This window comes from Lepisosteus platostomus, chromosome 5, assembly GCF_059453375.1.
Source record: "Lepisosteus platostomus isolate fLepPlt1 chromosome 5, fLepPlt1.hap1, whole genome shotgun sequence".
Classification (NCBI taxonomy): Eukaryota; Metazoa; Chordata; class Actinopteri; order Semionotiformes; family Lepisosteidae; genus Lepisosteus; species Lepisosteus platostomus.
This window is the reverse complement of record NC_142615.1, coordinates 35,133,516-35,205,189: the sequence shown is the minus strand read 5'-3', so window position 1 is coordinate 35,205,189 and position 71,674 is coordinate 35,133,516. Positions and strand designations below refer to the sequence as shown.

At 43.3% G+C, this 71,674-nt stretch overlaps 1 protein-coding gene and 7 non-coding genes across 9 annotated transcripts; 5 read left to right on the top strand and 3 right to left on the bottom strand.

Annotated features, from left to right (window-relative positions):
• The first annotated feature begins 2,547 nt into the window (after positions 1-2,547).
• Positions 2,548-2,619, top strand: trnat-cgu (transfer RNA threonine (anticodon CGU)). The gene has a single exon. It is a non-coding gene; the product is annotated as a tRNA-Thr (tRNA).
• A 28,079-nt stretch (positions 2,620-30,698) lies between these two features.
• trnah-gug (transfer RNA histidin (anticodon GUG)) lies at positions 30,699-30,770 on the bottom strand. The gene has a single exon. It is a non-coding gene; the product is annotated as a tRNA-His (tRNA).
• A 694-nt stretch (positions 30,771-31,464) lies between these two features.
• On the top strand, positions 31,465-31,537 carry trnav-cac (transfer RNA valine (anticodon CAC)). The gene has a single exon. It is a non-coding gene; the product is annotated as a tRNA-Val (tRNA).
• A 621-nt stretch (positions 31,538-32,158) lies between these two features.
• Positions 32,159-32,230, bottom strand: trnad-guc (transfer RNA aspartic acid (anticodon GUC)). The gene has a single exon. It is a non-coding gene; the product is annotated as a tRNA-Asp (tRNA).
• Positions 32,231-40,529: 8,299 nt separating this feature from the next.
• On the bottom strand, positions 40,530-40,587 carry LOC148665841 (U7 small nuclear RNA). The gene has a single exon (XR_015938884.1). It is a non-coding gene; the product is annotated as a U7 small nuclear RNA (small nuclear RNA).
• An 11,506-nt stretch (positions 40,588-52,093) lies between these two features.
• On the top strand, positions 52,094-52,176 carry trnal-uaa (transfer RNA leucine (anticodon UAA)). Its single transcript has one exon. It is a non-coding gene; the product is annotated as a tRNA-Leu (tRNA).
• A 2,419-nt stretch (positions 52,177-54,595) lies between these two features.
• On the top strand, positions 54,596-54,667 carry trnaw-cca (transfer RNA tryptophan (anticodon CCA)). The gene has a single exon. It is a non-coding gene; the product is annotated as a tRNA-Trp (tRNA).
• A 5,265-nt stretch (positions 54,668-59,932) lies between these two features.
• LOC148665838 (zona pellucida sperm-binding protein 3-like) lies at positions 59,933-62,894 on the top strand. 2 transcript variants are annotated; one of them, XM_088631665.1, is made up of 9 exons: positions 59,933-60,547; positions 60,649-60,764; positions 60,840-60,946; positions 61,028-61,202; positions 61,280-61,397; positions 61,596-61,696; positions 61,773-61,846; positions 62,005-62,271; positions 62,699-62,894. In XM_088631665.1, exons 1-9 carry the CDS (start codon positions 59,990-59,992, stop codon positions 62,722-62,724), a joined length of 1,542 nt encoding a protein of 513 aa, XP_088487791.1. In that variant the 5' UTR covers positions 59,933-59,989; the 3' UTR covers positions 62,725-62,894. The 2 variants fall into 2 exon arrangements, with proteins under 2 accessions (XP_088487791.1, XP_088487792.1); XM_088631666.1 differs by having other exon boundaries at positions 59,934-60,547; positions 62,005-62,262.
• Positions 62,895-71,674: the final 8,780 nt, after the last annotated feature.

Sequence of the window (71,674 nt, the reverse complement as noted above, 5' to 3'; positions counted from 1 at the left end):
AGACACGTGACTTGCGAGGATCCCGACAGTGTTGACCTTCTTTCAGAGCCCGGATAGCTCAGTCGGTATAGCATCAGACTTTTAATCTGAGGGCCCAGGGTTCAAGATCCTTTTCGGGCGGTTGTGCTGTTCTTAAGTCTATTGTGAATGTCATTCTAAATAGTCTTTTATCTTTCACTCTTCTAGCTGTACTGTGGTTATTTTAAATGTCCATTACTTGTATTTACAGTAGTGTATTTAGTGTTTCATTTCACAAACCGAAAATGTTCAAGTAGATCTTGTCACTCTACTCCACGTAATCATCTAAATTAAATCACAGTAGAGTACAGAACACGCAGTGAGGAGCTCACACAGTGAGTACTCTTGAATACGACAAGAGGAAAGGCACACTGCAACTCTGCAGAACATCACGTTCGAGTTTACAGTGACAGCAGAGGTTGGAAGCGACGTAGTTTTTTAATACTCGCTCGCTGAAGATCTCTCAAGAAACCTCGGTGGAGATTTAACGGGTGTCTAATAATCACGTTCAAAAAGATGACGATAAGTTTTTTTTTAACTAGGTAGCCTTAATGGCAACACGGTGTGAGTAGATTTTAAAGCAGCTGCAGAGTACCCGTAATGGCAACACAGTGCTTTGAGTTCGGCTTTTCTTATTTCTTCTGCTGAACCAGTGGAATCGGAATATACTGATCCGCATAAGAAGCGCTTTCGGTTTCTGATCATTTTTATTGAGCGCTGCTCTAAGTACCACAGGCAAGATGGCTGGTGGTCTAAGGCGTTGCGTTCAGGTCGCAGTTAACCCTGGAGACGTTTGTTAAAATCTCACTTCTAATAAAGAGGTCTTTCTCGTTAGAGAATAAACAATAGAAGCCTTAAGCGGGGAAAAAATCACAACATCTCGCATTTCACGTGTTTAATGTTAACTGTCTCAGTGGTTGCCTCGGTGATTGATGGCTCTTCTCCCTCGCAGGGTGACGGCAAACGTCTTCAGAGAGGGAGTCTGCCACGCACGGCTTTCCTTTATCAAGAGCTGAGACAACAGAAACAGACTTCCAACTGACATGAATTACTTCTTGAGCGTTTTTGACTGTCTTTAAAAGCTGAAAGCAGGTGAAAAAGTCTTTCGAAATGAGGCAATGACTGCTGACAGTAAACAGAACTGACGCTCAGCTGCAGACAAGCGCTCCTCGTTAGCATAGTGCTGAGTACCCCCGCTTGTTTCGCGGGATAATGGTGTACGTTTCAGTGACAGGGCGCTGGTTTAATTTTTTAACAACCTGACTTCACTTAAAAAAGTATGTACTGTGTACTACGTTTCGGACTAGATAGTGTGGTAGAATATGGAGATCATCTCCAGCTTTGAGCTCAACTGCAACAAGAAGTCATGCTAAATGTAGTATAGTGAGTAGACATCGCCAGACAACAGAACGAGAGAGTAGAAGGCAGGTATATATGGTGTAAGGGCGTGATCTGTGTAGTTAATAAAATAGTTAAAATGATATAAAAACGTCTCTTAATTAACATACACAACATTGAAGGCGACGAGAGATGAGTGCTTGACGGACTCAAAGCGAGTGCAGTGCAGATTTTAGTTCTCTTGCTGGTAGAAACGAACTTCTGAATTTTCGGACTTTTCGTTTAGCTTGGCCATGGAAGATATGGCAGCCGCGCCGAGAAGCTTTGCTTATGCCCAGCTTTTTCCACCGCTTCTACTGAACCTCGGAGCCCGGGATTTGTATACGGAATACAAGATATGGATGGAGTCGTACAGATTTGTTTTAAATAGCCAGTGGATCTACAGAAGCTCAGGATGCCGTGGGACGTGCTACATTACTGCACTGTATCGGGGCTCCCGTGCAGCGGATTTTCGCCAACCTCCCTGGAGAAAAAGACTGTAGCTGCCTTAGACGCTTCCTTTACACCGCGGAGAAATGTGGTTTTGGAACGGCATAAATTTAGGCAGAGAACTTAGTCTCAGGACGAATCTGTTGATGCTTTTGTGACTGCACTAAGAGAACTGGCTAAATCTTGTGACTTTGGAGTATTGGAAACTGACATGTTAAGAGATCAACTTGTGGAAAAATGTGCACATAAGAGACTATAAATTGCTGCAGGAGGAAGGGCTGACTTTAGAAAGAGCTCTTACAGTCGCTAGAATTCATGAAGCAGCTCAAGCAGAATCATGAATGCTTTCTGACCACAGTGACAAAGTGACACTGAACGGGGCGCTCGCTCAAACTTTACAAACAAAAGCCGAGCAGCAGGACGCAGTCATGCTAGAGAAATAGAAGAACAGGGGACGGCTGACATTAAATGTTACAGGTGCGGACTAAGAATGCACAAAGCAGATGAATGCGGAGCGTGAACAGCAAAATGTCTACACTGCAAGAAAACAGGACATTGTGCACATGTCTGCAGAACATCACGTCCGAGTTTAAGGACAAGTATCCCTTTTATTGTTGTTGCTGCCTCCGGTTTACATTTGGCGATGTAAACCAGATTCAGAAAAAAATAATTTGAACAACCTTATTCCCATGCTTACGCGAAGGCGCGGTGGCCAAGTGGTAAGGCGTCGGTCTCGTAAACCGAAGAGCGTGGGTTCAAGCCCCACCCGTGCCAGTTCCACTTGTCACCGCTTTCCTTTAGTTTCAAAGTCTTAAAAAAACTCGCAATGTAGGGATCTCAATAGTAAGAGAACATAACTGTCGCCAGTGATTAGTATTCTTGCATATCCTGCCTTGTTTTTTAGTCAACAAAGCTTGTTTCTCTTCACACCCATCTTCCGAATGATCGCCTCAGCATTGGGAAGGAACGTGCGCTTGGTACAGCCCCCGACTCCATGGTCTGATCACAAACAGATCGGGTGAGCTGTCAGTCCACGTTGGAAGTAACGTTCGAAAGCACAAAAAATCTGACTTAGGAACGAGAAGACCGTGTTTTTTTAAAAGAGTAAACGATAAAATAATATACTGCCTGCAAGACTATGTCAAGTTCAAGTTCAAGTTCAAGTTTATTGTCATTATACTCATACACAGGTATATGGTATAACGGAATGCTATTTAGCTAGCTCTCGGACATAAGTAGTACAAAGAAAAAAACACAACAACAATACAATTGTATAACAAAAGAAAGAGAGAGACAACAGCCGATGTCCAAAAAACAACAGGCAGCGTGCAAAACAACAAAAAGGTAACAGGTTATGTGCAAAAACACGCATCAAAAGAATGAAATAAAGGGATAGAAATGATGGGGAGTGAGCTTTTGACATGTATGGTAGAGATAGATTTGTGTTTGGGTTTTTGGTAAGAAAGAAGGCACTGTGAGGTTCAGATCATAGGTGAGAGGTCAGGTGAGAGTGAGAGAGGCTGGGAGTTTAATAGTTTGATAGTGCGGGGGTAAAAACTGTTTCTGAGTCTGGTAGTCCGGACCCGAATGCTCCGGTACCGTTTTCCATGTCATGCTAAACGCCACAAATTGTGTTAGTCCAGTCGTATCAATCGTCCTAAAAATACGGAAAATCGGATGCGACTGGTGCAGTCAGCACCTATTTCTTCAGGATAGTCGAGCAGTTTAAAACAGCAAATTCACAGCTTTGTGTCTATTAAGCTTTGTGTTTCACTCTCCAAATAGAGGCACGGGTTTAAATCCCACTCCCGACAATCAGGCGTTTTACCCTGCCTTTACACTGTTTCAGTCTTGTTGTGCTCGCTGACAATCACAATACGAGGAAAACGGAGAAACTGCTATGCAAAAACATAACGGACAGAAAAAAGCTTCGTAAACACGTGAATGTGATTAGCAGTAGTAAGGTATGCATTCAAATGTTTAAGGCTGATTTATAACAGCAGCAGAAGAAAGGTGCAGCCTTTGTGAGAATTCGCGGGTTTTTATGCTGCTTGGACTTCTTTCAAGCCTATGAAGTGACCCCCGTTTTATTTTCATTTTCAAACTTCAGAACCGAATAACGAAAAGGTTTCATGTGTGACAGCATTCCGTTGCAAATACCGTTTCCACGATGTATTCAGCGACGGGAATGAAATATTTTAGTGCTGGCTCAAATGCGAGGAATTTCAGAAAAACCTGGAAAAGAAACGCTTGCAGTAAATGACAAATGTAAAGCGTGTAGTCAGCATGAACAGAACAACGCAATGCTCTGTAAAACGATCTGGAGCCGCAATTACTCTTTTATCTCGGACAGTTCATTCCGATAAGATGTTTCCGCAGAATAAATGAAATGCCGAAATCCAAACATGTTGTTGCCATTATTGTTACTCCTGCTGCTGTAGTTTTAAGCTTTAATCAGTGGGTATGTAATGTTGTAAAAGGGCTGGACTACTTTGTTCAGTCCAAATTCCACTATGTGAATTTATGCTTTTTTAATATAAGCATTAACAATACAATGCGTGCTCAAAAACCGTTACTTATTAGCTTAAGAAGCGGCAGTGTTTTGACAAAGTGTGGTATTCGAACAGAAAATGCTGAAGTGTTTAATACTTGCTTGTGAGCAGATCTCCCTCGATTTAGACAAACTCTTGTTCGGCTGATGATTTCAGATCAAAATCTGAATCAAGTGGAAAGAAAGCTGAATTACGCTGGGTACTGGGTATCACTGTTACGCCATCAGGTCATGCTAGGAGGATTGGGGGGATCAAATTGACACAGAGGGACCCAATGTGGGGGCTGAACCCACAGTTCTGAGATTAAGAGATTCTTGCTCTATGGACTGCGCCTATATAACTCTTGTGCTACAGCAGTAATGTTTCTGGGTGTGGATGAACATGACATATAGACTGACAGCAGGAACACGTGGCCCACAGGCAGTGACAGTATCGCTATATTTGGCTGCAGTATATTGTGTTGAGAGCAGCATTAACTTTCCTGCAGAGATGGGAGTGCCTTTAATACAGCTCTTTCAATCGGACAGAGTAACAGGAACTGACCTAAAGTTTCGGCTGTGGATCCATCTCCACATGGGGGACAGTAAAATAGCGATGAAGTAATGTTTCTGGGTGTGGATGAACATGACATAATAGACTGCCAGCAGGAACACGTGGCCCACAGGCAGTGACAGTATCGCTATATTTGGCTGCAGTATATTGTGTTGAGAGCAGCAATAACTTTCCTGCAGAGATGGGAGTGCCTTTAATACAGCTCTTTCAATCGGACAGAGTAACAGGAACTGACCTAAAGTTTCAGCTGTGGATCCATCTCCACATGGGGGAAAGAGACAGTAAAATTGCGATGAAGAAACAGAAAGATTTGTGCTCGCTGCAAAGTAGGAAAGAGGTGGTCAGACACATGAAACAGCTTGGTGATAATTTGCAGCGACAATTTTATGTTATTTAGTACACGGATTTCTCTTCATGTTCCTTAAGATGTGTAATTTGTATGTTGGTTGTATGAGAACAGTTTCTCCTAAAGTCCTGTCAATTGATAGTGGAGAGCTAGCTGGTGCACATCTTCAAGAAGACTCTCTTTAAGGCGATTACAAGTTTCTCTAACAAATCTGTGTCATATTTTTAAAATAGTTTAGCTAATGAGCAACGAGAGTACAAATAAATTCTCCCACCCTCCATTTGAAGATAAAACTCCATGTGCGAGTCAAAGTTTCCTTGAAGCTACTGATGTTCGTCATTATTGGACATTCCCGATGATATTGACTAAGAAGCTCAATTTTTACGTGTTGTAGTTCAACATGTGCAAAACATTCGTATCCCCTGCAAATATCGGCAAGGTCAGTGATATTCTCAACAATTTGTGCCATTGCAATTCGTGCGATTGGTGCCATACTTTTTCGAAATGTATACTGACATGCCAGGATCAGAGGGTCATATTTAAAAAACTGGTGCATTAAAATTTCTTGTACTTCAGGATTTTGATAGTCTGTTACATTGTCTTTCACACGTCAGAACTGTGAGACATTTTCATAATCGGGGGGAAGGCCGTAGCAATAAGCAGAAAGTGCAATCACCTTTTCCCAGTGTAAGTCCCTGTTGTGGTGAGTTTTTAAAATTGGTTTGCGATTTTCTGAAATATATTCCATACAAAAATATAAATTGGACAGTCGCTATTTATTTGGATATTCCCGTTCAGTGAAGATGTCTACAGTATTCCAGCCGGATTAGTACTGATCGAAGAGAGCCATCTACAGGCGAAAGGCGACATAACATCACAGCAGCACCATTTAAGGTGGAACGAAAAACACGCATAAGAAGCTGGCGAATAAGAAGCCAATTTAAGCCTCGTAGCAGACCCTTGGAGGCACGCTCAAAATAATCATCTTTCCAAGTACTTAAGAGTCATATTTAGATCGCTTTACTGCAATTTTATTTGATTGATGGGAGATGTGAAGCCATCGAGCCTGTACTGCACTTTCACATTGAAATTGAAGCCATTTCTCATGCTTTCTCTCAGTTTCGGGGCTGCAATTGAGTGTAAAGGAGGCGACTTGAAATTGAAACGTGTAATCACCTTACAGAGGGTCTTCACGACGGGGTGCGTCAGCTAGTTCTCCATTATTGTCAGTTTACTGGACTTCTGAAGAAACCTATCTACAGCGAAGATACAAACTGCACAGTTTAAGGCACATGAAGAGAAATCTGTTTGCTGATTGACTCAAAAAATGTCAATACAAATAATCTGCCAGGCTGATTTACTTGTCTGACCACCTCCCTCAGTTCCCCTTTGCTGTTAGCACAATTCTTTCAGTTTCTTTTCTTGTATTTTCCTTGCTATTTTAGTGTTCCCCATGTATAGATGGATCCACAACCGAAACCGTTTTCACCCTATGTTTCTTCACACCTTGCACAGCTCCAGTGGTGCAATTGGTCAGCACGCGGTACTTATACAACAGTGCACAGCGGAGTTATACCGAGGCTGTGAGTTTGTGCTTCACCTGGAGCAGTGTCTTTAGCTACTGAGAGCAACTGTCGAGTTTAGATACTGTTAGGTATTTGATGGAGATAAATTAACATCAAACGAACAAGTAAAGATTTATTTCGAGTCACAATCAAAGAAGGCTCCACAGCTGAAACGTTGTGTTTACTTCCATTTTCAGCATGAAATAAACCTATACTTTTCCATTTGCAGCCCACGCATGCTGTGATGCAGCTCCCTACTTAAATTACTATCAGCTATGTACCTCCAGTTGACCTGTACACAAATATATGAGAGAGGTCTACTGAGACGAGAGGAGCACTGAAGATTTGATAAAGCTCTCGCATTAGATTCTGTGTTTATGTTGTTCCCCAGATTTGTTTTTAATGTTCTTTCTCTTTTGAAGTTGTTGCGTTTGTTTTTTTTTTCTGATTGGTAGCTACAACGGGTCAGTTGCAACAAACTGGCTGCTGAAATCTGTCAGCAGCTCTGTAGCAAACCTGTTCTCAATTGCAACAAACCTAAAATAACAGCTGCTCCCCATTAGATGTTACTAAAGTAGGAGACTAAGCAGACGAAGTGGAACAAAAGATTACATTGGGACTGTCCTGAATGTAGTGGAAATAATATCGTCATTAAGTAATGAACAATTGCTTTCCAGACACTACAATTATTCACAAGGAATTTTATCAATACATATTTTATTAATAAAAGTGTAATATCTTAATAATCAACTTTAATGTTATCTTTATTAGTAGCTGTATTACAGGTAATGCATGCACAGACTTTATTATACTATAATGAATTTTCAGGTATCCCGGGGAGAGAACTGAAGTGAAGGAAATACATATTTAAAAGGGGTGTAAGTCTTAAATGTGTTCTGTCACATAGGGGTGTTAATTGAATAGATTTGTTGTAATATTATTTGACTCTACACTTGTGTTTCTCAGGAGACAGCATTAATATTGGGGATTTGCGGATACAGATAATAAGTTGTACTATACAGGCAAATGTATGGTTACCTTAATGAAAAAAACTCTTATCATTACCCTTTTCAACATTATTATTTAAGACAGTCTTTCAGAACAGTATTCTCGTATTAGTGGCTATAGTCTAATGATAATGGTGGTGAAACAGGCGAAATGTGCGGAAAGAATTGGAGATGGAACAGGAGACTCATCCAGTCGATAGAAAGCTTGGGTAGGACTGCACAAACACCGTGCCAGTGCTTAGTAGCGTCATTTAAAAATAATACGTGGTTTAACAAATTCAACTGCTCTTCTGTGAGCTCAGCTCCACTACTAGTAATACATTGCCCAAATTTTCAAATTAGATACATGTGTTTTCTACGTGTATGTAATTGGTACTTTTTTGTTTTAACTGATTTAAAATATAATCTGTATAAAACAGACAAAGGGTTTATGTGTCGCGCTGAAATTCACACACAAGTAAGGAAAGATATTGCGCCCAGGAAGAAATCCAGAGTGGAGACGCCGGCGATTGAAAACAACCACATACAGCCTGTACTGTATGTGCTCTACCACTGAACGAAACTTCCGACAACTACTGTATCTTTATCTGCAGCACTTTCTTTTAGGAAGAGTGAGGAGTCTACAAGCCTAGAAAATAAGACAACTAAGTGAACGACAAATTTTCACTTTTTGATTAAAGAACATAAAAAACACCTTTCTTCCAGCCAAATTCAAACCAGAGAACAAAGAGTTCCCAGCTGTTTCCACTATATTCCTCCGCTCTTATAACTGAGTTATCGAAAACACAGGAAGCCCACCTTTTGTCTTACATAAAGCACAATGTAGTGCAGCGGTCCTATTTATTTAAAACCCAGTTCGAAATCAAATCTCATTCCCATAGTCCTGTTTAGTTTGAATTTAAGCAGTTATAGCAGCAATGCTTGGTAATAAGACAGAATTAAGCGTTGCTGTGCTTTCCCTAATGAGGCCCCATCTCACTCTCCATCCCTGTGGTGCAGCCACAGAGAAAGTATTCATGCAGGCTGATTTAAGATGTTTTCTTTTGATAAGGGACAGCTCCCAAACGGGGATGCACTTAGATAAGCCTGGCTTTCATGATCAATGGTCATCCATTGGCGCCTATCTGTCTAGGGAGTGCCAAATGGACATCTGGACTGCATTCCTAAGTGTCAGGAGTAAGTGACTAGTATCTCACCTTGATCAACCAATCAGAGACTGGCAGGGTGTGGTAACACCATGTGGGTCTCCAATGCCCGCCAAACTCTCAACCTATCAGAACACATCTGTGTCTTGGTCAAAAAGGGAGCACAAGCTCAGATCAGGGCTCTCCTTGGCCATTTTCGCGCATTCTCAGAGACAATCACGTGACAAAGGCTGTTGTCTGCAAAGGGACTTGGACTTTGTTCTAAGCGCGGGGCCGAGGATCCCGTACGTACTCAGAATTCTACCAACGTGAACGCTCCGCTTGATCAACGGCAGCCCACAGTTGGACCCTCGTCGACAACCTGAATAGCTTATTCAGAAGCAGCGCTGGACCGGGAACGAACCAGCTTCTTCCTGGGCAAAAGAGTGACTTGTGAGGACTAGCCGTCACACTGCATAGAGTGGATAGTGCATAGAGACTTTCTACTAGCCAGCCGGACTGCTGGTAGATCCCCTCGGAGCAACGACTGCCCTGCGGGCCGCAGTCAGATTCCTCCGCCCGTCCTACTCCGAGCTGCACCTCGACTGGTTGGCCGGTAGCCAGAGGACGCCGGGACAACGCCCATTGGACAACTGCTGCAACAGAGGCTGCAACAGAGCCTGTCAGCTGGTTTGGTGTTCGTGCCGGGAAATTCCAAATCCATACACAGTGGATAAGTAAACCCCATGTTCTACATTGCGTCTCGAGAATTCAATTGTACCTCAACACAAGTTGTTATCAATTTAATTCATGAGTAATGTATTTACTTCCGAGTTTAGAGTAACAGTGGGTAATAACACTGATTAGCGATTTGGTAACCGAACGATATATACAGTGCCTTGCGAAAGTATTCGGCCCCCTTGAACTTTTCAACCTTTTGCCACATTTCAGGCTTCAAACATAAAGATATAAATTTTTTATTTTATGTGAAGAATCACCAACAAGTGGGACACAATTGTGAAGTGGAACGAAATCTATTGGATTTTTGAAACTTTTTTAACTAATAAAAAAATGAAAAGTGGGGCGTGCAAAATTATTCGGCCCCTTTACTTTCAGTGCAGCAAACTCACTCCAGAAGTTCAGCGAGGATCTCTGAATGATCCAATGTTGTCCTAAATGACTGATGGTGATAAATAGAATCCACCTGTGTGTAATCAAGTCTCTGTATAAATGCACCTGCTCTGTGATAGTCTCAAGGTTCTGTTGAAAGCGCAGAGAGCATCATGAAGACCAAGGAACACACCAGGCAGGTCCGTAATACTGTTGTGGAGAAGTTTAAAGCTGGATTTGGATACAAAAAGATTTCCCAAGCTTCAAACATCCCAAGGAGAACTGTGCAAGCGATCATCTTGAAATGGAAGGAGTATCAGACCACTGCAAATCTACCAAGACCTGGCCGTCCCTCTAAACTTTCAGCTCAGACAAGGAGAAGACTGATCAGAGATGCAGCCAAGAGGCCCATGATCACTCTGGATGAACTGCAGAGAACTACAGCTGAGGTGGGAGAGTCTGTCCATAGGACAACAATCAGTCTTACACTGCACAAATCTGGCCTTTATGGAAGAGTGGCAAGAAGAAAGCCATTTCTCAAAGATATCCATAAAAAGTCTCGTCTAAAGTTTGCCACAAGCCACCTGGGAGACACCCCAAACATGTGGAAGAAGGTGCTCTGGTCAGATGAAACCAAAATCGAACTTTTTGGCCACAATGCAAAACGATATGTTTGGCGTAAAAGCAACACAGCTCATCACCCTCAACACACCATCCCCACTGTCAAACATGGTGGTGGCAGCATCATGGTTTGGGCCTGCTTTTCTTCAGCAGGGACAGGGAAGATGGTTAAAATTGAGGGGAAGATGGATGCAGCCAAATACAGGACCATTCTGGATGAAAACCTGTTGGAGTCTGCAAAAGACCTGAAACTGGGATGGAGATTTATCTTCCAACAAGACAATGATCCCAAACATACAGCAAAATCTACAAAGGAATGGTTCACAAATAAACGTATCCAGGTGTTTGAATGGCCAAGTCAAAGTCCAGACCTGAATCCAATCGAGAATCTGTGGAAAGAGCTGAAAACTGCTGTTCACAAACGCTCTCCATCCAACCTCACTGAGCTCGAGCTGTTTTGCAAGGAAGAATGGGCAAGAATTTCAGTCTCTCGATGTGCAAAACTGATAGAGACATACAGAGACATTACAAGCGACTTGCAGCTGTAATCGCAGCAAAAGGTGGCTCTACAAAGTATTAACGCAAGGGGGCCGAATAATTTTGCACGCCCCACTTTTCATTTTTTTATTAGTTAAAAAAGTTTCAAAAATCCAATAGATTTCGTTCCACTTCACAATTGTGTCCCACTTGTTGGTGATTCTTCACATAAAATAAAAAATTTATATCTTTATGTTTGAAGCCTGAAATGTGGCAAAAGGTTGAAAAGTTCAAGGGGGCCGAATACTTTCGCAAGGCACTGTATTGACATATATTCTCTGATGTGTATCTCTTTGTGTTTGCATCTCTTCGAGATTATATACTTTGTATATTGATTACCCTCACAGTAAGGTCTGCTGCTCGTATCCAGGCAGACTAGTATATGTTTGGTGCACAATTTATATGAATAAATGTATCTCGTGTATTGAACCCGTGTGTGTGCGTTGTTAGTTGTTCTGACGATTGATTTTCTAAAACCACAACGAACAACCTCGTGATTACTGCTACAATTAATAATTGTCTCAGTAAACCCATCAAACCTCTACACTTGTATAGTATAATTTATTATCTGTACCCGCAAATCCCCAATATTACTGCTGTCTCCTGAGAAACACAAGTGTAGAGTCAAATCATATGAAATAATACAACAAATCTATTCAATTAACACCCAGAACACTTTTAAGACTTTAAGACCCCTTTAAATAAGTATTTCCTTAATTTCAGTTCTCTTCCCTCCATGGGATACCTGAAAATTCACTATAGCATAATAAAGGCTGTGCATGCATTACCTGTAATACAGCTACTAATAAAGATAACATTAAAGTTGATTATTAAGAAATCACGCTTTTATTAATAAAATACGTTTTGATAAAAGAAGTCTTAATAGAACCTAGGTAAATCCCTGTAGTAGTCTAACACCTACAAAAAAGAAAAAAAAAACAGAACAACTTCAAAACAAAGAGAAAAAGAACATTAAAAACAAATCTGGGTAACAACAAAAAAACAGAAAAGTGAGTGCTTTTTCAAGTCTTCGGTACTCCATCGTGCTCCTCTCAATTCAGTAGACCTCTCTCTTATATTTGTGTATAGGTCTGCTGGAGGTCCATTGCTGATGGTAATTTAAGTAAGGAGCTGTGTCAACATGTGTGGACTGCATAGGAACAAGTAAAATTTTATTCCATGCTGAAAAGAGAAGCAAACAACGTTTGAGCTTTGGAGCCTTCTTCAGGTCTGACAAGGAACAAACCTTTACTTGTTCCTTTCATGTTAATTTAGACCTGATCTCCAGCAAATACTTAACAGGACCTAAACTGGTCAGTTAGTTTAAATATTTGAAGATATAGGCCACACTGCTCCAGGTGAGGCTTGAACTCAATCTCAGCATGAGTTCGATCGCACCACTGGAGCTGCAGAAGTCTTTTTTTACACAGACTAATGCAATTGCAATTAGTCACGAAACAAACGAGAACTGTAGCTCTACACTTGAGACAGGACGCTACTGTATTAATTTTGTTTAACACACCAGTCGAACAAACCGACATGTCACTATTGCTAAATCGTTACAAAAGACGCCAACTAATGACCAGTTTTATTTTTAATAGAACTTTACTGAAAGTTAAACTTATAAAACTACCTGAGCAAATAAATACAACAATTATTGTTCCTCTGACCTTCTCAGTATTTCTTTTTTTAAATTAATACATTTATTTATCCACAGTGTGCCTTGTGCTTACTTTTCAGAACTCTCTCGCCTGTGTCAGTAGGAGCTTACAATTCAAGTTAAGTTCTTTAATCAGTTCCAATATCTTCCTTTCAAAGTAGGGAAGAGCAAGCTGGCATGTTGTTTTGCCTGTGGTTATTCTTTATGACTATATCTTCTGACACCTGTGCACAATCCTACAACATTACAAGAGAAGCACTATAACAGGAGTCATAAAAATGCAAGAAGCCACTTTGAACAATCTTTCGGAATTGTAAAACAACTAACGCTTTGCTTGGCTGTCATTTGGTTTGTATACCAGTCCATCAAGAGCCAGCACCATCATCATCAGGTCATGTGCAGTCCTACACAACCTTGCGATTGACTGGGATGAGCTACCTTTTCCATCTCCATGGCATGCAGCACACTCTGGCTGTTTCAACACAGTCATTATTGGACCACAGTGCACTGTCTCTTCTGTCCTGTGGCTATCATAATCACTTTTAAGAAGCCAAGTTTTTTTCTTTAACATGTGCTTGGGTGCCACCCATTTCCTTATTATCCCTGCTTTCCACTGATAACCACAAATACAGAGACCCATCACAATAAAATACTTAGCAAATCTATTCAGTTGACTCCCAAATTTTATAGAACATATTAAAAGCTCCCACTCTATTTATATAACCATTTGCTCTGTTCTGTTCTCTTCACTTCCTAGCATATCTTAAAGCTCACAGCTACTAGTAATGACTAACATTAAACATAAATAGTAAATGACACTTCTGTAAATACACACATTAATAAACTTCATTATTAATAAATATGGTATGAGTGTAAAGCAATTTTAATTAATATTCCAATACATTTCCAAGCAACGGATTATTTCCACTATATTTGGGAGCCTTCTAATGCAATCCTGCGTTACACCGAATACGGTGCTAAGCCAAATGAAGACAGTTTAAATTAGTCCGCTACTTTAGTTACTCTGGAGTGCTGCAGTTGTTACTTTGTTTTCATTGCAATTGAGAACAGGTTTAGCTCGGCACTGCGTACTAAGCACAGCAGCAAAGTTTGTTGCAATTGGACTTAAGATGGAGCACAAGTTTAGACGGCATCTGTGTTCTAAGCATGGGTTGAACTCCTGTTAGTATGCTACTTTCAGTTCGATGCAATTGACCCATAGAGTTTGCCCTAATAAGGTCTGAATGAAGCTTAAGCAGAGCCAACCCACTGCCTTTATAACTTCCATTAATCTCCACCCATCTTCCCTCGCTCACTTTTGATCTTTCTAAGACAAGCATTTAACTGGAGTTCAGCCCAATGATACTGCTGAGAACCAGAGAAAAAATATATATATATTGTAACGCCCTCGCCTGGTGGTGAGGAGGAAGCGCCCCAAGGCGTGCATAGTACCGCTGGGCATGCTGGGAGTTGTAGCCGGGGAGAGTCTGAGGGTCAGCACGGTGACCAGCGGCTGACCCTACCTGTGTAAATAATGTCCTAGTAGTTCTAGTGCCCTGTGTAGTCTTATAAGTGTATAGCGTGTTGTTAAGTAATTACCACCCTAAAGATGTGTACGTGTTCTGTCAGTCTCCTCATGTGAATGTATATGCTGTGTTTGGTTTTGTGGTTGTTAAAGAATAAAGCTATTGCTTGGTTTGTTAAATGCGTCTCCACTGGTCCTTTGTTCTGAGAAAAACCTGTAAATGCTACATTGGTGTCAGAAGTGGGCAGGATGGACAAATCTTGGCAGACATTAGCCGATTCTGTCAAGTGCTGTCTGACTCTAAAAGAGACAGAACCCATCGGCAGCGCACATAGGGAGCCTGAGCAACTCCTGGGTGCGACAGGTGGTCACAGCCCTTACCAGGGCTATCCAGTAGTGGTCCTGCCGGTAGAATTGGGGCGACTGCCTGCTACTCCCGCCCAGTGGATGCCCCAAAGAGAAGATACCCTCCCTGCCGGAGCTGACCAGCGATTCCCACACCGACGGAGGAGTCCAGCAAGGGGGAAGAGAAGCCAGCCCGTGCAGCAACCCCCGCGGAACAGCCCCGCACGCTGTATTGCGACTGCAGCGGGAAGAGACGACACTGAGCCCGGTTCTGCTGGGCACCCAAACCTCGCACTCCGTGATCAGTGTCGGGAAACGGGAATGGGTCGGCTCAGCGCGGGGACGGCCGCCCTTGATCACCTCAACCCCCTCTCCGGAGAGCGCTGTGAAGACCGGCACCCCTCACACCACTGTGGGGCGAGTCGGCTATAGCCTGTACCTCCAGTGCCGAAATGAATCGAGGACCAACCCTGCCTGGCCCTGCTCGACACGGGTTCATCGGTAACCCTACTCCGGCCGGGCATCCTCCTCGACACCGAGGGCACCAACCCCCCAGGATGAGAGGCCTCCAGCCTGCGGCTAAGGACTGTAATGGGACAGCTCGCCGCAATGCGGGGGAAACAGGTGCTTGCCTTTCGTCTAGGTGCAGCGATGGTGCGCCACCCCTGCTACCTCGCACCCATCCAGGAGGACTGCATTCTGGGGCTGGACCTACTGCAGCGAGTGGGGGCCAGTTTGGACTTGGGCCGGCAGGAGTTGGTGTGGCAGGGGGAGCAACTTCACCTGGTGGAGGGCAGACCCAGCGAAGGCTGAGGGACGCGGGCTTGCCGGAGCCGGGGGAAAAAGAGTCAGTGGCGGCGGTGGCAGACCGGGCCTGTGAGCCGGGGAGCGAGCGTGCCGGATCCTGCCCCCGAGTCGGCTGGGGGGCCAGACAAGGCAGCGGCAGTTGCGTGGAAGCGAGGCGCGGCGTTGAGGACCTCTACCAACACGACATCGAGACTGGTGACCCTCTGCCATCCGCATCCCACATGGACGCATGGCTCACGCCAAGCGGGCCGCCTCCGAGGAAAAGATCCGGGAGATGGCCCCAGCGGGAGTGATTAAGCCCTCCGCGAGCCTTTGGCGCCAGCTGTACTGGTCCAAAAAAAAGAAGGCTCGTGGAGGTTCTGCGTAAACTACCGCAAGCTGAACGAGGTCACCTGGAAGGATTCCTACCCCCTGACGAGGATAGACGATGCCAAGGACTACATCACCTGGTCGACCTGGTTCAGCTCCCTTGACCTCCGCTGTGGCTACTGGCAGGTACCACTCGCTCGAAGCCTCTGGCAGTTTACTGCCTTTGGCCTGTGCAATGCCCCGGCGACTTTCAAGAGGCTGATGGAGAGGGTGCTGGCATCGGTCCCGTGGAACCAGTGTGTGCTGTATCTGGACGATCTGCTGGTTCATGCCCAGGGTTTCGACCAGGCCTTGACGAACCTCCACGCGGTGCTGGTCTGCATCCGCCGTGCTGGCCTGAGGCTCAATCCCCGCGAGTGTGAGCTCCTGAGGCAGGAGGTGACATTCCTGGGACATGTTGTTGGACTGTGAGGGGTGGCTACAGACCCAGGTAAGGTCGCCTAAATGAGGGGTTGGCCGACACCCCGCACTGTCGCGGAGCTGCGCAGCTTTCTGGGGTTGGTTTCGTATTACCGGAGGTTTGTCCGAGACTTTGCCAGCATCGCTCCCCCGCTGCACCGCCTCACCGATAAGGGCCGCTGTTTCGACTTGAACTCGGGCTGCGAGATGGCTTTCAGCCGGTTAAGTGAAGCTCTGGTGGGGGTCCCCGTGCTGGCCTACCCCGATCCGTGGTTACCGTATATCCTGGATACCGACGCGAGTGTCTCGGAGTTGGACGCGGTGTTGGCGCAGGAGGGGCCAGATGGGGAGCGGGTAGTTGCCTACTACAGTCGGGCTTTGAATAAGGCTGAACGGAACTACTGCGTGACCCGTCGTGAGCTGCTGGCGGTGATGGTGGCGGTCCGCCACTTCAGGCCGTGCCTGTTCAGGACCCGATTCCGGTTGAGGACCAACCATGTGTCCCTCACCTGGCTGCTCCACTTTAAGGAGCCAGAGGGGCAGATGGTGTGATAGATGGAGGTCCTGCACGAGTGGTGCACGGCCAGCCGGGCGTGGGGCATTTCGGCTGTAAAAAAAACTTCTTATTGGGGTCTTTGCCACCGGGACATGGAGCGGTATTGCCGAACGTGTGCGGTGCGCGTGGCCCAGAAGGGGCCCCCCCTCCAACAACACCAGGTGGGGACTCCTATGGAGCAGGTGGGGGTTGACGTTTTGGGCCAGTTTCCGCGCACTGAGGCCGGAAACTGCTATGTCCTGGTGGCGGTGGACTATTTTACAAAGTGGCCGGGGGCATATGCCCTCCTGGACCATAGTGCCCCCACCGTGGCCGATGCACTACTGGAGGGGATGTTTGCCAGGCTAGGGGTGCCGGAGGAGTTACACAGTGACCAGGGGCGTAACTTCGAATCCCAGGTCTTCGCCAGAGTGTGCCAGCGCCTGGGGATCTCTAAGACGCGGACCACCCCTCTGGATCCCCAGAACGACAGGTTGGTGGACCGGTTCAATCGGACTTGAAGCCCATCGGGGTCTCCCTGCGCAGGTTCAAGTCCTGCCGACTACGACAATCTCCTTATGTCATCGTGTGCCTGCATAAAAATGGAAACGCACTGCTCTACTTTTAAAGTGCAAAATTGCTTGAAACCGCTGCCTTGGAAACAAATTCTTCAGCGTCCACGAATGACATTTTGCAGCTGAAAGCAGAGAAGGATGCTTTTAGTGTTCGTGTGTCTTGTGCCCTACTTCCAGCCCTTGAAAACCTAATTAGTAAAGCTGAAAGAACCGACTCCATGGGTGTTGGTCGTGCACAAGGAGGAGCTGTGACAATAGCAGAGCAGGAGTGAGGATGGCGCAGATGGAAACTCGTTTTCATGCGCTCCTCTGGAAGGAATGAAAATAAAAGTCGAAACCCGAATTAGTAGTAGCCATAAGAGTAAATGCCTCCTAACAGCTAGCAAGCGCTCCTAGTTAGTGTCATGGTGTGTATCCCTGCCTGTCATGCGGGAAACTGGGGTTTGATTACCGACGGGGAGACAGGTAGCTTTTTTACAATCAGATTCCAATCTCTAATGCTGTGTGTGAGAGTTTACGTAACTTTCCTTTTCTCACATTTTCTGACGACTATTCCAAATGGGCGCCCTGTCAACTCCTAATACTTTTCAAAAACATGCCTGCATGTTTGATTATTTTTATTTTTAAAAAGTTCAATATTGATCATAACTAAAGAAATTAATGATCACGAACCAAAAAAAGGCCTGAAGATGCGAGTCACTCTTGAATTAGAGCTGGGTGACACGGGCTTCTGTTCTGATATGGTTGTACGAGAAGCAAGAGGAATCGCTTCTCTCCTATGGAGCATGAGCTGAATCAGGAGTGAGACATTTCGCATGTTCGTGCATATGTCAACGCATTAACCTACATCGTAAAACTAAAACTAAATTAAAAACTAACATTAAGTTATCAGAGACATTAAATTATATACAAACAAGAGACAGGCAAAGTAATAATTCTACATTAAGTGCCCTAACTAATTGAAATGACCAAACTAATTGAAATGGTCTGATTCAGAGCCTGTGCAGTTTGTGCTAAGTAGAACGACACCAGTACTGAACCCTCAGCACCGTACTGAGCACAAGTTGAGCTGCTCTCCATCTTTGCTACCCACGGGATTTCATTCCAATGGAGCTCAGAGAAGGAGCTGATCTCCAGACAGTAGTGTTAAGTTGTCTGCAGCCTCATGCGAATTTCGACAATTTACCCAAAGTGTTTTGTATAGCTTTAAGGTGCAGTTGATTTATATAAAGGAAGGTTAATCGTTTTAACGCAACAAAAGCCAGGCAGGAGTCAAACATACAATTTCCTGATCTGAAGTCAGATGCGTTATCCATTATGCCATTGGTCTTACATCGCTCAATTGCACCATAGTGACCTCAGTGCCACTAATAGTAATACATACTGTATTTCTGATTGAGCGCTGAGTGCAAAGGTTGAATAAGCTTTGCTCCTGCCATCGATTCGGCGTGAAAAAACACAGCATTAAAGTTTCACAGACAAATGCAGCATGCCGACAAAACCAATTTTAAAAACAACTACGGCACACTACGATTCGCACTGACTCTGAAAAGTGATCACGGGAGATGTTGTTTCCTGCATAACGCTGAAGGGACCAAAGAGCACTGCTGTTGGGAAGACAAAATGAGGCTTTTTTCTGCCTTGATGTTAAGCTAACAAAGACTATCTTGAAACACCTAATTCAGTCTCTCAACAGACTGTCAAGCAAAGTTTTTACCCATTGAACTCGCAATAGAAGGAAGGTCTTAACCCACAAACACTTAGCAGCAGCGAAATTCAAACCTACCCCTGCAAAGAAATTGGAGCACAAACCCAGCACTTTAGACCACCCAACACCTTACTTTTTTCAGAGGACGCCGGGTTCAGCTCTTGGTGTCCGACGCTTGAAAACGACAGCACCTTCGTTTTCCGAGATGTTTCCTATCACTTCTTTGTCAGCTCTGAATATAGTTCTTCTTTGGAGCAGGCTTCAGACCTGTTATTTAATGTATAAAGGAGGGCGCATTCCTAAACGTGTAATTCCTGTTTTAGAAATGTTTTGGGCGGTGTGTTTTATATAGTATTCTGATTATATTCAAAATAACAGTATTCTGATTGTATTCTGTAGACCTGTGTAGTAATCGTGCTGGATGTGACATGGATTCTGAAATGTTTCTTGAAAAGGTATTTAGGGTTGCTTGAATCTATAACAAAAAAGTGACCCGAAACTTCCTACAGATGCAGCCATTCAAAATGGGTGGGGTATTTAGCGGTATAAATTTTGAGCTTTTAAATTTAAACTGTGTATTACAGCATGTTAATCATCAGTCATTAAAAATTTGGTATATTTTATGAAAGCAAGATTGCTCAGTTGGACAAAAGTACACAACCTACCTTTATCAGAAATATTTATGCATCAAAGCCTTTACCGAAGATATTACTAATATTATTAATAATGAATGACTTTGGACAAGCTGTAAACTCAAAGTATAATTTCTTTAGCACATTTGTACAAGCACTTGGAATCTGTCCAAGCCCTACTTTGTCAGGCATTCTCTTTTACTGCAACGGACATAAAAACTCCCTTGCTTTTAACAGGGCGTTTCATAATTTCTAACTACGAAAATTATTTAAACTGCGACACTTATCATTCAACCAGAGCTCAAAATATCACAAGGATCCTCAAGAGCACAGCAAAGACTGTATTTAAAGATACTTGTATCAGATACATGAGTATCCAGGCTTTTTTATCAACGCTTTCTTTTCTGTATACCAGATATTATGGAACCACTTCAGAAGGATGTCAGCCAGCCAGATTCCAGGAATCGGTACTTTAAAGAAAAAATACACACCGGTATTCCATTTCTCCCTTAACATTTTAAGCATCGAAGTCTTTAACTAACATGTGAAATAGCATGTTAAAAAGTGGTAGTTTGAAGCTTTTCTGCTAATATAATATGGAATCGCGTATCTAAAGAAATGAATAACGATATGAGTATATTCGTGTACTGTGACATTTCTTTGAAAAAATAGAATAGCAATATTATGGAAAATTAATTGACTTTTATATTTCTAAATATCACAACATGATCGAATTTAAGTCATTTTAATAACAAGGAACAGTCACCTATGCGTTACAATATAAACATATTGATTTAAATCGCGTTTTGATTTAAATCGCAAACGCGTGTTTAAATATATGTGTTTTTTGATTCACAATCAGACAAATGCAACATAAATTGATATATTTATCTTCTAAGTTTAGATTTATTTTTCTTCGGATCTTGGGATCAAACGTGGAAAGATTAGATTGTAATCGTTTTTATTTTTTAAATACATTTTAGAAAAGTGTAATCTATACTAAAAAGCTGTACACCACCTGCTATAAAGATACATATTGTAATACTTTCGGGCTCAGATAGGACGGACACAAGAACTCAGACTTGCGGAGTTAAATCTCAACAAAACCACAACAAATCTCAATATCTAGTATGAATTATTTGTAATACAAACCAAAAATAGCCCGCAAACTCACTCAAATTCCTCCAATTATCATAATCCTTATGCAAAACCAAACCCTCCTCCCATCCCAGTTTATCCTCTTTATCATAAACTAAATCCAGCTCAATTTTCAACATAAAGCATTACACAAAATCAATACCTCAACACTCTATACTCAACAACGATAATTCACAAACAACCAGAACATGTAACTCCACATTCCCAAATAGACCTCATTTCCATAGCCCCATCCCCTAATGCAAAACCAACATCCCTCCCCTGTTCTCTCTCTCCGCTGGCGTTTGTAATCGTTTTTTTTTTAAATAAATTTTAGCAAAGTCATGTATTTTTAAAATCTTAAGATTTCTATATTTATGTCTTTATTTAGTGGTTTCATTAGTGACAAAGGCTAAACTTTCTTGGAAAATGTATTTTATGTAAACCATGTTTGCTATTAATTCAGTTAGGGCTAGATTATGTTCATTGTCTTCCAATGAAAGAATGGTTCCTTTTGCCATAGTCGGGTTGACATTAGAAGCTTGCCACGCCCGGACTGTTACACTAGCGCATTAGCATGTTAAAGCGATTTCATTGAGGAGCCTAGCTTTCTTAACTAGTAAGTAATGTACTTTTGGAGGGGGGAGGTGTCTTTCGCTGGAAATCTTGCCCCCTTCTACTTTGAAAATACCTGTGAAACTGGTTTAATTCGTCACAGCCAGCACTCCCGCAGAGAGGGGGGTTGTACTTGTTAATGTCTTAGCCGGAACATATCATTATATCTCATTTTGTATTTCTATAAAAAAATCGTTTGCCCAGCCTAACACTATTGTTGTTATTGTTTTTATCCTGTAAAGCGCTTTGAGCAGCACAGCTTTCTCACCAGTTAGATTACTTTTTGATACCATCCTTACACAAAGCAGAAACTTCTTGTATTTTCCGAGGACATACAAGTGGAAAGATTACAGATTTTAATAATCTTTTTTCTGAAACAGGGAAAATCTGATCATGTTTCTCTATAACAATAATAAAAAACTTTATTTTACATATCACCTTTAAAAGTGGCATCTCAAAGCAATACAGTAGATGTAAACCACAGATTACAAAGTAAATACCCAGACAAACGCAAAGGCGTTTTCAATAAAATGCTTTTATTCATTCAGCAGAGAGAGCGTAAAACCTGGGCATAACAGCTGTTCCTTTTTCTGATCACCCGCTCTCTGGATACACGTCTCACCTGTCCTGTTCTTTGTTTTCCTAATTTGCTGATTATGCCTTCTGCGATCCACTCCTGCCCTCACACCCAAAGAAGACTATTTTAAATTGATTTGCGCGGTCCATTGTGCAATTAACACTTGTATGTGCTGTCCTTAAGGTGATATCACATAAAGGTGATATGTAAAATAATGTTTTTTTATTGTTATAGAGAAACATGATCAGATTTTCCCCGTATCAGAAAAAAAGATCTAAAGTATACTAGTTTGTCACTAGTATACTTTTAATACAGTCTTTGCTGTGCTCTTGAGGATCCTTGTAATATTTCAAGCTCTGGATGAATGATAAGTGTAGCAGTTTAAATAATTTTCGTAGTTAGATATTATGAAACGCTCTGTTAAAAGAAAGGGAGTTTTTATGTCCATTACAGTAAAAGAAAATGCCTGACAAAGCAGGGCTTGGACAGATTCCAAGTGCATTTTTGCAATTTGCGTTGCATTGTGCTGCTGTAATACAGTTTAAAATAATTAAAAGTCTAAACAGTATCAGCTTTATTTATGGGTTGCAATTTAAAAAAAGTCAAAAACCGCACTCAAAATGCAATTTAGAGCTTTCTGGCAAGAGGAGACACCCAAATTAATAATGTAACATGCCACTGCATGAACAAGGTTATACTGCTATTTCCTTAGATACGCGATTAAAAAATAATTTTTATTAACTTTTTAATAAAATGTTTTTGTTCACTCATAATCTGACAATTTCAGGAAGACTAAGGAAGGACTAAGGGAATTGTCATCTGTTGTGAAAGGTCTGTGAGCTCTGTGACTTTGAGACCACTTGTTATCCCAGGTTGTTTGAATTGCCACAATTCAAATAGAGAAAAAAGAGCTGACTGACAAGATTTAAGATGTGGCTGTCAATGTTGGATTAAAAAAAACACATTGCCCGACGTTAGTTGCATTGCTTGAAAAATAATTTTATTTCGAGAGACTGGATAAGTAATTCAAGTGTTTTTTTTTTTAACTTCCTGAAAAGCAAATAATAATTTAACTTTATGTGCAAATGTTTTATGATATGTCGCTGTTGTGAATGTCTGTGGAGTGCCTGTCTGTCCTAGCTATGCTCTCTCGCTTGCTCGCCCTCCCCTTCTCTCTCTCTCTCAATTCAATGTGCTTTATTAGCATGACAGATTGGTACAATCAGTGTTGGGTATTTACTTTGCTTTGAGATGCCACTTTTAAAGGTGATATATAAAATCAAGGCTTTAACTTGCTTTAACTCCGCAAGTCTGAGTTCTCGTGTCTGTCCTATCCGAACCCGAAAGTATTACAATATGTATCTTTATAGCAGGTGGTGTACAACTTTTTAGCATAGATTACACTTTTCTAAAATGTATTTAAAAAAAAAAACGATTACAATCTAATCTTTCCATGTTTGATCCCAGGATCCCAAGAAAAATAAATCTAAACGGGGAGAATGCTATGCTGAACGTTTATTAAGATACTTAGAAGACAAAGATATCAATTTATGTTGCATTTGTCTGATTGTGAATCAAAAAACACATATATTTAAACCTGCGTTTGCGATTTAAATCAAAACGCGATTTAAATCAATATAAATGTTTATATTGTAACACATAGGTGACTATTCATTGTTATTAAAATGACTTAAATTCGATCATGTTGTGATATTTAGAAATATAAATTTGTTTGGTGCGAGTGAGGTTTTATTTAATCTCTGATCCAGGGAAATGTTTTATTTTTTCAAAGAAATGTTTGTTGAAAAAAGAGTCATGACTCCAGCAGGATTCAAACACACAGCATGTGAGGTAGGAGTCAGGAGTCTAACCCACAGTGCCACCAGCAAGGTCACATGCAGAGTGCTGAAAAGGCACTACAGAAACATTATCAACAGACAATGTACAGCATGTACTATTCTTGTGTTGCGGTACATGAATATAATTATATCGTTATTAATTTCTTTAGATAAGCAATTCCATATTATATTCCCTTTTAATCAAATTCTAAAAGTATGCTTGTTGACTCCGGTATGACGTTAGTTAAAGACTTCGAAGCTTAAAATGTTAAGGGAGAAATGGAATACTGGTGTGTATTTTTTATTTAAAGTACAGAGACCAGCCATATACTGTATGTTTATGTTCCAAAATTAATATCGTTTATGGCCTTCACACGCGTTACAGTATGCTCCTATTCTTTTTATAGGTACTAAGATTTCCCTTCAGTGGTAAAATTCCATATGAATATTCAATGCTAAAATGGGCACAGTAAAGACATTTACTGTAAATCTTTCTACGACCGACCAACGGGCTACGAGTGCCCCCGTCGGTCAACCAATCACTTACCGCGGTATTTTGCGTCATCGCGCGTCACAATGCGCGACTCCGTAGCCAATTACCTCCGGTATGTGTCTGTACTGCGCACTTTGAATGGCTGCATCTGTACCTTCCAATCACTGATGTCGCTCTCCCTAAACCTTAACGTGATGTTTTGCAGATGTGCAGTGTGCCTTTACTCCTGTATTAAAAACGACCTCTGTTGTCGGGCGGAGTTGAAAGAGAACTAACTGCACAGAAAAAGTATGTAACGATAAAATGTTTCTACACTTCAGAATGTCCCTTTAAATCCCTGCTCACACACGTCGGTGTGGGGAGCGGGCAGGTAGAGAGCTTTTCCAGAAACTCATGATGTTTCTCATGGGGTGTTACCTGCAGTAGTATCTCTCTCCACGCCTTTGGAAAGAAAAGAGTGGCTCCAGTGCAGGGTAAGGTCAGAACAGCTGGTCTGATTGTCTTAGAAAACAAGAAATTAAAATCAACAGGGAAATTGAACAATACAGAAATCAGCGCAGTATACAATAGGAAGCAAGCAAACAAAATGCTCAGCAAAATCGTAGTTGAGTAAATTGGTGTAAAAAAAATATTTGTAAGCAAAGGAGAGCCCGTGCTGCGTGTGAAACACATCAATAGTTCAGCATTTCTGAAACGTTTAATTGAATTGACAAAGAAATCCTCTCCTTAAACTTCAAAAAAGGATTATCTGTGGAGCCAGCAGGCGTAACACTGCAGTTGCCCGTTTCTCACAGGTGTTTGAAGTTGTGGATAACATTTAGTTAAACCTAATAACTGGTTGGGCCACCCTTAGAAGCAACAACTGCAATCAAGCGTTTGCGATAACTGGCAATGAGTCTTTTACAATGCTGTGGAGGAAATTTGGCCCACTCATCTTTGCAGAATTGTTGTAATTCAGCCACTATGGAGGGTTTTCGAGCCTTAACCGCTTTTTTAAGGTCATGCCACAACATCTCAATCGGATTCAGGTCAGGACTTTGACTAGGCCACTCCAAAGTCTTCATTTTGTTTTTCTTAAGCCATTCAGAGGTGGACTTGCTGGTGTGTTTTGAACTTGAACTTGAACTTTATTGCCATATGTAACCGGTACTGGTACAATGGAATTCTTACTTACAGAAAGTCTCTCGATTGTAAAACAAGTGTAAAAAACAAGACAAAGTGCAAACAGTGCATCAAGACAATGTACAAACAAACAATAGACAATGTGCAAGTAAACATGTAGACAGTTTGAATGTAAACAATACAGACGTGTAAACAATGACTGGAGATGTGCAATAGATAAGAAATCATAAAGAGGTAGATGGTGATGGTGTAGGTGTGGTCCGAGGGGGATGGCTAAATTTGTTCGCCAGTCTCACTGCTTGTGGATAGAAGCTATTGAAGAATCTAGTGTTAAGTGTCCGTATGCTCTTATATCTCTTGCCTGAGGGCAGTGGGGTGAAGAGCTCATGCCCGGGGTGGTGACTGTCCTCCGTGATGGCCAGAATTCTACCATGGCAGCGGTCCTCATAGAGCTGTTTAATCTCGTTGAGACCGCAGCCGATGATCTTCTGGGCCATATTGACCATTCTCTGTAGTGCCTTTCTTTCTCGCGAAGAGGTGTTACCATACCACACAGTGATCCCGTTGGTGAGAATGCTCTCGATGGTGCAGCAATAGAAGTTCACCAACACATGTATTGGCATCCCCCATCACTTGAGGCACCTCAAGAAATAAAGGCGCTGCTGAGCCTTCTTGATGATAGAGTCAGTGTTCACAGTCCAGGTTAGATCTTTAGAGATGTGAATTCCCAAAAACCTAAAGCTGGTGACTGTTTCCACTTCCGTTCCATCAATACTGAGTGGGCTGTGAGTGTATGGCCTGTGTCTCCGAAAGTCCACTATTAGCTCTTTCGTTTTCTTTATGTTCAAGTCCAGGTTATTGCTATGACACCACCTAAGCAGCTGTACAACTTCATCCCTGTAAGTGGACTTGTCATCATCACTGATCAGTCCTATTATAGTGGTGTCATCGGCAAACTTAATGATGCGGTTGTTGCTGTGTCTTGCTGTGCAGTCGTGAGTAAATAGGGAGTACAACCTTGGACTCAGACAGCAGCCTTGTGGGGTTCCAGTGCTCAGGGTGAGTGGTGTTGATGTTTTATTGCCTATCCGCACCACCTGTGGTCTCTCAATAAGAAAGTCCAGCAGCCAGTTGCAGACAGAGTTGCACAGACCTAATCCCCTGAGCTTTGTCACCAGTTGACTGGGTATGATGGAATTGAATGCTGAACTGTAGTTCACAAACACCATTCTCACATACGAGTTCTTAGTGTCCAGGTGTTCCAAGGCTGTATGCAGAGCCAGGGAGACAGCATCATCCACTGATCTGTTGTTCTGGTAGGCGAACTGCAGGGGGTCCAGGGACTCTGTGATGGAGGAGTTGATATGTGACAACACCAGCTTCTCCAGGCATTTCATCACCACAGATGTTAATGCTACTGGGCAGTAATCATTCAGGCATGTCACTTTTGTCTTTTTGGGGGTTGGAACAATAGTGTTTTTTTTTAAAGCAGGTGGGGACCATGGACCGTGACAGGGAGGAGTTAAAGATGTCCGTAAACACTGTGGTCAGCTGGGCTGCACATGTCCTCAGGACGCGAGGTGGTATCCCATCAGGCCCTGCAGCCTTACGGATTTTCACCCTGCTCAGAGTCTTCTGCACGTCCTGCTCTGAGAGTTTCAGGACAAACTCGCCCTGCACACTTGGGGTCTTCTCAGCAGTGCCCGTGTTCAGAGCATCAAAGCGGGCATAGAAGTGGTTCAGCTCGTCAGGCAGGGATGCGTTGTTCGTGTCAATCTCCTGGCTGCAGCCCTTGTAGCCTGTGATTGACTGTAATCCCTTCCACAGCCTCCGGGTGTCAGCGCACTGCGTTTCAAGCCGCACTCTGTAGCTCCGTTTGGCGCGTTTTATGGCTTCCTGTAATGCATACTGTGATTTCTTGTACAGCTCTTCGTCCCCCGATTTGAACGCGGTGGATCTATCTTTTATTTTATTGCGTATGTCGTGGTTGAACCACAGTTTCTGATTGGGAAATGACCTAATTTTAATTTCTGGTACACAAACGTCGGTGCAGTATTTAATATAGCTGGTGACCGCGTCCGTATACTCATTTAAATCTGTGTCGGGAGCTCTGAATGCGTCCCAGTCTGTACTATCAAAGCAGACTATTAACCTGCTTTCCGCCTCCTCAGACCAACAACGCACTGACCTGTTCGCAGTGGGGGAGGTCTTCAGCTTCTGTTCGTACTCAGGAAGCAACAGGAGAGCGATGTGGTCCGACTTACCGAAACTCGGTTTGGGAAGCGCTTTGTATGCTCCTTTTATTGTTGTGTTGCAGTGGTCTAAAATATTGCCTCCTCTTGTCGGTTCAGTGACATGCTGAATGTATTTTTGCAGAACTTTCCTCAGATTGCAGTGGTTGAAGTCCCCAACTACAATTGAGACGGCTTCTGGGTGGGAGTTTTCGTGCTTGTTGATAATGTCGTGGAGTTCGCTATGTGCTGCTTCCACGCAGGCTTGAGGTTGAATGTAAACGGTTGTGATAATAGTGGCGGAAAACTCCCTCGGCAAATAAAAGGGTCGACATTTTATGGTCAGGTGTTCTAGATTCGGCGAGCAGGATTTAGAGATTACCTTCACGTCGGTGCACCACTTGCTGTTAACCAGGAAGCAAACGCCTCCGCCTTTGTGTTTGCCGGTTGCTTGGTGGTTTCTGTCCATGCGGTAAACGGTGAACCCCTTTGGCTGGATGGCGGTGTCCGGGACGCATGCATTCAGCCAGGTTTCAGTGAAGGCATAAACACAGCAATACCTCAGGTCCCTTTCCGCGTTGATCCGACAATGTAGCTCATCTATCTTATTGTCCAGTGACTGAACATTAGCTAACAAAACAGACGGCAGCAGTGGTCTGTGCGGACGCCTTCGTAGTCGCGCTAGCACGCCGCCTCGTCTTCCCCGGCGTCTGCTGCCCACCTGTTGTTGTTGTTCGCCGCATCTTTGTCCGATCCAGCAGGTGGAGTCCGGTACGTGAAAAAAAGTTGTTTGATGACATTAAGGAGTCTGTCCTCAGGTTTAAAAGCGTTTGTCTATCATAAGTAATGACAGACATTGAGCGTCCAACACAAAACAAGAGTATTAACGTATAAATAAACATTAAAACAGACACACAACGCCTCACACGCGAAAGGTCCCCGGTTCAAAACCAGCACTCAGCTTCTTAACAGCACTCCTCGACTACTTTCTTCCGCTATGCTCCGGACATCCTTTTTTAAAAGGGTGATATCCTCGAGCACATCCAAGCCACTGTCTCGTGTAGAGACGCTGCAGCTGCCTCTGTTTCCTGGCTAGCACTCCTCTCCGTCTGGCAGCAGCCTTCCTTCCCTCAGCCATGAAAAAGGCCCTTGTCCTCACCTTCACCTCCTCCCACCACTCTCCTATTGACCCGTACAGACACTGCAAGGACAGCCACTGTGATAGTTTCTCCTTGTAGCGGGATACTACCCCCTCGTTCTCTAGCAGCTTTGTGTTGAGTTTCCAGAGGCCTGGGCCAAAGACAGTCCCGCCCTGGAGTTCCACTCTACACCCTAAAGCCTGATGATCTGAGAAGAAGACAGGCTGAAGAGCGACCCCAAAAACTTTCACTCTCTCTGAGACAAAGCAATAGTCAATTCTGGAGCTGCTATTCCTCCCTGACCATGTATATCCTGCTGTTGTGGGATATATACATCTATATGTGTCTGAGAGTTTAAAGTCTTGAACTAAGTTTTGCAGGGCCAGTGAGCTGGAATCCAATTTTATCGGAGAGCTAGACTGCCTGTCTGTGTGCTCTAAGATACAATTAAAATCCCCTCCCACTATCACGTCAGTGCTACATAACAATAGGGAAGAGAGTGCTTTGAGTAGCTCCACCCTTCCTCCCACGTCAGTAGGACAATACACAGTGATTAGCCGCAGGTTAACGGTCCCCCATTCCACATCCACACACAGCAACCTGCCATCTATGACCCTCTGAATACTTTTCAATTTGAATGCCCATCCTTTGAAAAGAATGGCCACGCCAGAGGCTCTGTTGTTATTGTCCCCTGACCAAACAGAAGGCTCTTTATCCCACCTATCTTCAAAGCTTTTATACCTCTCTTGATTTACTTCTTTTTCTTATTCTTCTTACCAATTTCCTGCCAGCCATCCTCTGAATGAGCCTTCTCTCTGTCTGTCCTGCGTTGTCCCAGCTGGGCCTGTCTCCCTGGCTCTCTGCCTTCAGCTCTGTTCGCCGATTTCCCGCCAGCCCGTCTCTCTCTCAGCCTGTCTCTTGACTTGCAGGAGGAAGAGGAGGTGGAGACAGCTCCTCCGGCAGGAGAGAGGAAGGAGGTCAGTGCTGGTCCCACCCTGCCTCCTGTCCTGTCTGTGGTGGAGTTTCGCCGTCTTGTCTGTCCCTGGGTCTCAGTGTCTCTCTCTCTTTCAGCCCTGTCTGTCAGTGTCTCTCTCGGCCTGCTGTCTGTCTGTCCCTGCCTCTCTGTCTCTCTCTCTTTCAGCCCTGTCTGTCAGTCTGTCTGTCTCTCGATCTCAGTGTCTCTCTCTCAGCCTGCTGTCTGTCTGTCCCTGCCTCTCTGTCTCTCTCTCTTTCAGCCCTGTCTGTCAGTGTCTCTCTCCTCCTCCTCTCCGTCCTCAGTGTGTCTCTCTCCTCCTCCTCTCTGTCCTATGGTGTCCAGTGGGTCAGTATTAGTGGGCTACACCCAGGCTCACTCACTGCGAGTGTGATCTCAGCAGAGTCTCTGTGCTCTTGGGACACTTGACTCACCTGTCTCTCTCTCGGCTCCAGCAACAGGGCTGGGCGCATTGTTCCATTCTCCGCCCACTCTCGGTGTAAACAAGTCCCTCCTGGTCTCTGCTTGAAATGCACTTTCCTGCGTTTGCTTTGGTGTAACTGGCTTCCCCTGCATGGGCGAATGTGAAGAAGATCCTTAGTAAGTCATTGAAGAAAACCGAGAAGAGGTCGGAGTGGCCTCTGTCGTTCATCAACGATCCAGTCAGGCAGTACTCCTCTGTAAAGCGCCGTTCGTTCACGTCGATTGGCTTTTTTTTGCCTTCATTCGTGCGAGTAGTAAAAGCAGACGCCCCTATTCTGCCGTGACCCGGATTCGAACCGGGGTTGTTGCGGCCACAACGCAAAGTACTGACCACTATACGATCACAGCGAGTTACCGAGACACACGCGGCAGGGCGGAAAGGGCTGTGCTCTCTTCGTGTGACATAATTCGGAAAAGTCCTGACGTTGCATTTCAACTGAGCCCCAGTATACATCGACCCTTCGACACTCTGAGTGACAACTCTCTTGCGTGTTTTCTCATATTTATGTAGTTTGCTTGCATGATGCCGGGAACAGCATGGTTGTTCGCTGCCATATAGTCTAGCCGTTAGGGTTCCTGGTTTTCACCCAGGCGGTTCGACTCGGTTTTGCCTCCTGCTTTCCAAAAGATCAGCACCGTGTACGAAAGAGCCGCATTAAAACTACTCAAACGTGCAAAACGTGCGAGAAGAGGGGGCGCTTGTTTCCAACCGAAACTTCTCGCGTGTGAGACGAGCTGATCATCGCTGTGGGAGGGTTACTCTGGTAGACAGGGCTGACCTTCGGCAATAGGATTTATAGTCTCCAAGATGATATTTGCACTTTCTGGAGAGGCGATTTTCTCCACTTCAGTAGCCCGATTTCGTCGATTGCGTGGAGAGGGCTGTAGAATGTGGCGCCGCCTTTCCTGCTCCGTCCATGACAGGCGTGCTGGTCTCTGGAGAGAGAGCACGGTCCATCAGCGCACTCCAATAAAGGCACTGGAAGCAGCTAAATCGCATTGGCGAAGCTCAGCGCTGGGCCGCTGGGCACGTCTTACCATCGTTTCCGTAGTGTAGTGGTTATCACGTTCGCCTCACACGCGAAAGGTCCCCGGTTCGAAACCGGGCGGAAACAGACATCTTTTGTCGCCAGGCACAAAAGGGGATTGGGGATTCGCCTAGCGCTGTGATCGAACAGACCCACTGGACCCACCTCTTAGTGTGGCGGGATCTGCACAGTGCATGTCACAGCGCATCCTGCTTTCACTTCAAGGCGCGTCCTGATGCACCCCAGTCTCCCGCGTGACAGGTGGGGACAGGTGACAGGTCCTATACTAACGAGGAAGACATCGCTCTCTCCGACCCCCGGCATCGTGTCCCGACCCACCGTGCTGGAAGCCGACGCGTGCTGTGATTCCTTTACGGAGCAGAAATGACAACCGAGGAGCCGAGAGATCATTTCAGCATTTCGCGTCTGAACGGAAAACACAAACGACCAACTCGGAATGACTTGCCTTTGACGCTTCTCAAAGCGTTCTTTGTGCATCGAACAGACCCACTCACCTCTTAGTGTGGCGGGATCTGCACAGTGCATGTCGCAGCGCTTCCTGCTTTCACTTCAATGTGCTTCCTGATGTCGAGTCGACTGCCGTGCGGAGGCTCTGAAAGCGAGAGCAATGAAAAGGTGCACGACGCTGTGAAAGAAAACAGAGAAGTGAAAGGCAGTCATTTCTCTAAGGAGGTGAAAGAAAAGCTACTCCCCGTCGGGGAATCGAACCCCGGTCTCCCGCGTGACAGGCGGGGATACTTGCCACTATACTAACGAGGAAGACATCGCTCTCTCCAACCCCCGGCATCGTGTCCCGACCCAGCATGCTGGAAGCCGACGCGTGCTGTGATCCCTTTACGGAGCAGAAATGACAACCGAGGAGCCGAGAGATCATGTCAGCATTTCGCGTCTGAACGGAAAACACAAACGACCAACTCGGAATGACTTGCCTTTGACGCTTTTCAAAGTGTTCTTTGTGCACGACGACTGCGCCGCCTAGCAGATACAAAGGGGTTGTACAACTTTGAACTAGCAAATGGAAGAGGGCTAAGCCCCCTCTCTTTTAGCCCAGGTTCGATCTGTCTCCCAGAATCACCAGGGCGCACACACACACACACCCGTGCCGTTGAAGTGCTCTGCTTCATTTCTAAGGGCAACTCAACATTCACTCCTACCCCGAGTGCAGAAAAGACAGCATCCACAGCAACAACAGCTCAGGTCTCTGCACAGGAGCTAAGCTGCCCTCATCTCCTCTGCTCTGCGGCTCCTGCGGAGTGGAGTCCTGCCTGGAGCCGTGTTTGCAGGCGGCGGCTCCCCGCGCCCTGTCTGTGCGTCGTGTCCAAGAGCTCCTGGGAGGAAGAGAGAGCCCTCCCACTCGGGGGCTTTTCCACGGTCTGTGTGAGGAGGGGCGGGTGTGTCCAGTAGCTTATCGAGCGGAAGCCTGGGGCGGCGGAGAGCTGTGATCGTGCAGACCTTGAGGTGTCACCTCTTTGTCTGCTTTCCCGCCCCCTCTCCGCCCAAGCTCTGCTCCAAAGTAGCCCGGCAACCCCTCACACCTGCACGTGTCACAACCTAAGGTGCGGTCATGAGACACCCATGGGGTGTCGTTCTGTTCTTGCTAATTGTTTCCTGCCCGTCGCAGGCAGGAGTCCATGCGAGGAAGATGCGCTGGACAGAGCTCAGAGGGCGCATCTGGGTGGCTTTCCTTCTGAGTGACGGTCCTGCAACACTCTCCCGCTACTCTTGGTGCGCTCATGCCACAACACAGGAAGGCTGGAGCAGGTGGCTGTGGGCTTTGCACACCGCCGAAATAGCTCAGTTGGGAGAGCGTTAGACTGAAGATCTAAAGGTCCCTGGTTGATCCCGGGTTTCGGCATTTTGTTTCATCGCGCCCTTTATTCCTCTCTCCAGCGCCCCCTTCCTAAAGTGACGCGTCCCTTTCTCAGCCCGAAACGCAAGCGAGACACCAGCAGCAGTCCCTGCAGGTTTCCGTAGTGTAGCGGCTATCACGTTCGCCTAACACGCGAAAGGTCCCCGGTTTGAGACCGGGTGGAAACAGCCTCGTTTTGCATGCTCTTGTACTTCACAGAGGTCTTGAGCGACCGGTCATTTGTTCCCAATGTATTTCCGGTGCCTTTGTGCACTCTTGTACCAAACGCACGTTCCTTCTGTACGCGGAGCCGATCATTTGCAATTGGGCTGTGCCGACAGACCAGGACGAGCTCTGTCGGCTCAAAAGCAGCGCAGGACCTGCAAGAACAACAGAAAGATTAGCATCCAGCGGGGGCCTCTTAGTGAGCCCAAGAGCTCATCAAGAATCGGCTCCAGCAACAGAGCTGGGCGCATTGTTCCATTCTCCGCCCACTCTCGGTGTAAACAAGTCCCTCCTGGTCTCTGCTTGAAATGCACTTTCCTGCGTTTGCTTTGGTGTAACTGGCTTCCCCTGCATGGGCGAATGTGAAGAAGATCCTTAGTAAGTCATTGAAGAAAACCGAGAAGAGGTCGGAGTGGCCTCTGTCGTTCATGAACGATCAGTCAGGCAGTACTCCTCTGTAAAGCGCCGTTCGTTCACATCGATTGGCTTTTTTTTGCCTTCATTCGTGCGAGTAGAAAAGCAGACGCCCCTAATCTGCCGTGATCTTTAGCCCCTTTTTTTATTCGTGATCCTAATTTTCTTTAGTTATGATCAATATTGAACTTTTTCTAAATAAAACGACAAAAATCAAACATGCAGGCAGACATTTTAAAAAGTATAAGGAGTTGACAGGGTGCCCCTTTGGAATAGTTGTCAGAAAATGTGAGAAAAGGAAACTTACATTACAAGCTCTCACACACAGCATTAGAGATTGGAATCTGATTGTAAAAAAAAAACTACCCGTCTCCCCAGCATTTAACGGTGCTGTTGTTTTTATTTTACATATTGTTAGCATTTTAATTAATTGTTAAAAGATTGATACACAAATCGCTAAATAAGAAAACGTAAAAACCCTAGCTGTAAGCAACTGGCCATTCATATTCCTGAATTTTAAATCCCTGTGTTTTTCTGTATCCGAATGCCTGGTGCAGCTATTTTGAAAGCAGAGTCTATGATTTACTGTATTGCAAAAGCGTATTGTTGCCACCAAGGAAAATAAATCCTCAGTTATCGTAAATAAGAAATACCAAATTATCTCCTAATTACGAGATAGTAACTGTATCATATGTGTGTATGAACAACCTATTACATTTGCAATGGTAGTACCTACAGGCTATCGACAGGTTTGCTGGCACTGTGGGTTTAGTGTTCCTGACAATGTGCACGCTGAGAAATGCGCACGGACTGACTTTCTTATCGCAATGAAAATGTTACTGCTTGTACCTCATGTAAACACAGTTTTAACCATTAGCACACTCATATATATCCTGAATCAAGAACGAATGTGACCTGGAATCCATTGTACCGCTTCAAACTGAAAGTCAGATATTTAGTCTCAAAACTACGTAACTCAGGATTTTTTTTTTCCCTTGATGGCAGCATTGGCTTCTGTTATTTAGATTCAACCACTGAAGAGGTTGGTTTTGTGTTTTTAGCTATTGAACATAACTGGTAAGTTTAAGTCAATTCTTGTTACTCTTTCCGCTCGAAAGAGCTGTATTAATTCCGGTGCACCTGTCTCCACAGGAAAGTTATTGCTGCCCTCAAACCAATGTACTGCAGCTTGTGGCCACATGTTCCTGCTGTCAGCCTGTGTTACCATGTTAGACATATTACTGCTCCAGTACAGTAGTAAAAGAGGAAACGAATGCAAACACACACACGTCTCAGGCCTTAACCATGACAAGGATGGGATTTGAACCTAGACGAGCAGAGCACAATGGATTAGCAATCCAAAAAGTGACTCTTGTTTAATTTTCTTTTCGCTTGCTCGATTTGTAGTACGCTCCTCAATCCTTACAACCGATAAACAAAACGGCTTCATGTGCCACATCGTTCTGCTGCAGGTACGGTTTGTACCGTGTATTAGGCGAACCCGAATAAAATATTTCAAATATGTGAAGAATTTCATGAAACCTGAAAAAAGAAGATCACAGCCAATGTCAGCAATTCGGAGCCTGTAGCAGCTTCAACAGAACAAAACGATCTGAAGCCGCAATACTTTCATAGAGTGTATTGTGAGACTCTAACCACGTTGTTGCTATTACTGCTACTTCTGCTGCCGTTGCTTTAAACTCTACTCAAAGGGCAAGTAAAGTTGTACAAGAAATAGACTACTTTGAGCCGTCCAAATTCCATTATGTGAATTTAAGCTTTTTGTTTATTAATAACAGCATTAGTAATACAATGCGTGCTCAGAAACCTTACTTTTTAGCTCATGAAGCAATAGTGTTTCGACAATTTGAGATCTTCAAAAAGTAAACGCTGAAGTTTTTATACTTCCTTGTGAGCAGATCACCTTAGATATAGAAAAGGAAAACTTACTCACCTGTTGCTTTTATTGCAATATCTGAATCGAGACCCAAGCGCTAAGAAAGCTGAATAACGCAAAAGTCATAAACCCGATTTTAATGTAGATACACATGTTCTAATGCACCCTTCATTACAAGACAGTCTATTTCTCGAAAGCGTGTTATGTAAAAAAGAGAAAAACGAAAATATATGGATGACAATATTTAAAAGCTGAAGATTTTACTTTTGAGAAAATGTCATTTTATGTATCTAGACGCTTTTTAACCACTGCTTTTAGAACTTTGCTGTGCTTCCTGAATCATTTTCAGTGTTATAAACTGGGCGTGGAAGTAGCGATCACTTTGTAGAGCAGTTGATAGACTGGAGCTGTTCAGACTACTCTTGTTATTCCTCAAATGCTTCCATCATTTTTCTTTCAGGCTAGGACGCGAGTGTGTACATGTGTTTGGTTTTCGTTTCACTGATTCTCATTGAAGATTTGTGACAAGGAAAGAATCAGTTGCCTCGGAAAGCAGAAGGTTTGGTTCTCAACGATCTTGAAGACACGCCCATGTAGAGCAGCGTGTGATGATTCGTACTATAAAAGACCAAGTGCTCAAAGTGACGTCTGCGTTTGCCGTTGAAACTTTTAATCTCGGGCGCACTTTTAGAAAGCAAAGATAGAGCAGTTGTGTTGAATCACACTATGACAGCTGTCAGCAGAGTGGTCCAGCGGAAGCGTGCTGGGCCCATAACCCAGAGGTCGATGGATCGAAACCATCCTCTGCTATGTATTTTTAGTATTTTTTTATGCACGATTGATAAGCACACCATCAGTTTAATGAAGTGCATTTAAACTGATTTTTTCTCTCGTGTGTATGCAAGCTTCACACTTACGGTACTCTTTCATCTTTACCAATAGCAGAGACCCAAATGTATCTTTGGTTGTTCTGCGATCCTTGATAGTTTCCTCAAATCCTTCAAATGAACATCCATATCAAACCAATTGTGTTTATATATATTACAATTAAGGTACATATTAAAAATATCAACGCACATTTGTATAATGCTCATTTAATAATAATTGTCAAAGATTGTCAAGTTCTCCAACAAATGAACAAATGATCAACAAATGATGATTAATCTCTTCTTGAATATAATCTCAAAAAAGAACCATTAAGGTTTACTAAGATCAAAGCTTAATCAGTGTATTTAGTTTAGCTTGCATCATAGTAATTGAGCAATAAAGTCTGTCCTAATTAAAGAGTACCCAAAGTTTGAAAGTACAACATAGAATAAGAGTACCTTTAATTGCTCTTAAAATATTTGTGTCTCCCAGGCACCTGTTTTGTCTTTGATCTTTCTGGTTTGTGCCAGCGAAGTTGAATTCCATGAACAGTTAATTTGTCTTAAGTCTGAAAATTAAATTATGACTGAGCTTAGACATTTCTCAAGCGAGTTTTCACTCAACGTTTATTTACTCAAATATTTAGTATCAAATGTACTACTGTAATCCTTAGATTTTAAAAGACAATTTAGCAGTTTTACACCTTGCAAATTCAGTGGTTAACAAGGTATCTTTAAGCTAAATTTTGTGGATATTTTAACTTGATCAAAGTAAAAATGTAATGTAAAACCATTTAAAAAATCTATAAGCAATACCTTAACAACACTGTGAACACACTTTCTTTGAAATCATTGTTGCCTACTCTCCAAAGTTGGTTTATCTGGAAATAATATTATATTAGAAATAATATTAGAAGCTATTTTTACTACTGGATCTTCACTAATCAACTAATCAGACATACCCATTACACATTTTCACATTTTAACTCCACTTTTCTGCAGTATTTGCTAAGTCCTAGAATACAAAGTGGCAATATTTCAAAGTTCAAAAGTTGTAGTAATTTCTTAGAACATGAAGCTTTTTATAAAACACTTTATTTTGGCATTAAAAAATTAGCAAGATTGTACATTATAAACTAAAAATAAGAATGTATGCCAGAGATGGATCCTATTAATCAGATGTAAGCTGTCATATAATGACCTATCTGTAACCTATAATACTAGTAGTGAATATTTTCTACACCACAGAGAGAATATAATATCATACCAGTAGGTTTTGATTGTCCATGTTGTCAAGGACTCACTTGTGTGTACAGGACTCTTCCATTGTGCTCAGCCTCTTGATGTGGAATTGGGAGTTCACCAGTTCTGTACGCTTTCCCACATGCCTCAGTTCATCTCTGATCTCTATCAGGAGACCCAATACCCGAAACTCTGAAATCATTCACATTTTGTATCAGCATTTGTAAGGAATTAGGTCAGGATTTTTTTTACACTATTGTTATATTAGCATCACTGTAGTGTTGCTAATGTGCTACATGCAATTTATAATCCTAAAAATGTAAAATTCCCACATTTGTAGTTGATTTTGCGTGATCTTCACCTTCACACTATTTTATATGCCATTTATTGCTTATTAACGTACTATTTTTAATCAAAATAATATTAAGACCTGTATGTATTCAAATAGTATTATCATTATTTATACTTACGCATCAAAAGACGATTGCTGAGAAAAACATGACAGTATTTAACCTAAATGGCAAACAACAAATATCAGCAATGCATTGTGGTATATAACCAGAAAAGATGCTGTGTTAGATATGTTTTCAATTTCAATTATATATGCATTTATTAATGTTGTCAATATTATTACGGTTGCAATTTAACCATGGTGAGAATCCCTGCCTGTCATACAGGAGAGTGGGGTTTGATTCCTGACAGGGAGCTAAGGAGCTTTTTCTATGACCTGTTTACAATTTAAACTGTAGTGTGAGACACCTTTCTTCTACAGAAATCTATTTTTTAAAAAGGAGATGAATTAGTTATAACAACACAAAACATCAAAGTGAAGTTGCTTTTCAGCAACCCCTTGGCTACATGGGAATTTAGTTTTTTTGACAGCAGGGTCATTTGCAAAATTAAACAAGGAATTGATTCACTCCTGTGGAATACTGTATAAAATGGAAGACAGGTTTGATATGGAAACAACTACACACATTTTAGTTTTTTTTCCAATTGTACTCCCATCAAAGTGACATAAGAAAAGTCATTGTCAGAAGTGGGATATGAAAACAAGCCACCAGGGGAGACCGATGTAATAACTTCACCAGAAATATATTGAAAACAAATGGGCTGTCACTAAGGAAATTCATAGAGAAATACAGGTCCCACCATAAAACACCATAAGGAGTGCAAAATATGTTAAGTTATTTCTGTACTTCATCAGTGTCGGTAAAAGAGGGACTCAAGGACACAAAGACTCTAGTTTGGGATGCAGGCTGAAAAAGGGAAGTGTGACTTTGGACACAGGGCATTGCATAGAGGAACAAATGGCGCAACGAAACAAAATGCCAAAACCCCTTTTTGAACCAGGGACCTTTAGAGCATCAGTCTAGGGCTTTCTCAGCTGAGCTATTTCAACCTCTGTGTACGATCTAACCTCTGCTGTCTGCAGTAGCCTCCCAAAGTTCGAGCATGAGTGCACGAAGAGGAGTGGTAGAGTGTTACGTCATTCAGAAGGGGAGTAATCCAGCTCAGCTCTCTGAGGTTTGGTAGATACATCTTCTTCCTGAGTAATGTAGGATCAACTTCTTCAGGCTGGAGGAAGGGCTTGCATTTCGGCAGTAGTAACTGACTGAGTAGTGACTTCTAGGACCTGGTCTTATCAGGTTGCTTTGCCACGTTTGTCAGTTCTGCTGAAAAGACCAGTCTCTAGGAAATTTAGGAAGCAGAAGAATGACTATCTGAAAGGTGACATGATCTGCTGGCTGTTTGATGTGATGTGATGAATGACACAGGAAATTCGAATTCTTCCAATAAGACAAAACAAGATCCATAAAACACTGGCAGGAGTGCAAAATGTGAGAAGATAAAAAGACACCTGTTTCTGCCCAATTTCAAACAGGGGATCTTGCGCATGTGTGATGAATGTGATAATCACAATATTACAGAAATGACAGCAGCATTGAACATGGCGAGACGTAAAAGATTGTTAATTCCCTTCAAATACTCAGTGTGTTTATTCTGCTGTATTAATTTACTGTGCTCACCCGGCAGTAACAAACCTGTTATCTACACACTGCTCCCAGAGCTGGATAGGTGACTCCACATTCTACAGCTCTCTAGCAAAAGAGGAAGTCAGACTACAGAAATGGAGTAAATCTCCTCTTCAGAATGTGGAAATATATTCCTGAGAGAAGTCCTTTCTCGAAGTTCAACACTCTCTGCAAGTCACCCATTCCCACCTTGCGCAGTGTAGTGGTTATCACATTATCTTAACACACCAAAGGGTTTCAGTTTGAAAGCGGGCGAAAACAAGTGATCACTTTTTGCATATTTGTCACTGCTGAGGTTGCTTTATGGGTCTATTTTCTATACTGTGCTGATCAATTTTTAAATCAAATGGCAAAAAAGACCCGTTCCCACACCTAAGGTCAAATATTAGGAATCAAAACTGTTCAAGTGTATGGAAGCACACAGCTTTATTAAGACTTCCAAGCGCAAGATCTTTTTATTCCTAAAAGACCCTATTTATGTTGTATGAGAAATATTAATATTAATACAGAATCTTTTTTCACAAAATAAATGGGCTTCCCGACTTCAGAAAGCCTTCTAGACAAATACTAAAAGAGCAAAAATTCCATTTGGTAAATGAAATGAAAACACAAACCCTACCAAACCTTGAGTACAGGCCATTCAGGGTGATATTACAAAACCATTTATAATTCAACAAATAAAACCTGTCAACTGGTAATCACAGCTACTCATAAAAAAACTGAAGTGGCAATACACAGTAGGTGACTCTTGAGTGCAAGTTAAATCCATGCAAGAAGGGGGTTTAGTGTTACATTTCCAAATCAGATATGCAAATGAGAGATCTGGCCCAGCCAATCTCAAAGCTCCCTTGGTCTGGAATGGAGCTGCTCCCCTCTTCTAGTTATTCACACGGGTGTTAGGTTACATATTAGCACACTTCATCTAATTCAGTTGTTTCAGAAAAAAAAGTAAACAAATAAACTGGATTTATTTGTTGGAGCTTCACCAATCTGTTTTTCCACCAAATAAATTGGCTTTCTGACTTCAGAAAAACCTTCCATTTATTTTTTAAGAACTATTTTAATTTCACAAACAAACACAAAGAATCACAAAATAGGAAACTTTAATAAATATACCCAAAACAATATATATGAAACCATCTATTTAGGTTATAGTGCTCTAATAATGGACAGGGCCAGGCTACCTGCTCCCTTGACTGGAACCTCAATGCCTTTGAACACCCCCGTGTTCCTCAACCTCCTGTTTTTAATTCGTCAGCACCTCTGAACTCAGTTCCATGAAGGACTATAGAATACTGGCTTAGCCAGGTGCGAATGTCCTCCATCTTTGCAAACTCTGAGAACAAAACAACATGCACAGTTGAATATGGATCTTCCCATGGGCCTGAACTATCACTCTTTTTGACTCAAAAAACTCCACACATTGTTCAAAGCGAGGGGAGGTAGCAGTAACAACTTCAAACGTTTTCTCCACATTCTACAGATCTCTAGAAATAGAGGAGGTCAGGCTGCAAAAGTGGGGGAATGGAAAAAATCTCCTCTCCAGAATGTGGAAAAACTTTCCTGGATTGAGTCCTTTTCTCTGCAAGTCACTCCATCCCACCTTGTGCAGTGTAGTGATTGTCACGTTCTCTTAAGACATCGAAGGGTTTCAGTTCGAAAGCAGGAGGAAACAAGCTATCTCTTTTATCAAAAGTTTAGCTCTCCCGACAGTGCTTAACAGGGCTCTTTTCTACACTGAGCTGCATATTTGGAAAACATAAGGGAAGAGAAAAGTTTCCCTTATTGGGAGTTTAACCCAGGCCACCTGGGTGAAAATCCAGAATCCTAACCACTAGACCATACAGGAGCACACAGCCTCACAAACAATGTGTAATTTCTGTCTTTATAGCGCACTTGTTACAGAGCTAGCTGGCACTCAGAGTACTGCAAGATCTATTTACTGAGAATTAGTTGAAGTATAACGTCAGGACTATAACCCCAGCTTTCAGGGGGACTGCAACCTTAACACAGAGCCTTAGACCACTCAGAAAAGGTTTGTTGGCTTTTATAAGTAATTACATGTGTGAAATCTATGTCTTTCAGGCCTGTGAGACTACATCACAGAAGTGCAAACTTGGATGATGGGCTTAGTAGATAGGGCAACAATTGCGACACGCGCCAAGCCTCTTATGTCCACTGCACATGCAGACTTTGAAAGGGGTCTCAGATTTTATGGGTACTCAATTCTATACAACACTGGCAAGACGGAGTAAAGGAGCAGACCCTTTAAGAGACAAAAACAACACATTGTTACAGCCAATGTTAATTAAAAGGGCATTACAGGCGTTGGAACTACTGTCACGGATGTTATAAGGGCATACCGTGGAATGGCCAGGAGAGCAAAATAGGCCCTATGTGTAGTGGCAAAACGGGTGTTAGCCCGTTTAGGAGGTCAGATGATGTCGGGTAGAAACTTAAGCCCTCAGACCGCAGAGGAGATGGCCTGGTGCTAGGCAGGTCTGAAGACATATGAACCCTCAATACAGAATGAGGAGGAAAGGGTGACCCGGAAATCTATAGCCCCAGACAAAGACAAACCAGAAGGACAAGCAAAGCACAGGGAAACTAGGACAGGACAGAGTGGGAGCGCCCTCTAGCTGTAGAGGGTGTGACAACTATTAGTTTTGAGTGAAATCCATTTTCAATGGTGTTTTTCCTGCTCATAACATTACCAGTGAGAAAGAGGATTGTGAAACCCCCATTGCTTAAACAGCGAGTGCGTTGGTGGTTATAGTAAGAAGTTTCCATAAAATGAATCATTATATTTTTGTAATACGTTTAGTGCCTATAAAAACTATTCACCCCCCTTGGCCTTTTCACATTTTATTGTGTTACAGTATGGAACCATGATGTATTTAACTGAGAATTGTTGCCACTCATCAACACAAAGTGCTCTACAATATCAAAGTGAAAAAATTCCAGACATTTTACTAAGTCATCAAAATAAAAAACACTAACCCTAACACTCAATACCCAGTTTATAAGGTGAAAAATTATGCTTGAAGCACAGCAAAGTTCTAAAACCACCATTTGAAAAGCACCCAGAAACATAAAATGTCCATTTCTCAAAAGTAAAATCTTTAGCTTTGAAAGATTGTTATCCATGTTTTCATTTTTTCTTTTTTTACATAACATGCTTTCGAGAAATAAACTGCCTATTACAATGAAGGCAGCATTAGCAAATGTGCATCTAGCTTTGTTAAATAAAATCAGGATGTTTACCTGTCTCAGATTGATCACTCTTTGCAGGCACACTACGGAAACCCGCAGATGTGAGCTGGGAGAATTGACTCTTACAAAGAGTGTTGAGCTAAGAGAAAAGGACTCCTCCTCTCAGTAATACATTTCCACATGTTGAAGAGTCGATTTTCCCCATTGCTTTCCCATATTTTTCGGTGTGGTTATTGATCACCAGTTATCTGCCAAGTCACAGTGAAACTGTTACAGTGAAAAGATTAATAATATTTATTTTATTGGAATACATGTGTAATGTCTCATTCTTACAAGCAATTTTTAAGGAAACACTAGTGTAAATTATAGTGTAAATAGACAGGAGCTATTATAATGTTAAATACTAGTTGTGATAGGTGAAGCTGCATCCAAGTGCTTGGTATGAATAGGTTATCTACGGAGTCTTTGACTTATCTACTCAGATGAGGAGCTAGATCAGTCCTTTTTTTCTCAATTTGAGTCACCATCAAGATGTAACATGGTCAAAGATGAACAGGAAACTTAATTAATGAGAACACCTGTATCACCCAAAATTGAATTCATAACCCTGAGATTAAGAGTTCCATGCTCTACTGACTGAGCCAATCAGGCACTGGTTAAAGTGCCAATCTAGTCCCTGCTGACGTCAATTTGAAAAGGTATACTTGCTGGCTTTCAATCCTGTTTGGACCGGAGTCTAGTGAAGCACATTGTATTCTTCATTGATTACTTAAAGCAGAGCAAAAGTCAGTGTAGCGGCGAAGCTTAATAATAAGAAAGAATTAAGTGTTCTGAGCTTTCCCAAATGGTCCCATCTCTGTTCATCTCTGTGGTGCAGCCACAGAGAAACTATTCATGCAGGCTGATTTAAGGTTTCCTTTGATAAGGGACAGCTCCCACAGGGGGATGCACTTAGCTAAGCCTGGCTATCATGATCAATGGTCATCCATTGGCACCTATCTGTCTAGGGAGTGCCAGATGGACATCTGGACTGCATTCCTAAGTGTCAGGAGTAAGTGACTCATATCTCACCTTGATCAGCCAATCAGAGACTGGTAGGGCCGAGTAACCCACGTGGGACTCTGATGCCCATGGAACTTTCAGCTAATCAACGAGCTGAAGTTCCTCCAGGTAAAAACAGGCAACACAGAGGGCCTGAGAAGATTCAATGGAGAATTCTGTGGACTTTTCTAAAGGGAATTCAAAGGAGAATTCCAGGGCAGGACGGCCCAGGAGCAGAAGGCTCCCAAGGGCAGGACCTTCTCGCAGAGCGCCTCCTGACCATCCTGAGACTCAGCCCGGACAACCACGGAACGGCCAGTGTGTCCGAATGCCAGAACTTTCCTTTGTTCTAAGAGTCTAGAGCGGAGGTTGCCAGAGAGTAACCAGAGGATCCACCCGAGGTTAGCACCAGCAGCAGGCCTCATGAACAGGTCAGAACTGTGGACAGCTGAATCACTATTCAGAACTAGCTCTTCATCAGTAACGAACCGGTCCTCTTCCTGACTTGCTGGGACCCACAGTCATCTTTTCTCCTGTGCACAAACTTTGCTAGTTAAAGCCAACACTAACTAGCCGGTCAGTGAGCATCAGCAGCGCACCGGTCTAAATGAATGATATACTGAACGTATGTCCTCTTGATATATGTAACTCTTTGTAACTGAATGAATATATATCTTTTGTATTCTGATAACCCTCTCGATAAGATCTGTTAGGTTTACATGCATATTTTATGTATTAATAAATGTATCCTCGTGTATTAGTACCTGTGTGTGCGCGTTGTTTGAGTTATGTCGCATGGTTGGATTCTAAAGCCATCAAAAGAATCAACTTTGTGATTTACTGTTACAATTAATAATTGTCCCCGTAAATGCCCAAACCCTACAGAACTGGTGCCTTCAGAGAGCCACTACATTACATATTTGGTGTCCCTGAGCCGGTTTTCTTACATATTTGGCGTCCCTGAACTGGCGTGGCAAGACTGAAATGAGTCAACCAAGCGAAATAATTCATATAAAACGCCGTGGGTTTCATACACGACAATACAGTGTGCTGAAAGCCAAAAGAAATAGTTCCCCTTGCTCTTTAAGCAGTGCTTGATTGTTTTGTGATCTTTTGCGATCTACCGGGTTGATTGCATACTTGATCTTGTGGTTTTCTGTGGTAAAACTGTGATTTCGTACTTAAAAGTAATACTCTTTAAGTTTAACGATGGTTGCTAAAAGGTCTGAATTCGAGTCGCTATTAAGCACTCTCTCTAGAAGCGACAGGTCTGACCACGATCTCTTCCATATCTCCGTCAGCGGAGAAGCTAGAATAAATCTCCATTCTCTGAGAGAGCTAGCGAAGGACATAAAGAGATTTGACCCCGCAGTGTCAGAGAATAATATCGAGAGTTATATTCAAGACCTCAGGTATACCCTGCAGTACCTGCCAAACGCCACAGAACAGGAGAAAGTGTTTCTGGTTAGAAAAACTACCAGCAGAGCTGTACATGAGTGGATGGCTAGGCAGATGAAGAAAGTCTGTAATGACTTTGTGCAGCTATGTCAAGCACTTATCGAAGAATACAGTGCGTTTATTGACCTGACTGCCGCGATAGCCGCTGCACTTAATATTAAGCACGAGAGAGCAGAGTCCCCTCGCGAATATTACGAGAGACGAACTTATTTTGCAGGGCGAAATGATGAGGGTTGCGAAGAGAACACACATTTCAAGGGTTTATTCATTGCGAATCTCCACCCGTCAGTCAGAAAGATGATCTTAATGCATACAGATGCACAGACCATGAAAATGACTGATATTAAGAGATTCGTGCAGAAAGCCTGGGAGTATGATGTCCAAAGTCGCCCTGAGCAAAAAGCTGTTAAAGCGACTGTGTTCGTCGTCAGAGCCAGCAGGGTTAATTCCCCCCTGCTCGAAGGAGCACAGGCTCCTGAGCTGGCTAAGCCCTGTTCCAAAGCACTCATACAGGACCGCACCCAGCGTCCTAAGTGCCATGAGAACACCGGGGGAGGGAAAGGGTTAGAAAAGGCTGAACAAAAGGATTCAGTAGCCGCCCGCCTGGCCAGGCTTGAACAAGCTTTATTAGGACAGGGACAACCGCTCCCCAAGGCTGCCGGAAGCGTGAATGAGCTGATACTCTCCACTGGAGGAGGCGGAGACCTGCCCCCTCTCCCTCCCTCAGTCTATCTGATTGAGCGGAAGGGTTCCTGCCTGAATGAGGTCAGCCACTCCCAAGTGAGTGCTGACTCCACCCCTGAAGTCACAGAGCAGGCAGTAAAACACAGAAGAAAAGCAGGAAGCTTTTACCTCAAGGCTGCCATGGGAGATGTCTTACCTAGTGAGACACTGATTGACACTGAGGTTGAGAGGTGTTTGATGTCACACGGCAAGCTCAAACGGGTAGAAAAAGAAAAGGGCATGCGACTCAGAGAGGAACTGTTGATGGATCACCAGAAAGGCAAAGTGTGGAAACAGGTTAAGGCTCATAAGCCTTCTGTACAGAAGGAAAGGGGGGCCAAGAGGCAGACTGTGCTCACACAGTGCCCACCGAACACAGAAGCCTATGTGAGGATTCCTTCTGTTCCCTCTGGACAAGAAATAAAAATATTTTCTTGTTCCCCGGATATACGGGGAAGTCGTGTCCTGGCTGAGATCCCAACAGCCTCCATGGCGCAGGAGCGGTGCTCCAAGCAGCCGCCTGATCCACCAGGTAAAGCACACACCTTTTACATCCCTAAAGAGGAGCAGATCTCCCCACCTGGCGATGAAAAGGAGCTTTCCCTGTGCACCCTGGCACCCAAGAGGGGTCAGGAACACCACCCTGCAGGGGTGGAAGGGATCCAGATGGCAGGAGAGCAGGTTGGTGATGTAGCCCTCACCCTTAGCCCTGAGAGGTCCTCTGTTAGCGAGGATCTGCTTGAGCAGCTGTCACAGGGCCACCGCCAGGTGCCCCTGGTGCAACATTCACAGGTTAGACAGGAGGTCCAGCTGGACGCTGAGACTACTGCGCTGTGGACACACCTGATCCCAGATGCCGATTCCCTCTGCTTTGACCCAGGGAACCTGCAGTCAGGTAACATTATTTCTCACAACTACCAGGTAGTGAGAGAGACCGACCTGATTGTTCCTGCCTCAACGGCAGGGTTTCCAACACACCCAGTCCCCCAGAAGGGACAGGGAATGAAAGCCGAGCCGGTTTTCTTACAGCCACCAGCTCAGTCTGTCAGTCTGAGTCTCACCAACAGTGGTTCAGCCATACTGGAGCTGGATGCTCAAGCCACCCGCCTGCCAGCGCAGGACATCGCAAAGAGGGGTGTCAGAATCCCCGCCTGCACTGACATGGGCCTGGTGGGTGATAGCGAGTTCAAAGACAGTGAACTAGCTATCCCAGTGCTGGGGCAGCTCCCTGAACCCCTAGCGAGGGAAGGGGGGAGCGAGCAGGTGTCCTACACCCACGCCCAGCGAACGATTGTAAACATGCCGATAGAGGGATTCCTCAATCAGGAGGGGTGCAGGGTGGACCTGAACAGTGAGAATGGGGTAACAATCCCAGATCACTCAGGTGCTCCAGATGACCACTCAGCCGAGGGTCAGGCATGCTCCACCGCTGCACCGCCCCCTGCAGGGTTCCTAGAGCACAGGCATGAACAAATCAAAAAAGCAGATGCCCTGGAAATGGAGGAGCAGCATCAGCAGCTGCGTCAGATCTCCCCAGATTTCCAGGATGTTGGTGCCCAGGATGCCACATGGCATACTGAGAAAGACACCATGTACACGCTGCGCCAGCTTAGAAAGGCGACAGTCACTCAGAAGGAGATGACTGGGATCAGCCACCCTTAAAAACTTTTGGGAGGACTGATTGCTGCCGCCACTGTTGTGCATTTGCTCTTTTTGGTAGGTTTGTTTGTTACCGGCACTCTCACCCTGACTGCCCCAAGAAGGCAGGTGTCAGAAATGCCAGAGGGTAGTGAAAGACTGTATCAACAGAAGCAGCGGCTGGAAAGCCTAGGGAAACCCTTACAGGGCACAATATTAGCAGTAAACCTTCATGCAGCAGTGTTAAATAACACCCTCCACACCGTGGGCAGGATTGTCGACGTGTTACAGTGGGATTATGCTTACGTGCAACAGGTCAGAATGCTGATGCAGGATCTGCTTAGGGAGCTTAGTGCCACGGTAACTAGCCTAGCCATGGGACAGATTCCAACCTACTTGGTTCCACTGTCCTTGGTAGAAGAAGTACTGAGGACCACCACTTCCGAGATGGTGCAGCCAGTGCAAGTACATCTTGCATACAGTCTAGGCAGTGCCATTCCCATACATGTCAACCCTGAAGCCAAGGAAATAGGTTTCCTGTTGAACCTTCCCATCGTGAGTAGCAAGGATATCTATAGACTCAAGTCTATATCGAACGTTGGCTTCTGGAGGGGGGACATGCATGTGAAGTTGACCACCCCACCGCTCGTAGCTTACCAGGAGGATGATCCAAATTTGTACCTTGTTCCAAACCTGGAACTGTGTCAACCAAGGATATCCACTGGGTATGCCCAAGTAAGCCATTCCTTAGGGACACAACTCAGAGGTTGTGTGGTATCAGAAAGGGGGCTGCCACTGAAAAGTGTAAAGCCACAGTGACGAGCAAAAGTGAGGTTAATGAACCCCAGGTTGAGCAGGTGGGAAAGATATCGCTGGTCAGCACACCACAGTTAACTGTTACAAGAACCTATGACAGACATGACACAGCTACCGAAGTGCAGCTACCCAACAAAACAGTTTTTCTACAAGTTCCTGAAGGAGCTATAGTGCATCTCAACGATTTAGCACTATATCATCTGGAGTCAGAACTGTATGAAACGGAACTCGAGATTGTGGACGCTTTCAGAGGACACAGCGTTGACTTGGATGAGAGAATCCAAGAGACAGTAAGCCTTGAGGGTGTACAGTTACTCGAATTTGTTCTCAACGACACAAACTTAAAAATTACGCTGGTAGGTCCCAAGCACAGTCGTTGTGGATCCTCTGGGGCGCTGGGAACAGTAAACGTGGTCATCTTGACACTGCTGCTGGGTAGCTGGATCATGGCTGGGGTAATGTGTTGGATGCTGTTCTCTTGTATCAAAGCCTTGCGGGGTAGTTTGAATGAGACAAAGGGAGCAATGGTGTATCACCGAAATCAGGTAACCACTCCCAAACGTCTGCCTGCTGCAGAGCTATCCGATACTGATAGTGAACTGCCGGAAGTTTAAGGTCTAGGGCTAATGATGATGCCCGATGCCTCATTTCTATGTACCTTATAACTGAGAGCAGGTATACGCAATGTTCTTTCCAACACTATTTCCTGTACAAATTCTCGAGAGGTAATGTGAATATTGGGTGGTAGAATCCACCGTGGTACAACAGACATCACTTAACTCTGTTTTAGTTTTGAAGGCAACAACGCCTCAGGACCTCGTGACCTTCAAAAAGGGGGGATATGTAGCGGCAATGCTTGTTACTAAGACAGAATTAAGCGTTGGTGTGCTTTCCTAAAGGAGGCCCCATCTCACCCTCCATCTCTGTGGTGCTGCCACAGAGAAAGTATTTATGCAGGCTGATTTAAGATGTTTTCTTTTGATAAGGAACAAGCTCTCAGACGGGGATGCGCTTAGCTAAGCCTGGCTATCATGATCAATGGTCATCCATTGGCGCCTATCAGTCTAGGGAGTGCCGAATGGACATCTGGACTGCATTCCTAAGTGTCAAGAGTAAGTGACTTATATCTCATCTTGACCAACCAATCAGGGACTGGCAGGGCGTGGTAATACCACGTGGGTCTCCAACGCCCGCCAAACTCTCAACCAATCAGCACACATCTGGGCCTTGGTCAAAAAGGGAGTGCAAGCTCAGATCGGGGCTCTCCTTGGCCATTTTCGCGCATCCTCAGAGACAATCACGTGACAACTGCTGTTGTCTGCAAAAGGACTTGGACTTTGTTCTAAGCGCGAGGCCGAGGATCCCGTACGTACTCAGAATTCTACCAACGTGAATGCTCCGCTTGATCAATGGCAGCCTACAGTTGGACCCTTGTCGACAACCTGAATAGCTTATTCAGAAGCAGCGCTGGACCGGGAACGAACCAGCTTCTTCCCAGGCAAAAGAGTGACTTGTGAGGACTCGCGGTCACACTCTGTGCATAGAGACTTTCTACTAGCCAGCCAGACTCCTGGTAGATCCCCTCGGAGCAACGACTGCCCTGCGCGCCGCAGTCAGATTCCTCCGCCCGTCCTACTCCGAGCTGCACCTTGACTGGTTGGCCGGTAGCCAGAGGACGCCGACACAACGCCCATTGGACAACCGCTGCAACAGAGGCTGCAACAGAGCCTGTCAGCTGATTTGGTGTTCGTGCCGGGAGATTCCAAATCCATACACAGTGGATAAGTAAACCCCATGTTCTACATTGCGTCTCGAGAATTCAATTGTACCTCAACACAAGATGTTATCAATTTAATTCATGAGTAATGTATTTACTTCCGAGTTTAGAGTAACAGTGGGTAAAAACACTGGTTCGTATCCAGGCAGACTAGTATATCTTTGGTGCACAATTTATTTTAATTAATGTATCTCGTGTATTGAACCCGTGTGTGTGCATTGTTAGTTGTTCTGACGATTGATTTTCTAAAAGCTACAACGAACAACCTTGTGATTACTGTTACAATTAATAATTGTCTCAGTAAACCCATCAAACCACTACACTATTGAGCCATGAAGAAGACCCACCTGTCCCAGTGTATTACCTGTAGTGTTACTTTCAGAAAATCATAAAAAAAATAAAGAGGCCACAGCCACAGCAAGGTTGTATGAGGTTAGGGGCCCTGTCTGGTGTGTAAAACATATGGTTTCAGCAGTGTGGCTGTTGTATTTGAATTACTATTGAGCCATGAAAAAGACCCCCCTATCCCAGTGTATACCTGTAGTGTTATCTTCAGAAAATCATAAGAAATAAAGGTTCCACAACCCAAAACAAAGCTGGGAAAAGTCAGAAGACCTGCTTGGTGTGCAAAACACTTACTTGCAGCATTGTGGGTGCTGTGATTTAAATGCTATTGGCTTGTGAACAGAATACCCCTATCCCAGTGCATTGTGCCATATTAAATAAAAGCACGAGAAAAAGAGATTCAGAACGCAAAGCTGTGTCAGTGTTCTGTGTAAAAAATCGGTTTGAACATCATGGGAGCTGTTTTTAATGAGCTGCTGAGTAAAGAATATTTTAATCTTCCTGCTGTCAGCAGTATTGTCAATATAGTTGACCCTTACCTGAATGAAAACAGGGCGTAAAGGAAGGGTTTCAGAAATCAAACAAAGCTTTATTCCTGTGCTTACAGTCTGGGTAATTGGAGACTGCGCTGTTCTGATTCCTATGGTCATATACGGGTTATTCGCACGAAGCCGTATTGAACAGTATTTTTTGCGTTGTGAACGTCTGTACACAGCGGTCCTCCAGGTTCCAGTAAGTGCGTAATTACGCATCGATGAAAAACCGGAGGTTTAAAAAAAGATAATTAGCCCACTGATACTTAGATGTAGAGGCTGTGGAAATATCCACAAGTCTTGGTCTTTAAAATGCATTTGGTTTGACAGCGTTCTGTGCTTCCATTGGGAAGATATGGACAAAAGAATATTCGTGCTCGGTCAAAAAAATGTCATAAAAACGAAAAAGTAAAGGCTGAGAAAGCATTCACAATGTATTTTATACACAAAGGAAGTATTCTCGCAACTCTAAGAGGTTTCGTGGTTTAATTTTTTTTAATTGTTGAATCATATTTAAATGTTAAACAACTGAAAAGCATATCGTTGTAGACCAGGATGGCCGAGTGGTTAAGGCGTTAGACTTAAAATCCAATGGACAAATGTCCACGTGGGTTCAATCCCCACTCCTGGTCATGTTGTAATAAGTTTTAAGTGACAGAACACTTTGATGATTTACACTCTATTTAAATATGAATTTACTAAATTTCAGTTCACTCCCACTCCCTGGCATAACTGAGCTTTCACTATCGCATACTGAAGGCTTTACATGCATTAGCTGTGATACGGCTCCCAATAAAGACGGAATCAAACAGTTTGTTCTGTCTCTCATGGTGATCCTCTTCTCGATCCAAATGAAATGTTTAATATGATGCTTCGAGAAAAAAAAAGGAGTGAATTTCCGCCTGTAATGATTGATGCCCCATCAAACATTTTGTAACATCCCCGGAAGATTATACAGTAGAATCCTGGTTGTGGCTTAAATGCAAGGTAAACAAGACTAAGGAAACGATGTCGAACTGGAATTTAAGTACCCGGAATATTTCACTACATTGGGCAATATGTGCCAGAGAGGACCACTTTAAATCCCTTCGATAGCTCAGTTGGTAGCGCAGCTGACTGTATTAGAAACAGTTAGGAATCCTTAAGTCGCTGTTTCGACTACAGCTCGAAGAAAGTTGCTTTTGTGAACTTTAATCAAATAGTTAAAATAGCTAATCTTTTTCACTCAGACGTTGATCAAAAGCTCAATAAACGATGAAGCAGAGGCTCTTGTTCCGAATTCAGCTAACATCTGGTTGTCTTGTTTTGGCAAATATCTTATCTTTGAATTAAGGGACTACGCTGTCTGATTTGTAATTCAAAAGTAGATACAAATGTCACTGTTTTCAAAGGATAGGAACTTAATTGGCTTTATGATTTGGTATTGATTTTGTATCATGATATTATTACGTTTGTGCTTTCTGTGTTTTTTATCGTATTGTGAACTTATTTTTTAAACAAATGCTTACAAAGGCAAACACAGCACACATCTGTTTATACCAGCGGTGAATTGTACATTTTTATTAAGTACAATCTACTGTATTTTTAGAAACAAAATGGCATACTGTGCACGATATTTTGCAGAAACACAACCTGATATTTTCATAATTATTATTTTAATCATTTGACAAGTATGAGGTCCCGGATCCAAATCTTCAGGTCTGATTTTTTTTAAAGTGATATCTTCTCGTCCTCTCGTGGAAATCACAAGATGTGAGCAAATGTTTTTTGTTCTTTTTTTTTCACGTTGTGATCCAAAGAGCCTCAGACGCACAGTCTGACAGTAACCAAACCAGAATGGATTCTGCTGGGAGCCGGACTGAGCTTATTCTCACTCCCTGTGCTGAAAACAGAATTATCTCTTCCCCGAACATCGTCTACAGCTGCTAGATATTGCTCTGTGTCCTACTGCTCCAGCAATTCCTTTGACCAAAGACAGATCACTTGTGCGCTTTTAAACTTCTTGCCGCTACAGGCTCTTTGATGGCTCATGCTGATCGTCCTGTGGATCCAAAAGAAAATATGAAAGCTGATACTGATATTTTCGATTGTAATTTGCATCTAGCTACAACGTCCCTGGAAAAGATAATTTATTAGTTGCGTGCAATCGGAATCTTTCCGTATGATAGTGGAAATAGTTTTAAAAATGTTTTCTAAAGAAGATTGTATTGCCAGGACCTGCCTTTAGCGCTCAGTAGCGATGACGCTGTTGATATAGATGGAGAAGAAATGTAAGATGAATTGATGATCTAAGCTAAAATAGCCCTAACACGCCTGCTGTAACAGTGTTTGTATTCATAGCAAGTAATATTCTTTTTCAAACCCGAACGTTCCTTTTGCATTAAGTGTTATGTAACCATTAGCGGTTTCTGTAGCTTCTGAAGAGCGCACTTTTCCAAACTGAAGCCTATAAGAACATTATTCAAGATGCACCATGGCCCAGAATCGTGCATCAGGACAAGGATTAACATCAATTGAAAGTACTCCCAAATAAAAGATTTGACCGAAAAATTGAAAGAGTAGGCAAGTATTAAAACAACGCCATAAGTGCTCGATTTCCAGTCGCTTTCCCGGTTCAGGCTTTGTAAAATGATGTGATCAGTGGAGTCATGCTGCGGTTGTGAGTTCAAGCCTCACCTGGAACAGCCCGGTTTTCTGTCTTGACAGGTAAACAGTGTTTTGTGTTTTTTGCTAAATGGAGAGAGGATTCTGTGTTAATTGTGCTCCTCCTGGGAGAGGTCAAGATGAGACGTTCACGAGGCTGGTGGTAAATATCCTGTCCAGGAATATCGGGACTGTAGGGGGTCAGATCTATAGATGTAGTAAACACATCAGTGGAGACGGTGTGTCTGCTCTCTGTGAGAGAGCCGGGCGGAAAGAATATTCTGTGGTCTGGGAAGAAGAGTCTCTCGTTGGAAGAGCGGCGCTCCTCACAGGAGAGAATAAAAAAAAAATCTTTTTCAGGGACGCTGATTGTTCTCTTTGGGGGAATTAAAAGCACTTGTCGCAAGTGACCTCGTGGCGCAATGGTAGCGCGTCTGACTCCAGATCAGAAGGTTGCGTGTTCAAATCACGTCGAGGTCAGCTGAGGAGTTTGCAGGTGCTGCTGGTGCCGAACCCGGAAATTACACCACGCAGTCGGGTTTTATCTGTACACCACATAGGTAATCTGAACGAAGTAACAGCGCAGTATAGAACACCCAATCAGGAGCTTATGCAGCGAATCATCATGAACACGACAAGAGAAAAGGCACACTGCCCATACGTGAAACATCACGCCCGGCTTTAGAGACAGTGACATCAGAGAATGGAAGTTTCAGACCTCCTTCTTGTTACAGGTTCAAGCAAACCTGAAAGTTAGGGAGTGTTTGGTCTCTTTTGTTTGAAAAAGTGTCTGAAGCCTGTAATTATAATTTGCCCTTTTTTAGTTGTGGTTGAAATCCACTCCCATGTACCAAGACCTTACAGTATATTCATGTTTACTTAAATGACTAACGCCATTGGACATTAGTTGGTGTTTTTTTTTTGTAACGATTTGCTATTTCATGCAGGAAAGAAAGGAACCCAGACCCAACGTTTGCTTTCAGGTGGGGTTCATTTACATAACATACATCTATTTCTGAGGAGCCTGATTTAAATCACACAACCCCGGTAGAAGTCGAATCGACAATCTAATAAACCGAAATCAGACGCGTTATCCATTAAACCACCAGCCCGTCACGTAAATGAATTGCACCATGGTGAGTTCAGCGCCGCTCCTAGTAAAGCCCCACCCCCATCTTAAATTTCTACGTGAGAAACGTGTTTTCTACATTTTTATCAGTTTTTAAAAATCATCACTTTTAAGCAGACAACGCCTTTATGTGTCGCTCTGAATTTCTAATTGATTTAGAATTCCAAGAAAAAAGCGTTTTGTTCCACAACGGCGTGAAATGATCACGTCTTTCATTCTACTTCTCTCTTGTAGTAAAGCAGACCTTGCTGGGTGAGTGTTTGTTCTGGTAAATTAGGTCACGGATCATGTTAACTCACTTCTGCTAAACACAACATTTCCTTATGCATGTGTCTTTGTACAGCTGTTATACAAAGGGCTGGTGATCAGGGACGCGCTTCGGATTGTTTCGATGTAAACATAATCTCCGCTAAAAGCCCTCTTGAACTTTGCAGGAAATGTGCGTGAAACCATTTTCACGTGTGGAATTTTATCTTCAGCTGGCTGTAGTTAGAATGCCTTATACACCCGTTCTGTATCCTTAGCAAAAATATTTTAAAATTATAACACAGAGTTGTTGGAGAACTTGACAATCATTATTAAATGAGCACAGTACAAATGAACATTGATATTTTTGTTGTATGTACTTTAATTTAAAAAGATATAAACATAACTGTGCTGATATGGATGTTCATTTGAAGGATTTGAGGAATCTATAAAGGATGTCAGAACAACCAAAGAAACATTTGGGCATCTGCATATTTGTAAAGATTAAAGAGCACCGTAAGTGTGAAGTTTGCACACACGAGAGAAGAAATGAGTTTCAATGCACATCATTAAACTGATGGTGTGCTTATCAGTCATGCATTAAACATGTATAGCAGAGGATGGCTTTGATCCATCAATCTTTGGGTTATGGACCCAGTACGCTTCTACTGCGCCACTCAGCTATGTTTAACACAACTGCTTTTGCACCTGAGATGAAAAGTTTCAACGGTAAACGCAGACGTCACTGAGCACTTGGTCTTTTGTAGTACAAATCATCACACGCTGCTCTACATGGGCGTCTTCAAGATCGTTGAGAACCAAAGCTTCTGCCTTCCTGGTTACTGATTCTTTCTTCGTTAATTCCCAAATCTTCAATGAGAATCAGTGAAACGAAAACCAAACACATGTACACACTCGCGTCCTAGCATGAAAGAAAAATGATGGAAGCGTTTGAGAAATAACAAGAGTAGTCTGAACAGCTCCAGCCTATCAACTGCTCTACAAACTGATCGTTATCTCCACACCCAGTTTATAACACTGAAAATGATTCAGGAAGCAAAGCAAAGTTCTAAAAGCAGTGGTTGAAAAGCGTCTAGATACATAAAATGACAATTTCTCAAAAGTAAAATCTTCAGGTTTTTAATATTGTCATCCATATATTTTCGTTTTTCTCTTTTTTACATAACACGCTTTCGAGAAATAGACTGTCTTGTAATGAAGGCTGCATTAGAAAATGTGTATCTAAATTAAAATCGGGTTTATGACTTCTGCGTTTTTCAGCTTTCTTAGCGCTTGGGTCTCGATTCAGATATTGCAATGAAAGCAACAGGGGAGTAAGTTTTCCTTTTCTAAATCAAAGGTGATCTGCTCACAAGGAAGTATAAAAACGTCAGCGTTTACTTTTTGAAGACCGCAAATTGTCGAAACACTATTGCTTCATAAGCTAATAAGTAACGTTTCTGAGCACGCATTGTATTACTAATGCTGTTATTAATTAAAAAAAAGCTTAACTTCACATAATGGAATTTGGACGGCTCAAAGTAGTCTATTCCTTGTACAACTAACTTGCCCGCTGAGTAGAGTTTTAAGCAACGGCAGCAGATATAGCAGTAATAGCAACAGCGTAGAGTGTCACAACACTCTATGAAAGAATTGCGGCTTCAGATCGTTTTGTTCTGTTGAAGCTGCCTACAGGCTCCGAATTGTTGACATTGGCTGTGATCTTCTTTTTTCAGGTTTCATGAAATTCTTCACATATTTGAAATATTTCATTCGGGTTCGCCCAATACACGGTGCAAACCGTACCTGCAGCAGAATGCTATGGCACATGAAGCCCTTTTGTTTGCCGGTTGTAAGGATTGAGGTGCGTACTACAAATCGAGCAAGCAAAAAGAAAATTAAACAGGAGTCTTTTTTTGGATTGCTAATCCACTGTGCTCTGCTCGTCTAGGTTCAAATCCCATCCTTGTCATAGTTAAGGCCTGAGACGTGTGTGTTTTTTCTAAACGGTGTTTGCATTTGTTTCTTCTTTTACTCCTGTACTAGAGCAGTAATATTTCTAGCGGTGGAAGAACATGGTATCACATGCTGACAGCAGGAACACGTGGCCACAAGCTGCAGTACATTGGTTTTGGAACAGCAATAACTTTCCTGTGGAGACAGGTGCGCCGGTATTAATACAGCGCTTTCGAGCGGAAAGAGTTACAAGAACTGACTTAAACTTACCAGTTATGTTCAATAGCTAAAAACACAAAACCAACCTATTCAGTGTTGAATCTAAATAACAGAAGCCAATGCTGCCATCAAGGGAAAAAAATCCTGAGTTATGTAGTTTTGAGACTACATATCTGACTTTCAGTTTGAAGCGGTACAATGGATTCTAGGTCACATTCGTTCTTGATTCAGGATATATATGAGTGTGCTAATGGTTAGAACTGTTTACATGAGGTACAAACGGTAACATTTTCATTGCGAGAAGAAAGTCAGTCCGTGCGCATTTCTCAGCATGCACATTGTCAGGAAAACTAAACCCACAGTGCCAGCAAACCTTTCGATAGCCTGTAGGTACTGCCATTGCAAATGTAACAGGTTGTTCAAACACACAAATGACATCGTTGCTATCTCGTAATTAGGAGATAATTTGGTATTTATTAATTAAGATTTTTTTCCTGGGTGGCAAAAATGCGCTTCCGCAATAAATCATAGACTCTGCTTTCAAAATAGCTGCACCAGGCACTTGGACACAGATAAACACAGGGATTTAAAATTCAGGAATATGAATGGTCAACTGCTTACAGTTGGGTTTTTACGTTTTCTTATTTAGCGATTTGTGTATCAATCTTTTAACAATTCATTAAAATGCTAACAACATGTAAAATAAAAACAACAGCACCGTTAAATGAAGGGGAGACAGGTAGTTTTTTTTTTTACAATCAGATTCCAATCTCTAATGCTGTGTGTGAGAGCTTAGGTAACTTTCCTTTTCTCACATTTTCTGACGACTATTCCAAAGGGGCACCCTGTCAACTCCTAATACTTTGTATGTTTGATTATTGTCGTTTTATTTAGAAAAAGTTCAATATTGATCATAACTTTAGAAAATTATGATCACGAATAAAAAAAGGGGCTAAAGATGTGAGTTGTTCTTGAATCAGAGCCGGGTGACACGGGCTTCTGTTCTGATATGGTTGTACGAGAAGCAGGAGGAATCGCTTCTCTCCTATGGAGCATGAGCTGAATCAGGAGGGAGACATTTCGTATGCTCGTGCATATGTTAACGCATGACCTACATCATAAAACTAAATTAAAAACTAACATTAAGTTGTCAAAGACATTCATTTATATACGAACAAGAGACAGACATAGCAATGGTTCTACATTAACTTGTCCTACACTGATCAGACTAATTGAAATGTATGAAAGCCCGTTTCTGCCAGGGAGTTAAAAAACGCGCTATGGTATCGCAGAATTCCGACTAAGTAACTCAAAATTGCGACTTGGTAACTCAGAACTCCGACTTTATATCTAAAATGTTCTTTAGCTCAGCTAGCAAGGCCTGGATTCAAGCCAATACAGTGAGGCACGAAGTAGGGTGGGAGCGGCGAGGGCACAAGCCCTAGAACCCGAATCCGTTACAATAACAAAAGGACAGACAATGAAATATGGGCTATTTCGAAGTCGCAAATGTGAGATATAAAGTCAAAATTCTGAGTTTTTAGGTCGCAATTCTGAGATACCATAGTGCGTTTTTTTTTTACTCCCTGGCGGAAACGGGCTTCCATTGGTTCTCAGTGCTGCGAAGCAAAAGCAATCTCTGAGAAATCAGACAAATTATTATCAGAACATGTCAAAAGCTGATCAGTATTTCTTTACTGGGAAGCAAAGAACTGCTTGTATTACACATTTTAATATGACATGCAATTACACATGAAAATTAGTAAAAATATTATTGTAAAATTACGTGTTGATAGAACAGCCCCCTCGATAAAAGAAAGTGTGGACGGACTTGTCGCATGTTCCGTACTCTGTCTGACAGCGAGTTTAACACTGTCCTTGGAAATTAGAAACGAATTGAACAATAAATTAATCTGAGCAAATTTTACACGTGTGGGTGATTTCATTCTGTCGAAATTACGTGGAACTCCTCCGCTGGGGTCAGATACACACGGGAAAGTGTTCAGGCGGCTTCACGGAGTCCCGCCTCAGACTGGAAGCAGGTTCTAATTAGACGCTGAGAACAATTCGGGTCTCTGTGTGTAATTGATTGTGTTGATTGAGCGGTAGTGCGACCATGTGTGTGGTAGCATAGTCCTGCTAGTATAAAAACCTAGTCACCGCGTTCACACTTTATGCTCTCTTGCTTCAACACAGTTTGGTGGTTTATGTGTCTTACTTCTGTAGCAGTTTAGCGGGACGTCAATTTGGCGATGCGCTCGTTTCTCTTTGTGCTGTGCCTGTGCGCAGGGGCCGGGCTCCCCGCACTGATCTCCTCTGGGCCGGCTGGCTGGGACTCTCGGGAATTAGCGCTCCAGGCCGACCTCCCGGCTCCTGAAGACGCAGCCCAGTCGGAGGATTTGAACCTGGCAGATGCGCCCTCCGAAGACCTGTCTGCAAGCGAGAACGACTCGCAGTCCTTGGCTCCCGACTTTCGCCGCCTTCCCGTGTCCAGAGACGCGTACTCGCCCTACTTCGACAAGAAGAAGATGAAGCCCGAAGCCGGTAGCCGCCCCTTACCCGCCTACATCAAGAGCGTCCTGTTTCCTCCCCAGCGAGGGCGGCAGCCGGCTCGCCCGGCCATCGGGGGCACCCGAGGAGTGGCTGTGTGGTGCGACTCCAGCAGGATGTACGTGAGGGTCAGTCGGCTCCTGTTCGGCTTCAGCTGTCGGCCATCGGAGGTGACCTTGGGCAACTGCAGCGTCAGCCGAACCACACGCCTTTACTTCTACTTCATCTACGGGCTTCACGAGTGCGGCACCGAGCGATCGGTAAGCGGGTCTTCATCTACAGGCAGTGTATCGATGTGAGCTGTAGGGCCAGTGTCGGGGTTGCCTTTCCTGGGAATATCCCTTCCTCTGTGACCCTGCAGGTTGTCCAGGGCCGCCTGGTGTACTCCAACACTCTCCGCTATGCCCCGCCCTCCTCCAGTGCACCTGTGCATCGCTTCATTCCCTTCTCTGTGCCGGTCAAGTGCTCCTACAACAGGTAGGCAGGGCTCTGCTGCTGCTGAGAAGCCGCTGGGAAAGTGTCCAGAAGCCCCTCATCCCCTCTGTCCTGCAGGTTCCACTACTCCTACAAGGTTGGCTATGTCCCCACGTGGGCCAGGAGAAGGACCTTCTTCAAGGACCTGAAGAACAAGCACAGCTTTGTGCTGCTCACCACCAACTGTAAGCTTCTTGAGCGAGTGGCTCCACCTGCCTGCAGGGGGTGCTGTGTGCAGGTGTAATGCTGCCTCTCTCTTTCTCCAGCCCACTGGGTCCGGCTCTCTCCTAAGGATGAGTACTTCCTGGGTCAGCCCATGTACTTCCAGGCCACTGCCTACTTTGCCACAGCGGAGCAGAGGCTGTACATTCACTTGTGTTACGTAACGGAGAAACCGGACCAGCACTCCCAGCCCCGTTTCCCCGTGATCGACAACTTGGGGTACGGCCCCTTCTGGGAGGAGAGGTGGACAGGAGCCCCGAGAGCCTGCAGGGGTTCATCCTTGTCCTTGTCCCCAGGTGCATGGTGGACAGCAAGGCAGATGGCTGCCTGTCCAGGTTTGTCCCCTCCAAGCAGAAGGATGTGCTCCGCTTCACAATTGATGCCTTCCTCTTCCAGAAGAAGCTGTCCAGGAAGGTACTGCTCTCAAAGGCTGCTCAGCCTTCCTGCTCTACTGATCCATGGTCTGCTTTTCCATCCATGATCTAGATGTGAACCAGATTGTGGCAGCTGTAGTGCCTAGAGCTGCCAGCTTGCCTTCACTGATGGCAGAAGTTCCTTCTCTGTCCCTCTATTGGCCTTGATCCCTTAATGCTGTGACCATCCCTCTTGCAGCATGAAGTGACTGAGCTGTACATGCACTGTGTCATGGCTGTGGCTCCTGCTAAAGCAACACCAGGGACCAAGTCCTGCACCTACAACAGGGAGGCAAAGAGGTACTTCTGCAAGGAGCCTGCTGAGGGTGCTCTGGGACATGCCAGGTGGGACCTCACCTGTCCTCCTCTCCTCCAGGTGGGAGGAGCTGTATGGTGACCATGAGGTCTGTGTCTGCTGTGAGTCCAGGTGTGCTGGCAGACCGAATGGAGGTGGGTCTGGTTCTTTATCCCTTGTTGATACATCTCTGCCCAACAGAGAACTATGAGGAATGATCCTTCCTGGGCAAAGTGGCTGTTTAGATGAGTAGCATCACTGTTGGTCTCCAGCTGAAGCAGATCCCTCGCTGCTGGGTGCTGCTTGTCCACAGGTACCAGGAGCCTGGTGACCAGCAGTAGGGTGGCTGTGGCACCAGTAGAGGGTCCTCTGGGTGTGGAATCTGCCTGGACTGAGGATGAGGAAGGAGACCCTCGGAGCTCCAGTGAAGATGCTGAGGGGGCTCGAGGGGACAGAGAGGCTGCAGGACAAGATGCTGAGAGCACCAGTGAGGATGTGGAGGGAGCAGAGGACTTTGGAGAATCATCACCCCCTCCCCTCCCCCTTTTCAGCTGGGGGGGCGGCTGGAGTAGTAAGTGGGGTAATGTACCTAGGTTCAGTTTAAGCACTAAGACATGAGGAGACTAAAGTAAGTCTTTTTATCAAAGACTGTAATATTTCTAATGACCAAAAGCACAGAAAGGTGACAACTTGTTCTGCCACTAGCAGTGACAGTTAATTGGGAAGTATGTATGCAGGAAAAAAGGGAGGGGTGGGTTCATAAGGCCAAAACCATCACAAAGAATTAACCCACACCCTTCACTCTGTAGTTAATCTGATTTCTGAACAAAAGTCTTTATGCACTTTTTCATCAAACCTAAAATAATGGGAGTTTTGGGGGAACATGACTGACTTGCTGCACTTATTTGGGCTTCAGGAACAATACAACAGCATGTTAAAAACAAAGCTTTTGCTGTTGGTCTCATATTTAAGGTGTTTTTGAGATTAAATGCTTTCTCAATTGACAGGAGCCACTTCCTTATTCAGAGGGTAGTGGGAGTCTGGAGCCTACCTGGGCATCCTGCAGGTTACAGGAGTAATCACAGACTGTACCCCGAGAGCCATTGTGATATACCTCAACCCTCCCAGAGCAGGCACCTCCTCCAGCTAACCTGAGGGACCAGTGGTCTAGAGAACAAAATAAAGCTGATTAACAGACAGAGACACTTAATTTTAATGTTTCTTTATTAGCCCTATACAATTTCTTGCATTAGGAATTCATCTTTTCACATACCGCAGCTTTTCTCTGTGAAGACACAGACGGGGAGCAAACCTTGGGGTCAGAGCACAGGGTCTGCCATTGTATAGCACCCTTGGAGCAGTTAGGGTTAAGGGTCGTGCTCAGGGGCCCAACAGAGTAGGATTCCTCTGCCAGCTGTGGGATCTGAACTGGCAACCTTCCAGTCACGGGGACAGATCCTTAGTCACAGAGCCACCACTCTGCTACCACTTTATGCTCCAGTCTATTTTCTTCCTTCCTGGCTTGAAACATCTATTAAACATCAATGCAGAATACAGCTAGGCTACTCTCTGGTTCAGTGCACTGACGCGATTGGTTATTATTTTTTTTTAAAGTGTATGTAGCCCCTATCTTATGTGGCGCATACCTGTGAAACAATTTAAGAACTGATTTACTTTATCAACTTATGGCCACATCCTGTAAACTCACTTGAACATGTTTCCTGGCCTGAGGCTGTGGAACAGGATTTGAGACTCCAAGGCACAGATGTCTTCTCTTCAGCTAAATGCAGTGGGGAAACTCCTCATTTGGAAGATGAAACAGCACCATCTGTCTGGCTGAGGTGAACTGCAGGGGTAGTGAGCTTCACGTGTGGAACTGCTGGCATGCTCCCCTGGGACAGAGTGACTGTTGGCACAAGGAGGATGCTGTGGTCACCTGTACAGGTGAGTGGGAGCAGCTGGAGGTCTCAGGGTGTTCAGGGCTGCTCTCACTACAGGAATACAGATGTAAATAATAATGAAGAAGCCAACACATATTCTGCCTATTAGAAAAACAATTAGTGTGAGCCCTGGCTATTAAATGCTCTATATTAATGTAGTGTGTATTTGTCTTGGCTATGACCTCTTTTGTGCTTTCTGAATCTCAACCATCCCTTTTCCTTTTTCTTCAGGTTTGGGATCTCAAAACCATCCAATGATGACGGGTAATGCAGTTGACAGAAGGGAATACGAGACGCTTCCATTCGTCTAAATGCTGCTGCTGATTCTCAGGAGTACTGCTGTCTATAAACCATGGCCTCTCTGTTTCATTTTTGTCAAGAAATTCAGAAGAACTGCTGTGAATCTCCTCATCAAAATCATTTTATCTTGTATTACTGCTCTTCCTACTTCAACCAGCACTTCTTCCTTGAAGATGGGTAAAATCCCCAGTTTCTAGTCTCTGTACAGATGAACACAAGATTAAGACACAAGTTCATTTTCTGATCTGTCTCCTTGCTCAGGCAGCACCAGGACAACACCCCAGACAGGCTTGTCCATCTCACCCCTGGTCCTCCTGCTGCTGGGGGCTCTGCTCTTTGTAGTGCTTGCCCTGTTAGCGGGGCAGCTGATCCAGAACAGCAAGCTGAAGAAAGGTAGGGAGGGAATTCACCGTCCAAAAACTGTCCTCTAGTGGTCATTACTGTCACACAAAACTAATCTACATTGAACTTCAGGAAAACATTCTGCTCTAAATGATCAATTACATTCTGTCTAATTGAATGTGGATGTTGGATGTGAACAATTTTAATAGGGTGGAGAAAACCATCTTAAATTTAGGAAAGAGTATAAATAATTACAGATGAAGATCTGAAGAAATTTGCTGATTTATGTGATTATAAAATTTACTGTATATAGATGCAGCCATTCAAAACGAGCAGGCGATACCTCATTATTTTGCGGTGCGCTTGACGCAGCCTACCACGAGTTACCATAAATTCTCGTATAGTACCTCATAATACCACGTGGTACCTTAAGTAAAATAATAGTATCCGGAATTTCCACAAGGTGGAGCTAATAAAGCACAACCTCTCATGTTTGAGTTGTCGCCATCAAAGTCTTTAACGAAGATATTACTAATAGTATTAATCATGAATGACCTTGGACAAGCTGTAAACTCAAAGTATTGCCCTGGTCCACATTCTTTTTTTCGTTGACCGTCTTTGTAAAAGTAACACCACAGCGTTTCGCAATCACTCATTTGTTTCCAATCATGCAAAGTACAGTAATCTTTGAGAATTTCCGATTCACCATGCCTTTCTCATCACATGCTCATAAAAGAGATTGATTTAGGAACATAAACATATTACTGTATGCAAACTGTACTGTATACAGTATGTATATGTATATTTAATGTCTTAACTGTGCCCGTTTAAGTATTGAATATTTATATGGAATTTTACCACTGAAGGGAAATCTTGGTAGCTGAGCATAAAAAGAATAGGAGCATACTGCAACGCGTGTGAAGGCCATAAACGATATTAATTTTGGAACATAAACATACAGTATATATTTGATTAAAAGGGAATATAATATTGAATAGCGTATTTAAAGAAATTAATAATGATATAATTATATTCATGTACCGCAACACAAGAATAGTACACGCTGTACAATGTCTGCTGATACTGTTTCTCTAGGGCTTTTTCAACACACCTCATGTGACCTTGCCAGTGGTGCTGTGGGCTAGGTTACTGACTTGTACATCTCATGTAGGGTGTTTGAATCCAGCTACAACCATGACTTTTTTTTTTTTAACAAACATTTCTTTGAAAAAATAAAATGGTGTAGGGTTACTGTTTTGATTTAAGGACGATCTGTCAAAGTGCAATTAAATACAATGTTATTGTTGTTTTTATCCTGTAAAGCGTTTTGAGAAGCCACCTTTTAAAGGTGATATATAAAAGCGCCAATTCTTATGGAATGTGTTTTCTTTCTTTTTTCAGCGTGGAATAAACCTATTACTTGATTCTTATGGATGCCCGGTTCCGCCGGGGATTCAATTTTTTTTTAAAATTTTTGTAATCGCGTATCTGAGGAAATAGCAGTATAACCTTATTCATGCACAAACAGGGGCATATTACATTATTAATTGGGGTGTCTCCTCTTGCCAGAAAGCTCTAAATTGCATTTTGAGTGCGGTTTTTGACTTTTTTTTAAATTGCAACCCATAAATAAAGCTGATACTGTTTAGACTTTTAATTATTTTAAACTGTATTACAGCAGCACAATGCAATGTAAATTGCAAAAATGCACTTGGAATCTGTCCAAGCCCTACTCTGTCAGGCATTTTCTTTTACTGTAAAGGACACAAAAACTCCCTTGCTTTTAACAGAGCGTTTCATAATTTCCAACTACAAAAATTATTTAAACTGCGACACTTATCATCCAACCAGAGCTCGAAATATCACAAGGATCCTCAAGAGCACAGCAAAGACTGTATTAAAAGTATACTAGTGACAAACTAGTATACTTTAGATCTTTTTTTTCTGAACCGGGGAAAATCTGATCATGTTTCTCTATAACAATAATAAAAAACATTATTTTACATATCACCTTTATGAGATATCACCTTAAGGACAGCACATACAAGGGTTAATTGCACAATGAACCGCGCCAAGAAATTTAAAATAGTCTTCTTTAGGTGTGAGGGTAGGAGTGGATCGCAGCAGGCATAATCAGCAAATTAGGAAAACAAAGAACAGGACAGGTGAGACGTGTATCCAGAGAGCGAGTGATCAGAAAAAGGAACTGCTGTTACGCCCAGGTTGTCGACGCAATTGTTTTAACTTGCTAATGCATCAGACACATTTCCTGGCGTATTGTGTTTTAAATAAAATAGGAGTCTTTCCCCGGTATAAGCTCATCGGTATGGTGTAAGTTTTATCTGTACCATACCATACAGTATATAGGTACAGAATTCAAGCTGCACTACTGTATCGCTTTGGTAAGGAGACGGACAATGGCCAAAATCACGAAGACTCTCTCACACCAAATAATGAAGATGAAAAGAAACGGGAAGTCAACACGGGACATTGTACAGCATTTGGCTTCGATGGACATCTTCGTTTGTGAAAGCACAGTGAGACGACATCATAAAGCGGAGAGGAGGCAAAGAGAATCTAAACTGAGGACGATTCAAAGGTAAATAACTTTCTAAAAATACCTTTCTTGCATGTAAATACAACTACGCACATTATTTTTAAAACTAACTGTTGATCTCTTTTTTTTCAAGTCCTATTGTGCGAGCTATCGACAAGCTGACTGATGAAAATGATGAGCTGCCGGCGATGCAAGTCCAAAGACGGCTATGGGCTGACCTCGGTGCGAACATTAGCCCGACATCGATAAGAAGAGTACGCAGCAGGCTTGGATGGAGATACAGAAAAACCAACACATGCCCCATGATAAGGCTAAAAAACAGAGGAAAGACTCAAGCAAGTGCTCCAATGGATTGAACAGGGGGAGGCATTTCAGGATGTACTTTGCGTGATGTACACAGGCATTCACGACAGCAACATACGAAATGTTTGCACGTACTGTATAGTTAAGTTATTACTTGGTTTTCAAAGTGCAATGAAATACAATATTGTTGTTGCTGCTGTTCTGGTTGTTTTTATCCCGTAAAGCATTTTGAGAAGCCACCTTTAAAGGCGATATATACTGTAAAACCGCTGATTCTTATGGAATGTGTTCCGCAGGAGATTCAAATTTTTATTTATTTTTTAATCGCGTATCTAAGGAAATCTCAGTATAACTTTGTTCATGAACAAACAGTGGCATGTTATATTATCATTAGTTTTTTTAACAAGGCTCACCAGCTAATGTGAATCGAAACCTGTCTTGCTAGCTTTTAAAGGGAAGAAGGTGACTATTCATAGTTATCAAAAATGACTTAGAATCGATCATGTTGCAATATTTTGAAATATAAAAGTCAATTGATTGTCCATAATATCGCTATTCTATTTTTTCGAAGAAATGTTTGTTAAAAGAAAAGTCCAGCACCAGCTAGATTCAAACACACAACCTGTGCATTGTTAGTTACGCACCTAGACCAGTATGCTACAAGACAAATTGCATGAACAGGGAGGCGAAACAGCCCTACACAGCCCTGTCGCAGTACACAAATATAATTATACCGTTATTAAATTCTTTAGATACGCGATTCCATATTATATTCCCTATTAATCAAATTCTAAAAGTATGCTTGTTGACTCCGGTATCACGTTAGTTAAAGACTTAGATGCTTAGAATGTTTAGGGAGAAATGGAATACTGGTGTGTATTTTTTTCTTTAAAGTACCAAGACCAGCTATATACTGTATGTTTATGTTCTAAAATTAATATCGTTTATGGCCTTCACACGCGTTACAGTATGCTCCTATTCTATGCTCAGCTACTAAGATTTCCCTTCAGTGGTAAAATTCAATATCTACAACGGGCACAGTAAAGACGTTTACAGTAAGTCTTTCTACAACAGACCAACGGAACACGAGTGCCCTGTCGGTCAACCAATCACGGACCGCGTCATATTGCGTCATGATACGCGATACCGCAGCCAATTACCTGCGGTACGTGTCTGTACCGCACACTTTGAATGGCTGCATCTGTACGTCTTTTGCCCACTGGGAAAACTACAGCAGCAGGAGTAACAATAATGACAACAACATGTTTGGAGTTCGGCATTTCATTTATTCTGCGGAAACATCGTATCGGAATGAACTGCCTGAGATAAAAGAGTAATTGCGGCTTCAGATCGTTTTTACAGAGCATTGCGTTGTTCTGTTCATGCTGACTACAGGCTTTACATTTGTCATTTACTGCAAGCGTTGCTTTTCCAGGTTTTTCTGAAATTCCTCGCATTTGAGCCAGCACTAAAATATTTCATTCCCGTCGCTGAATACATCGTGAAAACGGTATTTGCAATGGAATGCTGCCACACATGAAACCTTTTTGTTATTCGGTTCTGAAGTTTGAAAATGAAAATAAAACGGGGGTCACTTCATAGGCTTGAAAGAAGTCCAAGCAGCATAAAAACCCGCGAATTCTCACAAAGGCTGCACCTTTCTTCTGCTGCTGTTATAAATCAGCCTTAAACATTTGAATGCATACCTTACTACTGCTCATCACATTCACGTGTTTACTAAGCTTTTTTCTGTCCGTTATGTTTTTGCTAAGCAGTTTCTCCGTTTTCCGTGTACTGTGATTGTCAGCGAGCACAACAAGACTGAAACAGTGTAAAGGCAGGTAAAAAAGACAGCGTAAAATGCCTGATTGTCGGGAGTGGGATTTGAACCCATGCCTCTATTTGGAGAGCGAAACACAAAGCTTATAAGACACGAAGCTGTGAATTTGCTGTTTTAAACTGCTCGACTATCTTGAAAAAATGTGTGCTGATTGCACCAGTCGCATGCAATTTTCCGTAACTTTAGGATGATTGATACGAATGGACGAACACAATTTGTGGCGTTTAGCATGACATGGAAAACGGTACCGGAGCATTCGGGTCCGGACTACCAGACTCAGAAACAGTTTTTACCCCCGCACTATCAAACTATTAAACTCCCAGCCTTTCTCACTCTCTCCTCACCTCTCACCTATGATCTGAGCCTCACAGTGCCTTCTTTCTTACCAAAAACCCAGACACACTGAAAATCTACCTCTACCATACATGTCAAAAGCTCATTCCCCATCATTTCTATCCCTTTATTTCATTCTTTTGATGCATGGTTTTGCACATAACCTGTTACATTTTTGTTGTTTTGCACACTGCCTGTTGTTGTTTTTTGCACATTGGTTGTTGTCTCTGTCTTTCTTTTGTTATACAATTGTATTGTTGTTGTGTTTTTTTCTTTGTACTACTTATGTCCGAGAGCTAGCTAAATAGCATTTCGTTATACCATATACCTGTGTATGAGTATAATGACAATAAACTTGAACTTGAACTTGACATAGTCTTGCAGGCAGTATATTATTTTATCGTTTACTCGTTTAAAAAAACACGGTCTTCTCGTTCCTAAGTCAGATTTTTAGTGATTTCGAACGTTACTTCCAACCTGGACTGACAGCTCACCCGATTTGTTTGTGATCAGACCGTGGAGTGGGGGGCTGTACCAAGCGCACGTTCCTTTCCAATGCTGAGGCGATCATTCGGAAGATGGGTGTGAAGAGAGACAAGCTTTGTCGACTAAAAAACAAGGCAGGATATGCAAGAATACTAATCACTGGCTGCAGTTATGCTCTCTTACTATTGAGACTCCTACATATGGAGTTTTTGAAGACTTTGAAACCAAAGGAAAGCAGAGACAAATAAAACAGGCACGGGAGAGGCTTGAACACACAATCTTCGGTTTCCGAGACCAACACCTTACCACTTGTCCACCACGCCTTCAAGTAAATATGGGAATAATGTTGTTCAAATTATTTTTTTCTGAATCTGGTTTACATCGCCTGGAGGCAGCAACAACAATAAAAGGGATACTTAACAAGGCGATACACTGTAGCAGTGTGACTCCAACAGATGCTCCTGAAGAGCCTGGAGGTTTAAGCCAGCTCCTTAGAGCGCTTGGCCGCGTTGTTCTCAACAGCAGCTCTTCACCTTTTGTTGTTTGACGTAGTTGTTTTATAAAGCGTGGAAACGACCGCAACTTTGGCATCTCTGGCTATAGTTCTTCTGTAGAGCAGGCTTTCACACCTCTGCTTAAGTGCCCTTGAAGTCATTTTATTTTTACAGGAAGACGCATTCCCTAACGATCTCTCCTGTTTTAGAACTGCTTCATAAGGCGTGTTTGATTCAGGACAAACAGTATACTAATTGTACAATGCAGATTTATGCGGCATTCGTACTGGATTTGAGTGGGATTCTGAAATACTTCTTGCAAAGGTATTCAGACTTTCTTGAACCTATAATAAAAACACAGACCTGAAACTCCCTAGCTTCCAATCTCTGATGTTGCTGTCCTTAAACTCGGACGTGATGTTCTGCAGACGTGTGCATAATGTCCTGTTTTCTTACAGTGTAGACATCTTGCTGTTCACGCTCCGCATTCATCTGCTTTGTGCATTGTTAGTCCGCACCTGTAACATGTAATGTCAGCCGTCCCCTGTTCTTCTATATCTCTTGCATGACTGCGTCCTGCTGTTGGGCTTTTGGTTGTAAAGTTTGAGCGAACGCCCCGTTCAGTGTCACTTTGTCACTGTGGTCAGAAAGCATTCTTGATTCTGCTTGAGCATGAATTCGTGAATTCTAGCGACTGTAAGAGCTCTTTCTAAAGTCAGCCCTTCCTCCTGCAGCAATTTATAGTCTCTTATGTGCACATTTTTCCACAAGTTGATATCTTAACATGTCAGTTTCCAATACTCCAAAGTCACAAGATTTAGCCAGTTCTCTTAGTGCAGTCACAAAAGCAACAACAGATTCATCCTGAGACTAAGTTCTCTGCCTAAATTTATGCCGTTCCAAAACCACTTTTCTCCGCGGTGTAAAGTAAGCGTCTAAGGCAGCTACAGTCTGTTCATATGTACCTTTTTCTCCAGGGAGGTTGGCGAAAATCCGCTGCACGGGAGCCCCGATACAGTGCAGTAGTGTAGCCCGTCTTACGGCATCCTGAGCTTCTGTAGATCCACTGGCTATTTAAAATAATCTGTACGACTCCATCCATATCTTGTATTCCTTATTCAAATACGGAGCTCCGAGGTTCAGTAGAAGCGGTTGAAAAAGCTGGGCCTAAGCAAACCTTCTCGGCGTGGCTGCCATATCTTCCATGGCGCAAGCTAAACGAAAAGTCCGAAAATTCAGAAGTTCGTTTCTACCAGCAAGAGAACTAAAATCTGCAGTGTTCTGCTCGCTTTGAGTCCGTCAACCACTCATCTCTCGTCGCCATAAATGTTGTGTATCTTAATAAAGAGACGTTTTTATATTATTTTAACTATTTTGTTAACTACACA

Excerpts from the sequence above, each read along its gene's own strand:
- LOC148665838 (XM_088631665.1), top strand. The coding sequence starts at position 59,990 with ATGCGCTCGTTTCTCTTTGTGCTGTGCCTGTGCGCAGGGGCCGGGCTC. Across the intron at positions 61,697-61,772 it reads TACAACAGGGAGGCAAAGAG|GTGGGAGGAGCTGTATGGTG; the intron begins GTACTTCTGCAA and ends CCTCTCCTCCAG. Across the intron at positions 61,847-62,004 it reads TGCTGGCAGACCGAATGGAG|GTACCAGGAGCCTGGTGACC; the intron begins GTGGGTCTGGTT and ends GCTTGTCCACAG.